Below are 64,900 nucleotides of genomic sequence, written 5' to 3'. Positions count from 1 at the left end.
AGAACATAAAGTGGGCCATTTTAACCATTTTTAAGTGTACAATTCAGTGGCATGAATTACATTCACAATGTTGTGCAACCATCACCACGATCCAATTCCAAATGCTTTTCATCACCACAAAGAGAAGCTCTGCAGCCCTCTCCTATGTATTGGAAGTGACAAGAGTCGAGCCCTGCTCTGTGTTCAGGAACCAGAAGCCAGGCTAAGGGACAAGCGCTGTGCCGAAGGCTGTCAGGACAGGGGCGGACACCGAGCTCTGGGATCAGGGGCCTGGCTGCGAGGGGCAGGGTGGGCTGAGTTAGCCTCCCTTGCGGGCTCAGTGCATACAGCAGCTGCCGGGGTGAAGGGGCAGTCTGGGTCTTGGGACAGAGTGTCCTGGGTAAATAAAGCTCCCAGGGTCCCTCAGCACAAACATCCTGCCCTGCTCTCGGGATCACTGCCTGCCGAGCCGAGCCCAACCGCAGGCCTGGAACAAAGCCTTCGACCACATTCCCAGCCATGGACCGGGCTCAAGATCCCCAGGGAATATACCACAGCCCCCTTGAAAATTTAAATAATTATGTTTATTAGTTATAGAATTTAGAAAACTATTGGGGTGGGCCCAGTGGCGTAGTGGTTAAGTTCACCCGCTCTACTTCGGAGGCCCAGAGTTTGCTGGTTCGGATCCTGGGCGTGGACCTACACACTGCCCATCAAGCCATGCTGTGGCAGGACCCAACATAGAAGAACTAGAAGGACTTGCAACTAGGATATACAATTAGGTACTGGGGCTTGGGGAGAAAAAAAGAGGAAGATTGGCAACAGACGTTAGTCAGGGCCAATCTTCCTCACCAAAAAAACATACTTTTATTTATTTATTTATTTATTTGAAGAAGATTAGCCCTGAGCTCACATCTGCTGCCACTCCTCCTCTTTTTGCTGAGGAAGGCTGGCCCTGAGCTAACATCTGTGCCCATCTTCCTCTACTTTATATGTGGGACGCCTACCACAGCATGGCTTGCCAATCGGTGCCATGTCCACACCTGGGATCTGAACCGGCGAACCCCGGGCTGCCAAAGCGGAACGTGCACACTTAACCTCTGTGCCACTGGGCTGGCCCCCCAAAAAAGCATACTTTTAGGAAAAAAAAAAAGAAAACTATAATCACAGGAAATTTGGAAAATACAATAAAGAAGAAAGAAAACGCCCACGATTAAGGCCACTGTTAATCCAGGGATTGATGTATGTCAGGCCCCTTACATGTGTTATTCCATTTAATCTTCAATACAACCCTGGGGTACAGACTATTTTTAGGCCCATTTTACAGATGAGACAACTGAGGCCCTGAGAGGGAATTTAAGCAAATTCGTCCAAGGTCATACAACTGAGACGATGCATACTCAGTAATAAATAGTACGGGAGCTGGGATTCGAACCCAAGTTTACCTTGGGCCCTTTTCATCAATACATTAAGTTGAATCATATAAAATAATAAACAATAAAGTGAGATCACAAAAGTGTTTTCTTTTCTGAAGGATAACAGGCAGGCATGCGAAACAGCAGAAAATCAAGCACAAGAACTCAATCAAGTTTACCTGTTTGTATATTGTGTCACTTTGTCTTCAACAGGAACCAGCTCAGAGCCCAGAGGGATTCCCCACTGCGATACTGCAGTGTTTGCTCACTCACCCGATAAATATTTATTGACGGGGCTGGCTCATGGCCAAGTGGTTAAACATATGCTCTGCCTCGGCAACCAGGGTTTCACCAGTTCGGACCCTGGGCACAGACACGGCACCGCTCATCAAGCCCTGCTGAGGCAGCATCCCACATGCCACAACCAGAGGGACCTACCACTAGAATATACAACTATGTACTGTGGGGCTTTGGGGAGCAGAAGAAAAAAAAAAACCCGGAAGATTGGCAACAGATGTTAGCTCAGGTGCCAATCTTTTAAAAAAAATTTCTTGAGCACTTACTAAGTGCCAGGCACTGTTCTGGGTATCAGGGAAATAGCTATAACCAAAGCAAAAGGTCCTGCCTTCGTGGAGCTCACCTTCAAGTGGGGGAGACAGAAAACGAACAGAGAAACAAATATACCTACATACAATATGGTACCAGAGTGGTAAGTGCTATTGAGAAAAATAAACAGACTAAGGGGTAGAGAAGGATGGAAGATGCTATTTTGATAGGGAGGTCAAGGAAGCCCTCTCTGAGGGGTCGGCATTTAAGCAAAGATCTGAAGGAAGGGGTTGAGCCAACCAGGCCCCTATCTGAAAGAAGAGTCCCAGGAAAAGGGAACAGCAAGTGCAAAGTCCCAGGGGTGGTAACATGCTTGGGGTGTGCTTTGTCCACCTCCTTGAGCACAGAGATGTCCAACTCCATGCTGCTGTGCCTTGCTCACGCTGCCCCCTCTCCCACTCCAGCTCCCTCCTCCTCCGCACCACCCTCCTGCCGAGCCCCCATTGGTCTAGCAAACTCCTGCCTCCTGCCCAAATTCAATCTTACTTCCCACAGCTTGCCCTCATCACCCTCATCTAAGTTGCCACAATGTTCGTATTTCTATTACAATCACCATCAGGTTGTACCATGGGTTTTTTCATCTGTTTTGTCCGAGTTGGCAATGATTTCTTTAAGAGTAGATTGTCATACTCATCTTTGGACCTTTGGTGCCTAGCAAGTGCTGGGGCCAAAAAATGTTGGTTGACCCATTTATGTGAAATGTCCAGCCCAGGCCAATCCAGAGAGACAGGAAGCAGGTTAGTGGTTTCGGGGGGGGGGGGGGGGGGGGGGGGGGGGGGGGAGAGTGATTGTTAAATGGGTACAAAGTTTCCTTTTGGGGTGTTGAAAATGTTCTGGAACTAAACAGTGGTGATGGTTACACAACACTGTGAATGTATCAAATGCCTGAATTGTACACTTTAAAGTGGTTAAAATGGTGAACTTTACGTTATGTGAATTTTGCCATGATTAAAAAATGTTGGTTGAATTGAGTGGAGCTGAGAGCCCATTATGTTTGTGTGAGGCTGGCCCAGGGGGTGCAGAGGTTGAGTTTGCATGTTCTGCTTTAGTGGCCCGGTGGCTGGTTCGGATCCTGGGTGCGGACCTACACACCACTTGTCAAGCCATGCTGTGGCAGGCATCCCACATATAAAGTAGAGGAAGATGGGCAGGGATGTTAGCTCAGGGCCAGTCTTCCTCAGCAAAAGGAGGAGAATTAGTGGCAGGTGTTAGCTCGGGGCTAATCTTCCTCAAACAAGGCACAAACACTATGTTTGTGAGATTCATCCATGTTGCTGGGTGTACTTGAAGTTTATTCAATATATGCATAATCTTTTGACATTTGAGATATTCTAGGTGTTGGCTAATACAAATAGTGCTGCTATGAACATTCTAGTATTAGGTTTAACCAAGTGAAATTGCAGTTTTTGTAAATCAACAACTGTCAAATACTGGCAATTTTATACATACAGTTCAACCTATTGCATATCTTTCAGTGCACATAGGTTTGCATTCTGTTGAATATATATATACCCGGGTGGGAGTGCTGGGCCATCGGGTATACATCTGTTCAGCTTTGGAAGATACTGGAAACGGTTTTCCAAAGCCATTCTACCAATCACTCTGCCATCAGCACGTGTGCAAGCTGCACACCCTCACCAATGCTCCGGTCTATTGATCTGTTGGGGTTATGCGTGTTTCTCACTTCTGCTATTCTCGTGGGTGTGTAGTGGCATCACGGTGTGTTCCCTGATGATGAATAAAGGGAACACCTTTCCATCAGCTAATTGGTCACTTGAATGTCCTCTTTAGGTGAAGTACCTATTCAAGTCATTTGCCCCTTTCTTCAGTTGCTTTGCCTGCCTTTTTCTTATTTATTTTTTAAGATTTTATTTTTTTCCTTTTTCTCCCCAAAGCCCCCCGGTGCATATTTGTATAATCTTTGTTGTGGGTCCTTCTAGTTGTGGCATGTGGGGCACTGCCTCAGCGTGGTTTGACGAGCAGTGCCATGTCTGCGCCCAGGATTCGAACCAACGAAACACTGGGCCGCCTGCAGCAGAGCGTGCGAACTTAACCACTCGGCCACGGGGCCAGCCCCTGCCTTTTTCTTATTAATTTGTAGGATTTTTTTTAATATATTCTGGATAGGAGTTCCTGTTCGTTATATGTATGGCAGATATCTTCTTTCACGCTGTGGCTTGCCTTTTCACTGGTGTCTTTTAACGAACAGATATTCTTAACCTTAATGAGGTCTAATTTATCTGTTTTTTTCCTTTATGGTTAATGCTTTTTATGTTCTGTTTTAGAAATGTTTGCCTATGTCAAGGTCATGACGTTATAGAGCACTAAGTTTTTATGTTTTTCCCAAACAAAATTAACCTTTTGGATGCTGCATTCGTGATCATTCATTTATTTTTTTCAACACACACTTAGTGAATGCCCATGTGCACCAGGCAATGTGCTGGCTATTACAGGGGATATAGTTACGGCCTGTATCTGTCGTGTACTCTGGAGAGATCTGAAGAGGCTTGCCAGGTACCTCACTTGCCCCAGTTCACACTGTTAGCATGCTGGGATTGGCACACAGGTTAAAACACAGGCTGGATGGATTCCAGAGTCTGAGCATCATCACTGAGCTCCTGTCTCCAGGAGCAATGTAGAGACACCAGGAATGGATTTTTGATATATTCCAGTTGGTAGCTTCCAGATCACCTGGGGAAAATGTATAGAGTCAAATAAGAGGACAAAGACATGTAGTCAAAGCAAAACAAGACCAAAAAACCCTTGTGTCTCAAAACAGTGCGTATTATGAGAGAGACAGGAGTCAAGTGCTTGGGAGAAGGGAGCGGATGCTTCTGAAGCCTGGTACCTGAGGGTGACTGTAAATAACCAGTAAGAACATGATTACCCTGGGGCTGGCCCCACGGTGTAGTGGTTAAATTCGGTGGCCAGGGTTCATGGGTCAGACCCTGGGCAAGGACCTACACCACTTGTCAGCCATGCAGTGGCAGTGACCCAGTATAAAGTAGAGGAAGATTGGCACAGACGTTAGTTAGTTCAGGACTAATCTTCCTTAGCAAAAAACCCCAACATGATTACCCTTTGACCTTGTTTCAAACACAATCACAGATGAAAAGAAGTTAATCTTGTTAATTTATGCTTTTCTTATTTAGCCTGAAGGGTGACTGAAGGGTCACAAGGATTTATGAGCTTGTTTTGTAGAAGAAAAACAATGTCTTCAAGGAAGTTATGATCACCAGATAACCAGCCTCCAGCTGCCAATGCCCCAAGTCTGATTGCCCAAGGGCTTATCTGGAGTGAAAGAAATAGGATGTCCCCTTTTGTTTCTATGAAACTCACCCTCCCAAGCCCCTTACCTCTATAAAAGCTCCTGCTCTCTTCTTTTGTTAAGGTGGATTTGAGAGAACCTATCCTCCCGCCTTCTCATTTTGGCCAATTTGAATAAACCTTTCTCCATCTCCAAGCAGATGTCTTAGTAATTGGCTTACTGCACATTGGCACAGGAATTTGAGATAAAGAGGTTTGGTATCACTTCTGGCTTGGGAGACAAGGAGGCTTCTTGGGGTGGGAGGCACCCTTGTTGGCCCTTAAAGGTGAGCAGGGGCCGGCCCGGTGGCACACTGGTTAAGTTTGCAAGTTCCATTTCTCAGTGGCCTGGGGTTTGCTGGTTTGGATCCTGGGTGCGGACATGGCACCGCTTGGCAAAAAGCCATGCTGTGGTAGGTGTCCCATGTATAAAGTAGAGGAAGATGGGCACGGATGTTAGCTCAGGGCTAGTCTTCCTCAGCAAAAAGAGGAGGATTGGCAGTAGTTAGCTCAGGGCTAATTTTCCTCAAAAAAAAAAAAAAAAGGTGAGCAGAATTCAGACTGTTTGAGGGAGAGAGCATTCTAGGGCAGGGGACTGTCAGGCATGAAGGTGCAGAGGTAAGACAACACGGAACATGGGCGGGACTTCAAGGCGCCCAGTTTGTCTCCTGAGTGGGTGTATTAATCAGGAAGTTATGAGCTCCAGGTAACAGAATACTGATCTAAAAGCGGCTTAAACAATAAGATCAATTATTCCCTCACTGAATCAAAAGTCTGCAGATGGGTGGTTTCAGGGTTGGTCTAGCAGGTAAGCAGTGTCATTGTCATCAAGGCCTAGGCGCTATCCCTCTTTCTGTTCTTCACGCCCTTGTCAGCATTGCCTGTCCATGGAGAGGTGGCTGCTCCTCCCAGCTCATCCTCCCCGGATCACAGCCACAAGAAAGGGAAGGTGGCTGCTTCTCCTCCCACTGTTTATCAGCATATACAGTCTTTCCCTGATATGCCCCAAATGATGAGGATCAAGGCTGCCCCAGGGAGAGAAGCCCAAGGTGTCCTGCCCTATACACCAATCTATACCATCCTCCGGGAAGCATAGGACGTCCTGACCTGACCCGACCTGACTCGTATGCAAAGTTACAGGCCCACCCAATAACCAGACTCCACCTGCACTGATACTATTTTAAGGACTTTTTTACATGATCTTTCCTTTGTCTAGTAAAGAAATAACACACATACCTATGCCTTATAAATGTAGCCCTACCCTCAACCCACTGCAGCCCTTCACTGCCCATGGGTCCTGTCCCCATCCTATTCTCTGAATAAAGGAGCACTACTACCAGACCTTGAGAGTCCAAGAAACATTTCTTTCGATTCCTCAGCTCGCCAAGCCCACATCACAAACAGAATCACACCCACTCTCATCTTAATCATTAGAAAGGGAAATGGGAGCCAGCCCTGATGGCCTAGTGGTTAAAGTTTGGGGTGCTCTGCTTAGGTGGCCCAGGTTTGGTTCCCGGGCATAGAACCACACCACTCCTCTGATGGTAGCCACACTGTGGCAGCAGCTCACACAGAACTAGAGGACTTAAAACTAGAATATATAAGGATATACTAGGGCTTTGGGGAGGGAAGAAAAACAAGAGGAAGACTGGCAACAGATGTTAGGTCAGAGCAAATCTTTCCCAGCAAAAAAAAAAAAAAAAAAAGGGAATGGGACCACTATAACTAGTTCATCTTCCTTGAAGACACTGCCACTTGCCTACAACCAGGCATCTATCAGCAAGGAGGAGAGGCACCACCGTGGGTGTTGGGTGCCAGAATGGGTGCCCGGTGCTGAGCAGAGAAAGAGCTGGAGGGTGAAGGTGAGGCCCCACCACAGGCAGGAGCTGATTTAGTCAGCACTGGGGCTTCTGGTCAGGACATGTGTGTGAGGGACAGAGCGGGGGCTAGCAAAGCTGGGAAATCAGGTGTGTGTGTGGGGGGCTGTTATTGCAAGAGCTCAGGTGAGAGACAATGAGGCTCTGACTAGGGCTCACGGCAAGGAAGAGGTGAAAAAGACATTTTGCAGGCAAAGCAGATAGAATTTCATGTATTTTACACTGCAAGTTGCCACGTAGTCATAAGTCATGAAATTAATATCAATTCAGTGGTTCCAACTAACCCAACTTTCTTGTTTTTAATCTCTTGCCTCCTCAAAATCCTCTATGTCCTTAGTCTCCTTAACTTGGCTTTATCCCATTTCCTTTTAAATTTCTCTGAATATTGCTTCTCAATCTTTTGGGGAATCCGAATCCTCTACTCACGCCCAGTGCTGGCGCCCCCAGCATTCTCCTTGCCTCACTGTGCTTTTTGCACAGCACCCCTCTCCTGGCTTATCCCGGGCATTCTCATGGGATAAAGAGTCATCTCTCTAAGCTGCCAGTCTCCAGAACTACACCCCAGCACAGTCTTCTCCCTTAGCTTCAGACCCACATATCTCACTAGCTACTAGACGTCTCTACCTCATGTCCAGAAAATTTAAAAACGGTCAGCAGGGGCCCGCCCCGTGGCTGAGTGGTTAAGTTCACGTGCTCCGCTTCAGCGGCCCAGCATTTCACCAGTTCAGATCCTAGGAACCGACATGGCACTGCTCATTAGGCCACGTTGAGGTGGCGTCCCACATACCACAACCAGGAGGACCCACAACTAAAATATACAACTATGTACTTGGGGGATTTGGGGACAAAAAACAGGAAAAAAAAGAAAGAAAAAGACTGGCAACAGTTGTAAGCTCAGGTGCGAATCTTTAAAAAAAAAAACGGTCAGCATTTTTTTTAAAAAATGAAGCAATAGAAAATCTGAAGGTGCATCATATGTAAAAACACAAGTTTTTTTTTTAAGCTTTTGTTTCATTTGTACATCTATGTGTCCTGAGTCATGGTCAAAAAAGCTTTAAAAACATACGAACTAGATAACAGGCTAGATATAATGATGAAAGGAACAGGAGGAGCCAATGACATCTGCATCTGGGAGCAGAAACAGGGAAGTGAGGAGGAGCTGGTTTCTGGGGAAGACGACGGACGACTTTCATTTTGAACGCACTGATTCTGGTTTACAGTAAATCACGCACAGTGGTTGCCTCTCTCCCTACCGCTTCCAGCCTCCAGTGACAGTGTAATTCTGAACAAACGCTCTGAGGAATGAGGGAGTTTCCCCCAGGGTCATCAATAATTAGTTCCCAGGAAGAGGAGATGCTTTCATGGGGGAACTAACATTCATCGCACCCTTATTATATGCTGGTATCTCTGCATCCGATTATTAACAAGAAAGCCCCTTTCCAGCCGTGTGAGGCAGGTACCATTACCTCCATTTCATGAATGAGGAAGCTGAGATTCAGAAAAGATGAGAAACTGTCTAAGGTTGCACAGTCAGAAAGTGATTGGTGGCATCTTGCCCACGAAACACACCATCTCTGGAGGCATCACCAGGGCTCCTGACGGCCTCAGGTATTAGTGTCCTGGGGCTGCTGTAACAGATTGCCACAACCTGGATGCCTTAAAACAGCAGAAATCTATTCTCTCACAGTTCTGGAGGCTAGAAGGCTGAAATCAAGGTGTCAGCAGGACTGGTTCCTTCCCAGAGTGAATGTGTTCCACGCCTCTCTCCTAGCTTCTGATGCCCCGCGGGCAATCCGTGGCCTTCCTTGGCTTGTAGATGCATCACTCCAGTCTTGGCCTCCGTCCTCACGAGATCTTCATATGTTGTCTTCCTATAAGGACACAAGTCATATTGGATCAGTCATCCCCCCACCTCAGAGTGACCTCATTTTAACTAATTATGACCCTATTCCAATGACCCTATTTACAAATAAGGTCACACTCTGAGATACTGAGGGTTAGGACTCAACTTACCTTCTTTGAGGGATACAGTTCAACCTCTAACACGTCCATAAATGGAATAAGCCCTGGAGTTATGAGGAAATTATTTCCTATTGAGTTGAAGGATTTTGCATCAAAAGTTGACTTTATTTCTTGTTAGATTCCTAAATTCCCCAGAAACTGGCAAGATTCCCAGAATTCCTATGAGTAACATGTGTAATTCCCCACATCCCCATTGCCTCCTGGACAATGTCTACACAGACGTCACCACCTCATAAAAACACAAATCCATGACCCTTCCCTCCAAAAGCCAACTCCCTCCTGACTTCCCTGTTTTTCACAAAACTAGCCAGAGGCCCCTCATCTTCCAGAAAGAATTCTCTTCTCTCCACTCCTTACATTTTCCAGGTTCAACTCCTTATGGTTGCCTGTCTCTTGGGAAGATACACTCGCTTCCCAACATCTCTCCTCGTTCCCAAGCCCTTCACCTCCAGTCTGGCCTCACACTTCTACATACGGCCAGTTTCCTAAGACACATCTCTAGTCTGACTCCACAAAAGCCTCAGCGGCTTCCTGCTCCCTGGTGGAGCTGTTCGCCTGCTCCACGCCGCATTCAAGGTCCGAGGCTGGCGCTAGCCTCTTCTCCCTGCGTCCCCTCCAAATGGAATACGGCGACTATCAAGGCCTCGTGCCAAAGTCACCTCCTCCTGCCTCGCCCTTCCCTGCCCGCTGAGTCCCGGCTGAGCTCCCGAAACACCTGGCATCTCCCCCAGTTATTCCACTCCACCTGCTGCTGAGGGTTTTTGTGTATCTGTCTACGCTGCCCCCCGGACTCCGCTCCTGGCGCCCCAGGCACGGCCCCAACAGGAGCGCATCAATCTCCGCGCCAAAACCCAGGGAGTCTCCCCGACGGAGGGAGCCGGCCGACTACAGGCTAAAACTTGCCGGGGCACTTCCTTCCCCGCGGGGCGGTCGGCCCAGCCGCTCTCCGCGGCCGGACGGGGCGAGAACGCCTCCTTAATGCAGCGCCCTGAGTCTGCGGAGCACCCGGGGGCTCGGGATCCGGGCACACGGTTTCGCCCGGCATGCGCCCGGAACCCCGCTGCCCAGCCGCTGCCCGGCCGCTGCCCCGCCAGGCAATCCGGAATGCCGCGTTGACCGGAACCCTTCCGCCGAAAGGCCGGGCACTTTTGGGCGATGCACACAGGAACCGGAAGTCAGTGGAGGACGTGAACTGTGGGAGCCCGCTGATTTAAGCTGGAAGATGAGCGTGCCTAGTCTCCTCTTGGCAGGAGGTAGGACGCCTATATACGCGGTTAACTTCCCGCCCGCCCTTAGCCGCTGGTCCTGGAGTGTTTCCTCCCTCGGCGTCCCGGCTGAGCTGACCGGCCGGTTCCGGTCCCCGAGCTTCGGAGCGATCGTGCTTCGCCGCCCCAGGGGTCCGCGAGCGGCTGCTTCCCGGACCCGGCGGCGGGCGGCGGGGTCAGATCCGGACAGCCGCTTGCTTGCCTCTGCCTGCGTTATTTTCCTGCGGCTGCGGTGTCAGAGTGACTGTCTGTTGTTTTTTTTACAACCATACGAGTTGTTCCTGGTGTGGTTTTTCTTCTCCTTGCAGAAACGTAGTCATGGTAGAAATCTTGAAAAGGGTCTAGAAGAAAATAAGAACCGCTCTTAAATCTCCTACTCAGCTAAAACACTTATTATGAACGTATACAATTTAATTTTATTTGGTCTCACCAGATGAGAAATTAGTGAAAATAAATAGTTAACAAGAGATATTAATCACAAAAGATCCCTCAGGTTAAAAATAGTAAAAACGTTAAGCAGTTGAAATCATTTTAAATACATGCTTCTTGATGGGCATAAAAAAAGATATCTAGGTAGTAAAACTTAGGGCTTATCCACAAAAATCAGTAGCCATCTCTTGTGAATAAAACCGAAAAGCCCTATTAGAATAAATAAAGAGATATAATTTGAAAACTTAATTTATTTTAAAGGTGATTCTCCAGGAGAGTTTACGATGGTACACTAGTTCTTAAATTATGGAAAAGTGTCACTTTGCAAACCACAAGTAACTCTAGAAGGAAGTAGGACATCCCAACTTATGTTTTGCTAAATTCTCTTTTAGGGAGGTGGAGATGTTTTCCAGTTCCGTTAGGGTCATCCTTGTTCCAGGCCCTACGGAATTCCTGCTGTCGGAAAAAATCCACTGCTCCTAAGCAAACTGCTCCCAATGTTGCTTTTTGTGATGAAAATACAAAGGAGTCTGGAGATGCACTCGACAAGCTCTTCTCTGCGGAGCAGCAGGCTTCCATCCTGCGTGTGCTGAATACAGCATCTAATAAGGAACTGGAAGCTTTCAAATTGCTTCGTGGAAGAAAGTCCACCAATATTGTAGAGCACAGAGAAAAGTTTGGGCCATTTCAGAATTTGGAGAGTTTAATGAATGTGCCCTTGTTCCGGTATAAAACTACCGTCCAAGTTTGTAACAACATTCTTTGCCCAGAGACTGGAGGGAAAAAAGGAAAGTTACAGGAAAACCGGCTCTTGAGAAAGCTCATCAAACCAGAAATAGGAAGAGAGAGACTTAAGGTATATATACCCTTTTTCTTCCTGTGTGTTATAGTGCCAAAATGTTTGAGAACCTGCTTTGCAGAGCACCATTCTGGGCACCAAGACAGCGTTCTTCAGGCAGCTTATAGTTTAGTTGGTGGGCCCAGACATACACATATAAATAAACAGCCTATTAAATAAAGTAGTATGTGATCAGTACCAAAGCATGAGATGTACAGATAGAAAATTGGCAATTTAGAGGAGAGAGAACTGTGGGCCGTGATTGTTGGGGGGAAAGTTTACTGGAAGAACTCAACCTGGATCTTGGAGGGAGAGAATTAGGCTAGCTGGAAGAGGAGGGCATTCTGGGAAGAAAGAATAGTTGATGTAGAGAAGTAGGGCTGTGCAAGGCTTCTTTAAGAGGAATGAGCTGGAGATAATCTGGTGGTGTCTCAGGGTTATGTGGGGAGTAATAAGAAATTAGGATGCAAAGATAGGTTATGGCCAAGGGGTAACTTTAGAACATTATACCAGTCTTTCCAGCAAGATTTAAAGTTATTTTCTATCCCCTCTCCCTGCTTTTAAAAAGCATTCTAAAAGCAAATCTTTTTCAATATTGTCTTAAAAAATAAATATTAGAATTAGTTGGCACAGCAAACATTAAACCTTTGAGGAACTTAGATCCTCTGTAGCATTATTTGATTAAATAGTCTCTTATTCCATAACAATAATAAGCACAATTTTTTCTGGACCAGTAGTTCTGAGTTTTTTGGCGATTATGTATACTTTTTGAAAACTTGATGAAACTATGGACCCTCTTTTCAGAAAAAAAGAAAATAGAGCATATCTACACAGAACATTGCATATGTTTGCAGAAGACTTGCAGATTTCCTTAAGTCCATCCATGGACTCCGGATAGAACTGCTGCAATTGATCTGGAACTTATTTGAAACAAATTTTCATGGTTTGGATTTTCATTCAAATTTATGGCTAAAACTACTGTTTATACTCAGATTTTAGTGGAGTTGCATCCTATTTAGAGGGCTAGGTTCTAAAGTCAGTTTTTATGGAAAAAATCATGCAGTAAAAGTCCTTGGAAAAAATCTCTTCCCTATGAAGTGCCGTGTGCAACCTGGTTCAGGATTCTTATGCACACTAAAGCTTGGGAATCATTGAGCTAAAGAACTAAACGAAGGCCTGTATTTTGTAGATGTCTGGGCATCCAGACTGTTCTGCCTTTAATGGGTATTTATCCATTCCTTAGCAGGGAAAGGGAGATGAGTATAGAATTATAAAATGTTCCTGCGTATGTACCTGTGTATCCATGGAGCATATTAGTTTATTTGTCCACCTAAGTAAATGAGCCATGTGGGAGCGAGGTAATGCCATTGTACTGTATCTCCAGCGCAGACTTGGCACAGAGTGAAATCCACCTGTCTAATTCTCTATTACACACCTCTCCTTGAGGCCCTATAGGCAGCCTGAACTCAATACGTTAAAAAACTAGTCTCCCCCCACCTTCCCAAGTTTATCTGCTTCCTATCATCATCCTGATTAAAGATGCCATATAGTCACTCATAAAACTGGAGTTATTCTAGGCTCCTCCTTCATCTTGCGTATCATTTTTACTTCTATTATCTCTGATCTGTTTCTTCTCCTTCTATCACTGTCTTAGACTTTTTTTTTTTTTTTTTTTTGGTGAGGAGATTGGCCCTGAGCTAAAAATCTGTTGCCAATCTTCCTCTTTTTCTTTTTTTCCCCAAAGCCCCAGTACATAGTCATATATCCTAATTGTAGGTCAGTCTAGTTCCTCTGTGTGGGATGCTGCCACAGCGTGGCTTGATGAGCTGTGCATAGGTCCATGCTCAGGATCTGAACCAGTGAATCCTGGTCTGCCAAAGCGGAGCACCCAAGCTTAACCACTCGGCCACGGGGCTGGCCCCTTAGATTCTTAATACTTTGTCCTATAATAGGGACCTAACACAAATCCCCACCTCTAGTCCAGCCTCCTCTGGTCCATCTCCCACACAGCCATCGGTGATCTTTCTGAAATGTAACTCTCATGTTATGCTTGAATGTTACATGCTTGGGTGGCTCCCTGTAACTCAGGGTAAAGCAAGTTGCTTTCTGCAGAAATCTGCCTGCCCCCCTGCCCCTTTCGCGATGGCTCTTTTTTCCAGTGCCCGAGTATGAGGTCAAAGAGCTGCTTTGCAGACAGCTAGGTGAAATAACTTCACGTTTACCATTTTAACTCATTCTCCAATCCCTCAGTGCGTCTTCCCTGACCGTTTCTCCTCTCTACGGTGTCACTGTTGCATTTCTCATGATGTCTGGTTATGTTCCTTGTTTCCCAGTATCCAGCAGTCCCCAGCAACATTTGAATATTTGAATGCCTACTCTGAGCTGGGTGCTGAGAACAAGGCTCACTGTCTATGAACTGACTGCTCCTGGTTATCTTTTAATCATACTTACTCCTGCATTTCTTTAACAATTATCACTTCATAAACCGTAAATATATTTCTATTACAGAAACTAATTTGGCATTCTGAGTTTGTAGCTTAAATTTTCTATCTATTAAAATGTTTACACTTATAATTAAACTAGCCTTTTTGTTTTAGGCAGTTAATAGTATCGTATCCATTGTTTTTGGTACTCGAAGAATTGCCTGGGCTCACCTTGATCGTAAATTGGCGGTGTTGGACTGGCAGCAAAATGAATGCTGCCGATTGACGAAAGGAACATACACATCATCTGTCTACTTAAAAGAGGTAAGGCAGTTGCACCTCCAAATTCCTACCTGCCAGAGTTCCTGGTGTTGTTTAATCTTCTCATTCTAAAAGGAATGTAATAAAATAGTAAGGATAGATTTTCTTTTGGTACTTATTATTCACCCATTCCTATTAGGTTTTCTGTTACCTATGATTTTTAAAAATTGAATCTTTCTTCATTTAGTTCAAGAAATGCCTTATGTATCAAAGACACGTACTGGGAGAATCAGTGGTCGAGTATATTACAAGAGTCCTTCCTTATCCACAGTTTGTTACCTGTGGTCAATCGCAGTCTGAAAATATTAAATGGAAAAATGCCAAAAATAAACAATTCGTAAGTTTTAAATTGTGTGCTGTTCTGAGTAGCGTGATGAAATCTTGCTTCGTCCCACCTGGGACTTGAATCGTCCCTCTGTCAGCGTATCCACGCTGTATACACTACCCGCCCATTAATCACCTGGCAGCCATCTGTTCTCAGACTGACTGTCCTGGTATCGCAGTGCTTGTGTTCAAATAACCCTTGTTTTACTTAGTAATGGCCTAAAGCCAACTTTATTATTAGTTATTGTTGTCAGTCTCTTACTGTGCCTAATTTATAAATTAAACTTCCTCATAGGTAAGTATATACAGGAAGAAACAGTATATATAGAGTTCCTTACTATCTGTGGGTTCAGGTGTCCACCAGAGGACTCGGAGTGTATCCCCCACGAATAACGGGGGGACTGTTGTATTCAAATGTTACAGAACTTCCTCATGGTATTTATAAAGCTTATTTTTCAAAATATGATCACTTACGTCTCATTTGAGTCTCTGACACCTTGGGAGACGGGCAGAAATTATCTGATCATGCCTAAGAAGACTGGTTCAATCAAGCATCGGGTGTGCTTAATCAGTTGCAGAGGTAACTGATTCTAGGCTGGGTATTCTAACCCTATGCTCTACCCTGGAAACTTCTAAAAGGTTAATGAAACTGTTTTAAGTTGTCTAATCTTAAAGCCTATAGAGATTTTAGGAATTATGAAGCCCATTTTACAGATGAAGAAACTAGTACTTAGGAGGACTAAATGGCTTGTCTTAGCTCAGCTTGCTTCAGATAGAACCATGACCGGAACTTGGCTGTCCTGGCTCCCCTCTAAACGGCTTTTTCAATGACTTCACAATTGTCAGTAGCAATATAACGTAAGTTATAGAATTTCAAAGTAGAAGTGGGACAGAGAGAGGACCCAAACAATAAAACTTGATGAATTATTTCTGCTCACTTATTCTGTCTTTTTTTTTCTTTTTCACAGATTTCTTCAGTCATTTCAAAGATACCTAAAGCTGACTTCTATGTTCTGGAAAAAACAGGACTTTCACTTCAGAACTCATCTCTGTTTCCTATACTGTTACATTTCCACATCATGGAAGCCATGCTGTACGCCTTATTAAATAAGACTTTTGCCCAGGACGGCCAGCATCAGGTGCTGAGCATGACCCGGAATGCCGTGGGCAAGCACTTTGAACTGATGATCGGGGACACACGGACTAGTGGAAAAGAACTCGTGAAGCAGTTCCTCTCTGAGTCTGTGCTGAAGGAGCCTCGCGTGTTCTTCCCATCAGATAAGATATTCCACTACAGGCAGATGTTTTCATCTACTGAACAACACAGGGTGGAAGAGCTGTATGATTCATTACTACAAGCTGTTGCTTTCTACGAATTAGCGGTTTTTGACACTGAACCTTAAGATTCTGAGGTTAATATATTATCTACTGTAATATTATATTAATTTATATTTATTAGCTGTAAAGTAAAATCAACTGTTTTGAACAACCATGTTAATGGAGAAGAAAACATGTCTGAGTGTAAATACATCTAAATAGATGTTTAAAGTCAGACTTTTGGCTGTAGAATGGTTTACACAATAAGCCAAGGCCAAATCAATAAATATGTTATGAAATTCTGTGACTTTTAGGTTTAAGTGTTAAATAGTAAGATGCCCCCTAAACAGCCAAAACAAGAAGCAAAGTTATCTCCTCTTAAAAGCAAATACCATCTTTGCTAAAGGTTTTATCATTGTTAAAATAGGGAATGATTTTTCTGGGTGGTGCTCATCATGGGAATAAAGCTAAATATGATTGATAACACAACGTGTAGAATCCTCTTATTTGTAGGTAGAATGTGGTTTAATGCACTGCCTCCAAAAGGTGATTTTCGTAAGCTCAGTCTATCAAGCCCAGAACAAACAAGCTTTAACTAATAGGGTCTTTTTTGTTTTTACTTTGAAATATCTTACTTGACAGACTGTCTTTTGAGAAAGTAGCATTTAATTTTTTCCCCACATCCCTCCGTTTTCCATCACATTTGCCTTGGTTCAGGCTGCCATATGTCATCTATACTGAATCCAAGTCTCTTTGATGTCAAAGCATCAAGTCTGGGGCCAGCCCTGTGGCCTAGTGGTTAGGTTTGGCTTGTTCTGCTGCAGCAGCCTGGGTTCAGTTTCCAAGCGTGGACCTATACCACTCGTGAGCAGCCATGCTGTGGTGGTGACCCACATAAGAAATAGACGACGATTAAGGGCCGGCCCTGTGGCCGAGTGGTTAAGTCCATGCACTCCACTTCAGTGGCTCAGGGTTTCGCCGGTTCGGATCCTGGGTGTGGACATGGCACCGCTCACCAAGCCATGCTGAGGTGGTGTCCCACATGCCACAACTAGAATATACAACTATGTACTGGGGGGCTTTGGGGAGAAGAAAAAAACGAAAAAGAAGATTGGCAACAGATGTTAGCTCAGGTGCCAGTTGTTAAAAAAAACATAGAGGAAGACTGGCACAGATGTTAGCTCAGATGAATCTTCCTCAGGAAAAAAAAAAAAGCATTAAGTCTTTTCTTTCCTTTAATCTAAAAGTGAAATATACTTGTTGACAAAAATTCAAATCAGAAATAAATGAAATAAGTGGAAGTCCTTCCTTCCAGCACCTCCAATGCCCCAGGGAGTTTGGTATTCATTCTGCACTTGTTGCCATGCACATGTAAATCTCTACATTTACACGTATGGTTGTATACATAAATATCTCCACCTAGGAAACACAGATATATCAAACTACACGTCTGAAATCATACTCTTTCCTCCAAACCACCTCCTTTACCATTGCTTTATACTTTGGTAAATAACTTCACCAACCATCCAGTCGTTCAAGCCAGATACATGGCATTCTACCTCCCATGTATTTCTGGAAATAGCTGTAAGTAAAAATGTGTCCAGAGGCTGGCCCGGCGGCATAGTGCTTAGGTTTGCGTGCTCCACTTTGGTGGCCCGGGGTTCACAGGTTTGGATCCTGGGTATGGACCTAGCACTGCTTGTCCAGCCATGCTATGACGGCATCCCACATAAAATAGAGGGAGATGGGCACAGATGTTAGCTCAATGACAATCTTCCCCAAGCAAAAAGAGGAAGATTGGCAACAGATGTTAGCTCAGGGCCAATCTTCTTCACACACACACACACACACACAAAAAAAAAGGAAAATGTGTCCGTTTTAGACAGTTATAGGTATTGAAAAGCCATCAAAATTTGGTTACTTTTACCACAAAAGTGAATCTAAATCTTACAGGAACTTATCATCTTTAAGAATTGAGAAAAAAATGTCTTCCCCAAATTATGCTAAACCAAAAAAAAAAGATATGAAACATGTCTCTTAGGAAAATATCAACATTATTTCTTGATTTTTCATCATTTAAATACAATTCTATGGAGCTTTTTTTTGGTTTCTCAATTATTGAGAATTATAATTTTCTAATGAAAAAAGACCAAATTAACAAGCAAGTGCTTAGGTACCGAACTCTTGTATTCAGTAGAAAAGAATAAATCTGTACATTAAAAATAAAAAAAGCTTCAGATCTTATTCTCTCTGTTGTAGAGGGATGAAACATATAAGATACAGCCTATAGCCAAAGCTGCACAATATCCATACTCACCCAGATGATTACTTCTAGAACTCCTATTTAAATATTGCATAAAGCCTCTTAGCTTTAGCCTTTAATTAAATCAACATACTATCAGCACAAGAAAAGGTAAGTTGAACAAATAAGAGGTAAAAACTTATCTTCATACACATTTATAGACAGGTATACATCTCTATCTTTTAACTGTACAAAACTAGGATCCCTACCTTTTGAGTTGAAAATGTAATTCACCAGATAACATAACTGATTAATATGTAATATAAACACTTGAAATAGGAAACTATTTTCAGATTCACTTGATTATCTGATTGCAAAAATTATTTTAAGTGAAATGTGGTATTTTAAAATCTTGTAATTAAAAATACATACTTTCTCCAAAAACAACCTCAAGTGGAAATGGCTACGTAGAAATCCTATAGTTGAAACCTTCTTTGTTACAGTTTTAATGAAGAGCAGTTTGTCCAAAATAGATATATTAACATCATTAATATCTTTATGAAATAAAACATCAATGATATAAAAATACAAGAAAAATGTACAAGGCAAATGATGAGTTGGCAAAATATACAAGATATCACATATGTATGGTTGCTGAAAAACATTTATGAAAACTACAATTTATAATCTTGATTTCACTTTATCAACATTCAATGATTCAATGGTAAAATATGCTGGAGAAGCACACTGAAAAACTGATCAGGAAGATTTTACTTAGAAAAATGAAGCATAATGTCTTTTCTAGAAGTTTTCTTATGTATTACATACGTAATTTTGTATTTTGGATTGTGTAAACTTATTTAAAAAAAGATTATCACCTAGGTGATTCATATTTACCACTTGACAGAGTACCGACACTTTGTTGGAGAGAGGTGGATTAAGGGTAACAGGAAAGGGAAAAATTACAGATTAGTTTAGCATTGAAACATCTTTACAAATATCTTAACGAACTCTAGCTCCTAGAAACAGCTCAGTCACATACAAAAATAGTCCAACAAAGCTAAATCAGATAATACAAGAAATCCATTAAAAAAATACTACCACAATCATAAATACAATTTGTAACTCAAATTTTTCACTTTAAATATTTGCACACTAATAAAAATATACAAAGTCTGTTTCAAATGTACACTTAGAGAACTAAACTCTTCCATGAAAATCAATATAAAAATGTATCTTAAAGACCACATGATAATCTGTACACGGCATTGTTAATAGGGAACATTAAGGGAAGCCAGCTGCCAAAGTGTTCACAGTCTCTTTTGAAATGTTAAGATGAATTCCTTCAAGATAGTGCAAGAACCTGTCAAAATTACAAGGAAAAATACAATTTAATATCAATATTTCCATTAGATGCAAATATTTAATAATATTGAAATAGCTATCTAAAATGTTATTTTTATAGAGCCTTTACCTTCTTTTACTTTTTCCTTGTTCTTTTAGCTTCTCAGTCCTACAAATGTTTCGAAGAGTTGGCAAGTATTCAATTACACTAGCTTGTCTATTACCCAGGTTCAGAAGAGATCGGCTCGAAAACACACCTTTGATGACTGCTATCCTCTTCCAAGCACTGCTGTCAATGAAAAGGATTGCATTACTCTTTATTTTTAATGCTCAATAAAAATGCAACAATCCCAAACACAACAGCTTCTGGGCTCCGCTTCTCCCTGCTTCTGGTCTCGAGTAGACTAACTGGATTCCAGAGGAACTTCTTACAACACTTTCAACAGAGCGATCACTCCACTCCCGTGCTGAAGAGTCTTTAACACTACCTGTCGTCTGCCACAGCAAATCCAACCCCTTTCCCTGTCATTCACGAGTCTCCCAAACCTAGCCCCTGAATCTCCTACTTCCTTTCCCAGCAATCAGGCTGCTCTCCTTAACGGTCTCATTAGAAGCTAGATTATTAATATTAAGGGCTTACCATGATCAACAAAGCCCAGCATTTCAAAATTAGTAAGAAGAAAGAAACTAATAATTTCCCCTTTACCATTTATTATTGAAAAATTAAAAGTAAAAGGAAGTAAGACTTACTCTAAATCAGCGGCTGACTGACTGAAGTGTACGTTGTTGCGCTTTTGTGAAACACGAAAAGTAAGCTCTTTCGTGGGATCTCTTCCTAATTTCTTGCAAGAATTCAAGGAGGTTTCCAATGCTTTTGAAATAGCAGAAGAACACTTAGTGAAGCTGAGCGCTTCTACAGCTGCCTTTAACTCTCCAGAGCTCGGAGACGTCCATCCATCACCACCCTCAAGACTAAACTCATCACAAAGTCCGCTTTTAACCTTCCCATTTGTCCAAGTGAAGTCATTTTTACCAAATTCCTTTTGTTCCCTTACGTCAGTTAAAAGGGCATCTAAGAAGGACATATTATCCATGAACTCAGTGAGAGAATTTAAACAGTGAGAAACCAGGGCAGAACATTTTTTTTCTGCTGGTGTTTTAGAAGGACAAGGAACAGATTCAGTGTTAGACTCTAAACATTTGTTTAGTTTCTTTGTCTGTGGATTGCTTCCTTTGTCTCTGGCTTTGCTTTCTTCTGAATTTGAGGAAGAAGATGCAGAGGAAAGGCTAATGAATTCATCAGGAAAGTCCAATCCTGTGTCAAATAAGTCACTATCATCCAGGATTACCATCTTTTTCTTACGTTTCTTTTTTTGTGACTTTTTCAATGGCTTCTCTCCTTCAGAATGTCTCCTAGCAAGACACTTCATATTTTTTGTTGCTGCACTGGTGTCCACACCTACTGATGAACCACCTAAGTTTTCTGTTTCTAGAATGATATCAACAGGCAATGGTAGAATGAACTCAAGGTTACTATATAAGAAATCGACATTCCGCATTTGGAATTCTGTAAGAAGCTGGATGAGCTTATGCCATTCTTCCTTTGTTCTGATTTTCTGCTGAAAAATAATTTTGAGTAAAGAAATGTTATAACAGTACATACTCTCAACATTTTTCTACACATATGAATATAGTGTCATCCCTATTCTATCCTCAAAGTAATGAGTCACTACTCATAATTTTATTAACCTATAATCCCTTAATACATCAAAATAGCACTGTGAGTCTAAAAAATAAATTTAGACTGTTAATTTGAAGAATTATAATTCTCTGATATTCAGTATACACTCCAGTTCAATAATTAGAAGCTCATCTGTTTAAAAACTACTTTTATGAAATTGTCTCCTTTTTTTGCTGGGGAAGATTTGCACTGAGCTAACATCTGTTGCCAATTTTCCTCTTTTTTATTGAAGATTAGCCCTGAGCTAACATCTATGCCAGTCTTCCTCTATTTTGTATGTGGGTTACTGCCACAGCAATGCTGATGAGTGGTGTAGGTCCACGCCTGGGATCCAAACCTGTGAACCTGGAGCATGCCAAACTTAACCACAATGCCACAGGGCCAGCCCCTGAAATTGTCTTTTTCATCTGAGCTATTTCTAAGTTCTATTCTAAATCCTGTGATGTGCATTTAGAGCAATGCCTGTGCACCATTTGTCAAAATGGTACAATGTATTAAAATAAGAAATCTGAAGCCTATAAAAATTATAGGCATTAAATTTAAGTTAACCCTAAGATTCAAAACATAGAGTGAGGGTTGAGAAGATGAAAAGGAATATAAATTTAACATTCCAAACCATACACTGAAAATACCTTTAAAAATGAAAATAAGTCTTCAGAAGGGGAAAAAATGTTCTTAAGGCCAAACAAGGTCTCAACACAGCCTGTGTCACATTTAGGAAGGTCTGTAGGATTCCTTTTAGTATTTTTAGTGTTATTTTTGGAATCAGGGCCATCTTCAGAGCAAACAGGTTGTACATTTCTGCTATTTCCTCCTACAAAATTAATAAAAGAAAATTTAGCTATCTATATTTTTAACAAATTGTAGCAAACAATTATTTAAAATCTAAGATTCTTTGGCATCTTTTGTGGACCTATACTCCCATTTTGTTCTTCTCCACATATGTATGTAATTCATAAAGAGTACAACACAAACCTGATTTCTAGTGTGCACAGGTTAAATGGGGGGGGGGAGGGGCTTATAAAGCAATCCAACAGGAAAAAGTGCAAGGACTGTGAACGGGCAAGTCACAGAAGACGTATAAATGTCCAATAAACTCACAAAAAGATGTGCAATTTCACTAGTGATCACGAAACGCAAATTAAAACAAGATATTCTTTATTTTTCACCTTTTAAATTGGCAAAATTAAAACAACTAAAACCTAGTTTTGTCAGAGGTACACATAAAAGAGCCATAAGAAACTATTCATAGGAGCATAAATCCATACAATTTTCTTGGAGGGCAATCTGGCAACGCCTATCAAAATGTAAAATGTATATAGCATTGGCCCAGCAACCACACTTCTAGAATTCTGACAGAAATACTCACAGACGTGCTCAAGGATATATGTATAAAGATATTCACTGCATACTTTAATGACAAACTCAAGATAACTTAAAAGTCCCCTAATAGGCAATGGTTAATTAAATTATGTCACATCCATTCTAGCACACAGCTGTGAAAAAGAGATAAAACAGTATGCTCTGACAATAAATTGTTCAGTAAAAAACCAAATTGTTTAACAATATATATAGTATTGGTCAATTTTGCTAAGTCAGTAGGTAGCAATATTTGTATATGCATAGATAAAAAGTCTAACAGTGGCTACCTTTAAGAAGTGGGGAAGATCTTTGACTTTTTTACTTTATTATCCATCTGCACTGTTTGAATTTCCAATGAGTGTGTATCTGTGTTTTTTAAAAACAACAGGAATAAAATGCATATAAGATCTTCAAGAAAAGAAACAACGTTATGCTTGGTTTTTGTCTTCTGAAGTTCTTGGTATAGCATTTTATATCCAGTCGTATGGCAATAGTTATTAACTAATTTTTTATAACAGGATATATTCCATGTCTTACTTATCATATTTACTTCTAAGAAATAAAGCTACTAGCTTACATTGAATTAAATATATGTTTGTCTACTTTGAAAAAGAATGTATTAAAAATTTGAACTAATCAAAGAAAAAAACTGATAGGGGATTAATATTACAGAACTTCACCTTGGTTTTATTTAAATATTTGTGTATTTCCCAGAGCAGGATCTGTAACTACAGAACTGTGACTATGGAGCATGGAAACCACAAACTATGAACTTCTTCAGAGAAGGAACCATGTCTTATTCATGTAAACACAGGACCTGGCATGGAGAAAGTCCTCAATAAATGTCTGTGACTTGAATTAGGTTACGATGACTGAAGATCAATGAGAAATAAAATAAAGCATTTCTGAAATAATAAAGTTCTTAGGAAAAATAGAACTATAGACTATTGAAGAAGCTGAAAGGGAACTTATAATACAGTCATATAAAAAGAATTTACATATATGGAAAAATCACCAATGTTTTTTAATAAGTGAAAAAAGGAAGTTTCTAAATAATATAATTACATTTTTTTATAAGAAACTATATGTTTATAAATGTATAAGTTTGTATAAATTTGTTCCAGGTGCAGTTTAATTCTATTTACTCACATTTCATGTTTACAAAACTTTTCATCAACAAAGTTGACATACGCATGTTTACTTTTAAGATTGACATGATACCTGGATGCTCAAAATGTTTATACTCTTTGAAATATTTTGATATAGCATATATTTTAACATAGGGTCTCATTATAGAAATTTCTTTTATAACAGATCAACTTACGACGAAGGGATAAAGGCCTTTCTTCTAAAAATCCACCTCCACTTCTAATCCAGAATTGTAAATAAAGGATACTTTTTCTGATATCACAAGCATTGGCAGTTAACAATGTTACAAAGTCTTTTACATCGGTTCTAAAATTTTCAGTCAAGCAGATCATCTGTAGGTAGCTGGCAACATTTAGCTGAGAGACAGAGAGAGACAGAGGAGAGGAAAGAAACATGTTCAGTTGCATAGTTAACAGAAATACATCAATAATACATATCTAAAAGAAAGACAGACTTTGCTAAAATTCACAGTATCTTAAGCTCTGAGAATGAAACTGATCTAGAAAGATATAAAGGAATATACTACCAAATTAAAAGCATTTACATATACTTCTTTTATTAATTGTATATAGTCTAAGACAGCAAGGAAACTTATGGGACATTCTCCAACCTGAACCCTGGAGGCAATTTTATTAAAACTTGAGAAAACCCCTTAGGATGACATAATGGTACAACTTGATGGAATATTTTACAGCCATTAAAATTATAAAGATGAATACTATAATAAGCCTGAAAAATACTTTATATGATTTTTTTAAACCAGAGTTAGAAAATTGAACCAATGCATACAGAAAAGCATAAATGTATGCAAACAATAAATAGAAGGGAAAAAATGAAAAAACTATGATTTGTTGGAGGATAAATGGACCAAGTAAATTTTTTCATTTTATTTAACGTTCCACTAATATTGCTCTAATATTTTTTGTAAAACAGAAAAACATATACAATTCTCTTCCCATTGTTGTTTATAGAGAGCTTTTTACCTTGAAAAGCTAAAACAAAATTATATTTATGTTTCACAGGTTTTACAAGACCACTAGCATTTTTACTTTACTAAACAAGACAATTAAAAAAATGTTTTCCCCTATGAAATCATTGACTTTATTCTATATATGTACATTACTCCTGCACACTTCTGGAACTTCTGCTCCCACAAACTGGGAATTCTGCTTTCAACAACAAAGGAGTACCTACTATCAGACAGACCCTGCCATTGATAACAATAAACTCTATAATCAACCGCAAATAAATACAAAAAACCAACTACCTGAAAGCACAAGAGAGCAACCAGAGGCAGAAGAAAAATGAAGGAAATCACACTTGGACAAAGGAAATGGCCCCGAGTGAATTGCCCCCTCTCCCTTTTTAAAAATAATTAATTAATTAATTATTTTAGTTCATAAACAAGAGAAATTTATTTCTTACAGTTCTGGAAGATGGAGGACCTAGATCAAGGTGCCAGCATTGGTCACGTTCTCATGAGGGCCCTGTTTCTGGTTCATAGCTGGTTCCTTCTCACCGCATCCTCGCATGGCGGAAGGTGCTGGCAGCTCTCTAGAGACTCCTTTGTAAGGCACTAATCCCGTTCCTGAGGGCTCCACCCTCACCACATAAGCACCTCCCAAAGGCCCCAGTACTAGTACCATTACATCAGGCATTAGGATTTCAACATATGAATTTGGGGTGGGGACACAAACATTCAGACCACAGCAAACACAGTTTAATTCCACATTTTACAGTTGCAGAAACTAAGCAACAGTCAGGTTAAGCAACTTTTGCAAGGTTACACGTAGAGCCAGGATCAAACCCAGGCAGACTGCTCTAGAGTATGTGCTTTCAATTACTATCATACATATTAAAAGGAGGAGAGTAGAGAGCCACATTACCAAGTCACTCAAATCTTTAGCAGCTTTGCCCAAAGTACATACGAAGTCTCTGCTTCCCGCTTTTCAATAGCAAGTCTAACTCCAGGCTTAGAGCACATTTAGAGTAGTGGTTCCCAACCTCGGCTACACATTATAATCACCTGATGAGCCTTTATAACTCTGGAGGCCCAAGCTGCCCCTCAGACTAATTAAGTCAGAACCTCAACCCCCTCTCCCTTTTCTCAAGGTGATTTCTGGCTGAAGGCAGGCTGCAGCAGTGGTGGTTAAAACTCAAACAGAAACTCACAGTGATACTGGTTTGAACCAGAGGACAGAGTTTGGGATGACTGCAGCAGCTGGAAAGCTAGAGGGGAGGTCCATGAAAGTAGAGAAATGGAAATTCTAGCCATAAAAGAGAACACAATCATTGGTTGATGCTTGAACTTTATGTATGTGGGCCTGTCTCAAAGCAGCCCAACCAAAACTAAAAGAACTAAACAGAAATTTTAGCTGCTACATACTACAAGAGAATACTTGTTCAAAGGAACACAACAGAATTCAGAGTATCTACAACATATCATTCATAAGGTACGGGATAAAAATCTAAAATTGCTAAACACACAAAAGAAATAGGAAAAGTAACCAAGACCTCAGAGACAGGACAATCAATAGAGACTGACCACAAGATGACGAAGATGTTGGAATTAGCAAAGAGTTTTAAAACAGCTAGTAAAACTATGCTTACGGAAAACATGCTCATAATAAACAAACAGGAAATCTCAGCAGAAAAACAGAAATTATAAAAAAGTAAAAAGAAATTGTAAAACTAAAAATGATAATATCAGAACAAAAATTTCACTGGAAGGGCCACATGTAAGAATGGAGGTGGCAGAAAAAAAAGCGTCAGCAAACTTGAAGATAAAGCAACATAAATGATCAAATAAGAAGTATAAAGAAAAAAAAATTAGGGGCAGGGAGGATGAACAGCATGCTTCAGTGACATGTGGTACAATGTAAAATGTCTAACATACCTGAAATTAAATTCTCAGGAAGGAAAAAGAGAGAAAATGGGCATAAAATAAATTTGAAAAATGTTAAAAACTTCCCTAATTGGAGGAATGACATATATTTAAGAATTGTAGATATCCAAGAACCACAGGCAGGATAAATATGAAGAAAAATAACACCTAAGCACATCACAGGCAAATTGCTGAAAACAAAGTTAAAGAGAATATCTTGAAGGCATCCAGAAAAAAATGACATATTATGTATGAAACCAAAAAAAGACTGCTGACTTATAATCAGAAAAAAGAGTGACCAAAAGACAGTGGGATGACCTCGTCAAAGTACTGATGGAAAAATTGAGAACCCAGATTTCTACATCGAGGGAAAACATCCTTTGAGAATGAAATAAAATAAAGACATTTTCAGGTAAAAGCAACTTAATATAATCCTTTGTCAGCAGACCTGCTCTATAAGAATTGCCAGTGAAGTTCTTCAGGCTGAAGAGAAACAAAAGCAAAGAAAGTGAGATCTTCGGAAAGGAAGGAAGAACATCAGAAATCATAATTATATGAGTAAACATAAAAGTCAACTTTTTACCCTCTTAATTTCTTTAAAACATATTTGACTGGCTAAAGCAAAAAAAATAGAATAGTTAGAGTTTATAATGTATGTAAATGTAAAACATTTGAAAACTAAACCATAAAGGATAGAAGGATGGTAAAAGGACTTATACTTTTGCAAGGTTCTCAAATTCTCCATAAATTCATTCAACATTAATGCTAAATACACTATGAAAAGCTAAGAACATATATTTTAATCTCTACAGAAACTAATAAAAAATACGTCCTAATCCATTTCATGTAGCCTAGAAACTACACACCAATATCTTTCATGAATGTAAAGAAAAAAATCCATAACAAAATATGAGCAAATCAAATCCAGAAAGACGTAAAGGACATAACACATCAGGACCATATCATCCCAAGAATTGTAAGACTGATCCGACATTCAAAAATCAATCAATTCACCATATTAATAGAATTAAAAAGATAAACCACATGATTGACTTAAAAAACAGAGAAAGTAGTTGGCAAAAGTCAACACCATTCACGATAAAAACTTTCAGCTAACTGATAAAGAGCATCTATGAAAATACACAGCTAATATCCACTCAGTGGTCAAAGAATGAATGCTTCCCCCTCAACATCAGGAGCTAGGCAGAGATGTCTGTTCTACCTTGCATTCGACAGCATACTGAAGGTACACCGGCATTAGCCACTGGGATGTGGCAAAAAGAAATTAAGGTACAGATTGAAAAGGAAAAATAAAAGACTTTTCTTTTTTTTAAAGACTGGCACCTGAGCTAACAACTGTTGCCAATCTTTTTTTTTTTTTCTGCTTTTTCTCCCCAAATCCCCCCAGCACACAGTTGTATATTTTTAGTGTGGGTCCCTCCAGTTGTGGCATGTGGGACGCCTCAACGTGGCCTGATGAGCGGTGCCATGTCTGGGCCCAGGATCTGAACCGGCGAAACCCTGGGCCGCCGAAGCAGAGAGCGAGATCTTAACCACTTGGCCACGGGGCCGGCCCCAAAAGTCGTTTTAACTTACATGACCATCAATACAGAAAATTCTAAAGACAATCTACTACTAGAACTAATAAACCAGGTTAACAAGCTCACAGGATACAAAAATCAATTGTATTTCTACATACCAGCAATAAACAACTGGAAATTGAAATCTTAAAAATACCATTCACAATAACATCAAAAAACATTAAATCTTTAGGACTAAATTTAACAAAATATGCGCAAGGTCTCTACAATGAAAACTACAAAACACTGCTGAATGTTAAACCCCTCTCCTAAAAAAACTGTTCATGAATCAGAAAACTCAATATTGTTAAAATGTCAGTTCTCCTGAAATTGACTCATAGATTCAATGCAATTTCCACCAAAACACCAAAATAAACTGTAAAAACTGACAAATTGTTTCTAAAATTAAGAGAGAAATTAATGACATGATAGACAAAACAATTTTGCAAAAGAATAAAATTGGAGGACTTACACTACTTGACTTCCAGACTTGCTAAAGAGCTAGAGTAATCAAGACAATGCCGTATTTCACACAGATAAAGAGAACACAGTAAGACATACACAGTCTATCGATTTATGACAAAACTGGAAAGTAATTCAATAGAAAAAAGATAGTCTTTTCAACAAGCAGTGCTGGAACAACTGGATATCTGTGGAAAACAAATGAATCTTATGTCTTACCTCACATTACCTATAAAACTTTACTATACAGAGATAAAAGATCTATATGCAAGAGCTAAAACTACAAAACTTCTAAGAAAAAATCTTCGTAAGCTGGAGTTTGGTAAAGATTTCCTTTTTTTTTTTTAAGATTTTATTTTTTTTCTTTTTCTCCCAAAGCCCCCCAGTACATAGTAGTGTATTTTCAGTTGTGGGTCCCTGCAGCTGTGGCATGTGGGATGCCGCCTCAGCATGGCTTGATGAGTGGTGCCATGTCCTCACCCAGGATTTGAACCGGTGAAACCCTGGGCCACCAAAGTGGAGCACGCAAACTTAACCACTTGGCCATGGGGCCGGCCCCTAAAGACTTCCTAAAAACTATGAACCATAAAAGAAAAACTTGGTTAACTGGGCTTCATCAAAATTAAAAACAAAACTCTTTACAATTAAAAAAATGTAAAGGTAAGCCACAAACTGGGAGAAAATATTTACAAAACACATATCCAGTACAAACTTGTATCCAGAATATATACAAAGAACTGCTAAAACTCAATAAGAAGACAACCAATTTAAAAAATGGGCAAAAGATTTGAAGATACTTCACCAAAGAAGAAAGACAGGTGGCAAATGGACACATGAAAAGTTGCTCAACCTAATAGTCATTAAGGAAATGCAAATTAAAACCACAATGAGATATCAATACATAATTATTAATATGGACAAAATGAAATAAATGGACAATTCCAAATCCTGGTGAGTATATGAAAAACAACTGGACTCTCATACTTTGCTGATGGGAATGCAAATCGTTGGAAAACTTCAGAAACAGTTTGTCAGGTTCTTATAATGTTAATCAGAACAACAATTCCATCTGTAAGTATTTAAGTAAAAGAAATGGAACTATATGTCCAGATAAAACCTTTAATGCGAATATTCATAGCAGCTTTATTTATAATAGTTTAACCATAGACAACTCAAATGTCTATCAACGGGTGAAGACGACAGACACAAATTCATGTATGTGAGGTATAGCCATACAATGGAAAACTGCTCATTAATAAAAAGGAAAGAACTACTGACACAGGTAACATGAATCAATCTGAAAAAGCACTATGGTGTATAAAAGAAACTAAATAAAAAACGCTAACATAAGATTTCATTTACATGAAATTCTACAACAGGCAAAATTATAGTGACAGAAAACAGACTGGTAGTTGCCAGGGCCGAGGGTTTAGGAGAAAGGACAAGACAATGGAGCCCAAGGGAACTTTCTGAGGAAATCGAAATGTTCTCTATCTTGATGGACACATTCTATATCAACATTTGTGAAAATTCATTGAACTATACACTTAAAGTGGGTGAATTTTACTATATACAAATTATACTCAGATAAAGCTAATTAACAAAATGCAAACACACACACAAGTACAATTACAAACACACAGATGGATATCACTACCGTGGCTAAAGTTAGAAAGACTGACAATAGCTGCCAGAATTCTCATGCACTAGAGACCTATTTGACAGATTCTTAAAAAATTAAACACATAACATAACGCATATGACTCAACAATTTCAGTGATAGAATAGCATGGATAAATCAACAAAACATTAAGTGGAAGAAACCAGATACAAAAAGACACATAATGTTTCCTATTATTTGAAATTTCAGAATAGACAATAATATTAAAGTTGATATGCATTAAAGTAGTGGTTACCTCTGGTGGGTAGGGGAGTGCTGACTAAAAAGGGCCCAAGGGAACTTTTGGAGGTGATGGAAATGTTCTAAATTTTGATCTGGGTGATGGTTACATGGATGTTTATACATGGTAATATTTATCAAATTGTATACTTAAGTGCATTTTAACTGTATGCAAATTTCACCTCAATACAGCTCTATTATTATTAAAAAAAAACCTAATGAACACTGGAATATAGTAAAAATTTGAGTATTTGAATTTTGAAAAAAATATTTTTAAAGCAAAAAATAAATATAATAATCAGAAGTTTCCTAAAACTCAAAAACTTTAACATATCCCTTAGTAGCTAGATTTTTAAATTGTAACTATCATAATAACCTATCTTTTATATAATTGTGATATGTAATTTATGATTGTCAAAATTCAAAACTTACCAGCGAAGGAGTATTGAAATTAATTTCTTCAAAGCTGCCATCAAACATTAAACTAAATGTTGGATCTACAGGGGAAAAAAATACTTTTTTAATAACACTAAGACTACTAAATTACTTTTTCCAGTTATACTTTTTCTATTAAAACATTCTGTATTTCATCAGTAATAAAAATAAAATATCATGCAAATTATAAATCATCAAGGAATGGAATTTCTGTCTTGACCTAAAGTTACTAAGATCTTTTACGTAAACTACCATTTAACTTGGTATGGTAACTTGATGAACATGATTTTTATTGATATTTTTATAGTACAATCACTAACTGTCAAATGGGCCATTAATTTCTAAGAGGAATTTAACATAAAAGACATTTTCCTATAGAAATCCATAGCAGAGATATTCCACTGAATATTTGCAATGAAAACTACCAGAAAATGATATTACAATACAAAATTGATAACAAAAAAAGAAATTGTATGAGTTTTAAAATTAAACATTTAATGCTAATTATTGGGAAGCTGAACCAATTGTTAGGTTGATGACAGCTTACTTTACCTGAAATATGCAATAATCCATAAGTGTTATCAGGGGTTGAGGAATGGCTAAGTTCAATATTAAGGAACTGCAAAAAAGTTGAGTTCCATAAAAAATTTTGACCAGTGAATGAGGTTTGGTGATCTAATTATAGGTATGCGGAAGAGGCAAAAAGAAGGATCTTTTATTTCCCTACCAAAACCCCTTCCCCAGTTAGTTCATGAATCTCTATCGGCATTCGAGGCTGTTGTCAGCTTCCTAAATATCGAAAATCCAACACAGTGATTCAAAGTAGTATCCATTTTTAAAGTCACTGCTATTTGCAAGGTAATATATTAATTTTATAATGTTTCAAGGCTGCAAATCAATTGCAAATTTGAATAGTTCTTAATTTAAAAAATGACCTAGGAGCCTCCTCAATTTAGAAAAAAAGACAATTTACTAGCTCCTTTTAAAGGAACATTTCTAACTAAAATTAGAAGCTTTCCCAAAATATTTTAACCAAAAGTTATTAATTGTAAAATCATTGTTACCTACCACTTGTAGTAAGGATTACAGGTCTTTTAGTTGTTGCCATGAATGTTTTGATTGCATTCAAAAACCCAGCATCTTCTTCAAAAATAACATCAACCTAAGAACATTTATTAGAAAATTAATTGTATTAAGTAACAATATACTTGCTGGAAATCAGTTCTGTATACATAGTAGATACACACTACGTTTGTTAGAGACAAAATTTATGAATTTATGAACAGTATGAATTCAGCCCAGGCTGAAAGCTTACAATGCCTTACACTCTTAAAAGAGTAAAAAAATTATCAAACATTAAAACCAAAGAAACGCAGGCACCTATAACTGGATAAGTCAGAATAATTTCTACAATCATTGAACAATAATTAATAAGTGTGAGTTGCATTAATCCTCTTCCTGAAAAATTCTATGATTGACAGTTTCATTCACTTTAATTTCAAATAGATTCAAGTATTCCTGACTTTCTTGGCCATTTTACAATACTTCATAGTAACACATACAGTAATCTTTAGAATAAGTTTTTATCACGAGATATCAAAAATGTCTACTTCTGTAAGCCTACCTCTTCAAAAAGAATGAGAGATGTTGCATTTTTCCTGTTGGGTTCCTCAGCTCCAAATTCTTTGACATTTGAATTAGTTGTGTTTGTAGGTTTAGCCTGAATAATTTGTTTCTGTTCAAACGAATTTTTGATTCCTGCACAAATAAAATATTAATATTTTAGATAAAAATCACCTTTTAATAGAACACTAGATATTTCCACAGAATAAGCTCAAACTGAAATCCCCTATTAAAACTGAAACAAAATATCAAAACTCCTATATGGTGGACCTTTGGGGTAGCTGAGGTTTAATAAAGAACAATAGGAACTCATGAAATATGATCAGATTTCTATTTATCAGGGTCATTAGTATTAAAAAGACGTCAAGTTCATCTTGTCAATTTAATGTCTTACCTTTATTGTTTTCCAGAAGCACTCCTATTTCTTCACTATTTTTTGGCTTAGAAGACGCTTTAAAATAATTTGCCAAAGTTTTAGGTGGAAGTGCTCTCTTTGGTCCACTACTTTGTGGTGATGGTGGAGGCAGTTTCCTTGGTGATGTCACAACTTTCCTAGGGGAGCTTAATTTTTCTGCCAAAAAAAATTGCACTTAAATATTCTAAAAATTGAACAGATGGCAAGATTGAGTTATCCACAGTCTATATTTCTACTCTTACCAGCTAAAAATCAAAGACATAGAAATTTTCCTTCATTCTTACATTTAATACTCTGTATTGTTACAGTTATTCTACCAGTAGAGAGGGTAAAATCAGTCATTTGGAAAAGACACTCTTTCCCAAAGAAACATACATTCTTGAAGCAACAATGTTCATAACCCCTCCATTCACTTTCTCTACACCTGCTAGAGGTCAGAAGAGGCTGAGGAAAAGTGATAACAGTACAGTGAGCACATTATGTAACTTTGTTGTCCAATTTCAGCTTAACCCTATCAGAAAGTGATATTGCAAGCAAATAATATGGTTTTCTAGAAATGCTATGAGGGATAAATACAAAGTTAAAAAATAAATGGTTGATCTCTACCCTCCAGGAGCTGACCGTGCCCAGCTTTCATTCCAGAGCACATCCTTTTCTCCCCTCTGAGAGCCCTGACTCAGTCCTTGCATGTCCTACTTACTATCATATGGCCTTGGAGCAGCTTCTTCATGTACCATCAAGTATACACAATTCCAAGACTCTGTCCTACTCTTTTTTTGCACCCCTATCTCCACAGATCTTATCATATTCTTTGCATATTATAGGTGTTCAAAAAACTACTGAAAATTTTGAGTTTGAAAAAATTATCATCGATCTCACTATCGTTTCATAAAAATAGGGCATTTTAACACCAGAAGGTAAGAGGTGCATAATCATAAAAAATCTTTCTTTATATTGAGTAGATTTGTTTATTTAAAAACTCGCTATTTTGTCCCTAGTTTTTAAATTTTGTCATAGACCAAGGATTGCTTGATCATGGACTGGCATCAGTCCAAAGATTGGTGTTAGAAAATAGATGCTAATTTTTACTTTAAAATACTCAATAAGTACTTGGCTAAATCTTATCAATATATATATTTTTAAAGATTTCCCACCAAAAGAATGAGCTCCTTGGAGAAATAGCTAATTCTAGATCTGGGACGTCTTACCCAGGCTGAAAGCAAGGAAAATATCTAAGATTACTGGGGCTATGTCAAAAGGACACAAACCAATTAAAACGTTTCCTGCTAGTCGTTGAGACAGACAAGATGGGACAATACGAGCAAGAAATGATAAAAGACAAGGTTCTGCTCCTAGCCAAGATAGACTGGATTTACCCACCCATCTGAAATAACAACAAAAAATGGAATATGATATATGAAACAGTGCTTTTCAAGACTTTGGACATCATGCAACACAGGACAGTCAAACCTGAGAGATAAGCAATAAGGTGAACCCTAAGGATTGCCTCGCTTATTGCCTTGAGAGAATGTCCAGGCCACAGTGAAGAGGAGGAAGCAGTTCAGAGGCCTCCCTGAGTTGAGACTGAACTAGTAGTCTGGGGAGGCCAAGGCAGACAGAGTTCACAGGGCAGAATACCAAAGAGGAGAGAACCACACAGAGAGCTCTGGAAATCTGCAGAGGGTCCTCCGCAACTCTTCAACTGAGCAATGATCAGCGAAGGATGAAAGGAAATAATCTCTGAGGCTCACAGATAGCTGGGACTAGTTCCTCTTCCCACTAGACAGAATGGCAAACTTCATAATTAATGGGGCATTGGACAGAGTACTCAGAAGCATTTTTAAGTAATGGGGCAAAATTAGCCCTAGACTTATGCTGCCATGGTGTCACCTAATACAGCATAAAAGACCTGAAAAGATCAGTGCTTTTAAGTAACTTAACTGCATCCCAGAATAAAGTTCAAGTATAGTTACAGGAATACAGAAATATCTAGCACCCAACAAGGTAAACTGCACCAAGTCTGACAGCCAATCAAAATTAACAGGCATCCAAAAAAGCAGGAAAACAAATTCATAATGAGGAAAAAAATATCATCAATTGACACCAACACAGAAATGACACAGATGATAGAATTAGTAGACAAAAACACTAAAACAGTCATTATAACTGTATTTCATACGTTCAAAAGCCTACAGGAAAGATTGGACGTGGTTCCACAGAAGATATAAAAAGGACCCAAATCAAGCTTCTAGAAATGAAAACTATATGTGATATGAAAAATACACCAGATGGCATGGACAGCATACTAAATATTTCAGAAGATGAGATTTGTGAATTTGACTAAATAGTAATAGAAACTACCCAAAATGAAACACAGAGAAAAATGAAAGACTGAAAACTGAACATACAATCAGTGAGCTGTAAGACAACTTCAAGTGGTCTAAAATATACATAATTGGAGTTTCCAAAGGAAGGGAGGAGGACAGAAAAAATATTTGAAGAGATAACAAGTGTTGGCATGGACGTGGAGAAAAGGGACCCTTTGTACACTGTTGGTGGGAATGTAAATTGGTTCAGCCACTATGGAAAACAATATGGAGATTCCTCAAAAAATTAAAAATAGATCTACCATATGATCCAGGAATTCCACTTCTGGGTATATATCCAAAGGAAACGAAAACAGGATATCAAAGAGATACATGCACTCCCATGTTTATTGCAGCATATTCACAAAAACCAAGATATAGAAACAACCTAAGTGCCCATCAATGGGTGAATGAAGAATGAAGAAGAAGACACACACACACACACACACACAATGGAATATTATTCTGCCATGAGAAAGAAGGACATCCTGCCATTTGTGACAACATGGATGGAACTTGAGCACATTGTGCTAAATGAGATAATTCAGACAGAGAAAGACAAGTACTGTACAATATCACTTATAGGTGGAATCTAAAAAAGTCAAACTCATAAAAATGGGGAGTAAAATGGTGCTTACCAGGGCATGGGGGTGGGTGGGGAATAGGACAGATGTTGTTCAAGGGTTCAAACTTGCAATGAGTAGCAGATAAATCGTAGAGATTTAATGGACAGTATAGTGAAAATAGACAATGATATTGTATGATAACCAAGAAACTTCCTAAGAGATTATAACTTAATTATTCCAAAATTAAGAAACTATCACTAAAAAGAAATGATAATTATTGTAACATGTTAGAGATGCTAATTGTTGATATAATGGCAAACATAGTATAATACAGAAATGTATCAAATTACCACGTTGTACATCTTAAATTTACACACTACATGTCAAATACATTTCAGTTAAAAAAAGGTTGACATTTCCCCAAATTTCACGAAAAGTATAAACCAATACCTCCAAGAAACTCAACAAACCCCAAGCACATAAAACATGAAGAAAACTACACCAACGAACATCATAATCATAACTGCTTAAAACTAGTGATAAAGAGAAAATCTTAAAAGTAGCAAATAATGAACACAAAGAATTGAAACACATCAAATATATACAAATCCATGAGTTCATAATAATACTAAAAAAATTAAAACTACACAAAAATTCATTGGTCAACTTTGGAGATTACTAGAGCACCATAACTCTAAGACCTGATAAAAGGAAGGAAAAAATGAAGCATTTCTCATGCTTTTCCTATACAGACTGTATTTCAAAGTATCCTAACAATTGATGAAGAATATTGCTTCTTAAAATTCAAACTATTAAATTCAGAAAGGCTGAGTGAATTACAAAATCACCATTTTTTAAGCCCTAATGAAATAACGAGTCTACTAAACAAAGATCAATAATGGCTGCAAAATACCCTTAGATAAGAGATTGATGGGGCACCTCTATAATGGATGGATTAGACTGAAAACAACTGAACTCATCAATCAATTTTAATATCACTAAAAGTGGGAAAACCAGTCGTTACGTATCTCCTGCTACGATGTTATAGGAAGTACACAGCCCCACCTCTGCATGCGTGCCAGCCCCAAATGGAATCTGAATCTAATCAAGCCCACAGATCTAACTGCCAGTTTATAAGAAATACATGCAAGAGGAACACGTTAACACATTCCGCCAAGACACAATCAGCCAAATCCAGAATGCGAGAAATTTTATGACAAACGACTCATGTTCTTCAACAAACAAATGACATGAAAAGGGTGAGGAATTGTTAGAGAGATTAAAAGAAACTTAAGAGACATTAATCAAATGTAAGACACTGACCCTGTTTGGATCCTGATTTGAACAAACCATTTGAAGCAACAGAAAACTGAAAATAGACGGGGTATTAAATCAAATTAAGGTACATAGTTAATTTTGTTAGGTCTGACTACGATGCTGCGGTTATGCTTATTAAAAAGTCCTTATCAGTGAGAGAAAGCTATTGAAGTATATGTGGATAAAATTATATGATGGTCTTGAGATTTGTTTTAAAACAGTTCAGGAAAAAATTAAAAAGGCATGTACATATGTAGGAAAAGATAAAAAATCAATGACAAAAAGCTGATTATTAAAATTCTTTTAGATTTCTTTCAAAAGGTTATGACTTAAGGAAAATAATTTACTTACTTGGTGACTTGCCTATGCTGTAGCTATTAAAAAAGCACGGTTTTTGTGAGTTTACACCTTGCTTATCTACTTGATGGGACTGAGTAGCTTCCTTAAGTTGAGACAGAATTTGTCTACCACTGCGCTGAGAAGAGGCGTTCACTTCAAATATCTAAAAGAAGAATATATAGAAAAAGGCAGAAGGGTTTATGTTTTCTTTTAACTCAAGGATAATTATTCGATTAACACTCTTCAGTCATAGCTCTCACTAACCTTAAATCCGAGCTCTTGAGCACAAGCATAGACGGCAGCAGTCTTTCCCACTCCTGTTGGCCCAGTTATAAGAACAGTATTGCAAAGACGACTCTCTTCCTCATCGTCGGAACTGCCTTTGAAATCTATGCTATCCGACAGATCTGGAAAATGATTCAAACACATGTAAGATGATAACTGCTCAGGCAGCAACTCTACCTCACAAAACCCAATGATCAAATCTCTCAAACACCTTGCCAATAAATGCTGGAAATTTAATTTCCCCAAATTAAAAAATCAAATATAAAATACCATTAAGAAATTTCATAAAAATTTTTAGCTAATCTAACTCTAAAAATGTTCAGTGAAATGGAAAAAATGACTCAAAATACCTTCTTGTTTCTCATCTTTTTTTCCCTTCAAATTTTGTCTTTCTTCCAATTCAGCTCTTCTTTTCCAGTCTTTCAACCAACTGCCGTAAGAAAATGTATGTTAATAAAAATAATTCACAGAATATAGATACCTCTTAGACTATATGTTAAAATGATTGCTGGTGGGAATTTATGGCATACCATTAGTTTTTAAGTACTCCACAGTGTTTCTGAACCAACCAAACAGTAAAATATTTTTACATGGGTCTGAATATTTTTAAATGAAGCAATTTTTGCCAAAATACACATGCCTATACGTGCAAGGATATTCACTGCAACACTGTTCATACTAGCCTCCAAAAGGAAAAACCCAGAAGTACCTCAGGAAGAGAAATGTGCCACACATTATGGTACACTCACGTCAGAAACCAGCATAGAGCAACCACGAAGAACTGAGGTAGATTGTGTGACGACATGAAAGATGTCTAATGGACAATGCTAAGCAAAAGTAGAAAGATCAAGTTCTAGTCTGGAGCTAGACTGCCTGAGTTTGAATTCCAGTTCCACCACTTTCTAGCTGTGTGGCCTTGACAAATAACCCAACCTCTCTAGGCCTCACTGCTCACCTATGAGATGATAACAGTATTTACCCTCACGGTATTGTTCTAAGGATTAAATGAGCTAAGAACAATGCAAATACTTAGAACAGTGCTAAGCTCAAAGTGATAACTATTCTTATGGGTCCCAATTCCTTATATAAAATCCTTTGGGACAGGAGTTTTAGAATTCAAAAGATTTCAGATATTAGAAAGGAAATTTGGTACATACAACACATATAACAATACCCCTAATGGGATCTGTGGTGGTACTTCCATAATCAATCGATATTTCTATTTAAAAAAGTGTATGAACTCCTACTAAATGGGATCAATAAAGACCATAATAAACTTTACATAATAAAGTTAATAACTTTCAGTTTTCAGAACTTTTTGGATGCGGGAATTATAGACAAAAGATTATGAACCTGAATTAGTTATAATATGATTCTGTTTGTTAGGAAGAAAGGAACTAGTATATGCGTATAATTTGTTCTGGAAGGTTTTATAAGAAATATTTAACAGTGGTTACCTCTGGGGAATAGAAATGGAAGAAAAGAGGGATATTTAACTTTCACTTAAAAAAAATTTTTTTAAAGATTTTACAGGTAATCTACAATACTTCATAATTTCTAGGTTTTAGTAATAAATAAACTAAATAGTAAAAATAGATTCATAAACGATTTCTCAGTTCCTTTACAAATTTTACCCACCTATGCAACTTCTTTATAGCTAGCTCATTGCCTATGAGTTCACCGGAGTTCTGGGGTTGGTACTTTTCTGTCCAAAGCATGTCTTCAGTTCCAAGATCTAAACCAAAAAATATATACTAAAGTATTTGTTCCTTGACATAAGCATACATTCTTAGACATTTACATTACTGTTTCACATAACAGTAAGTATTTGTACAAATATTTATATTTATAAAATGCCAAAAAGGCAATTTCAAAACTTAACGTTACATTTAAAATTCTTCACATCAAAACCTTTCCCCCTTAGAAGCTAACCACCATAAAGTCTGTGACAGTAAGGTTTAAAAGGACACATTTAAATTTGTAATAACCATTCAAGAAACAGGACATACGAAAAATAATTTTTACCACAAAAAATAATCTGAAGAACAAAATCAGCATAATTTTAGTTGAGCCTCTTTTGACCACTGAAAAGAAACATTAAGATGTCCCACTAAGCCAGCCTGGGGAAAGGGAGAGAGACGCTACACTCCTCACTGAGAAGACTGAGCACTGCAGAGACGCCAGTTCACTCCGAATTAATCCAGACACTACCACAAAGTCAAACCCCCATGGGATTTGTGGGGGTAAAAGAATCTAACTGTTCATTTGGGGGCTGGCCCCATGGGTGAGCTCCGACACTCCGCTTTGGCAGCCCAGGGTTTCACCAGTTCAGATCCTGGGCGTGGACATGGCAGCGTTCATCAAGCCATGCTGAGGTGGCATCCCACATGCCACAACTAGAAGGATCCATAACGAAAAATACACAACTATGTACTGAGGGGCTTTGGAGAGAAGAAGGAAAAATGAAATTTAAAAAAAAGAATCTTATAGTTCATTTAGTAGAGTAGATGCATGAAAATAGTTTAAAAAAGTGATAGGAGACTTGCTGTAAAAAAATCAAAATAGGGCCAGCCCTGGTGGTCTAGTGGTTAACGTTGGCACATTCTGCTTCAGTGGCTCAGGTTCAGTTCCCAGGCGTGGACCGACACCACTCATCTGTCAGTGGCCATGCTGTGGTGGCAGCTCACATACAAAAAGAGGAAGATTTGGCACAGATGTTAGCTCAGGGCAAATCTTCCTCAGGAAAAAAAAAAAATCAAAATATACTCTAAAGCTATACAAAAGGATGAATTAATCAATGCAATAGAATACTTTGGAAAAGCTAGATAAACCAAATGGGACCATGTCAGAGATACATGAAAAAGGTATAAAATAATATGTACAGTATGACCCCAGGTTTTTAAAAAAGTGTATGTATTTATAGAAGCAGAGAAAAAGCAAAGACCAAACACCAATCTGTTAAATGTGGTTATCTGTAAGACTCTAATCAGTGAGGCTTCCACTTCTTATTTATACATATATATATTGTTTGAATGTTGCAATGAGCATATATTAAGAGAGGGGAAAAATGAGAGGTTAAAAAACCAAGAGTTCTAGGACCAGAGGGAGATCTAATTTACCAGCAATAGAAGATACTTCTGATGTAGACTCTTTGTCATCATCTATTATCAGAATATCAGAATCTTCTACTGCTTCTGTTTCCACTTTACATGTTTGTTTCTTCCTGGGTGTTTTAGATGATGGACCTTTGGAAGAGTCTAGCTTTATCCCAGTGGAGATGTTTCTCTTGTCAAGTTCTTCTGGTTTCCCACGTATCTTTTTTGGACTTTCTGAATACTCATTTGGTTTCTTTCTTTTTGACTTATGATTCTCCGTTTCCACTCTTTTCCTTTTGGTCTCTTTTTGATTGACACAGGGCTCTAGTTGTGGACTTTCTATGTAGGGGATTAAGGAAAACATGAGCTTACTAATCAACAAAAAACAAATTTTCATACCCAATCATCTTAATATCACTTCAAAATATCCAATAGCCTTATTACTATGAAATGACAAGGCAGGGGCTGGCCCCGTGGCCGAGTGGTTAAGTTTGCGCGCTCTGCTGCAGGAGGCCCAGTGTTTCGTTGGTTCGAATCCTGGGCGCGGACATGGCACTGCTCATCAAGCCACGCTGAGGGGGGTTCCACATGCCACAACTAGAAGGACCCACAACGAAGAATATGTAACTATGTACTGGGGGGACTTTGGGGAGAAAAAGGAAAAAAATAAAATCTTTAAAAAAAAAGAAAAGGCAAGAATCAAATATGGCATACCTAAAGCAAGCTGGATACGTTGTTATTTAAACTACCTTCTGGGGCCGGCCCAGTGGCAAAGTGGCTAAGTTTGCATGTTCCACTTTGGCGGCCTGGGGTTCGTGGGTTTGGATCCCAGGTGTGGACCTACATACCGCTTGTCAAGCCATGCTGTAGTGGTGCCCCACACACAAAGTAGAGGAAGATTGGCACAGATGTTAGCTCAGGGCCAATCTTCCTCACCAAAATAAATAAATAAATAAATAATAAATAACTTTTGTACAAGCTACATAAGTTCTAAGGCTTTCCTTCAACGAATTATTAATATTTTAACATAATTAAAGCTGTCTTTGGGTCAGAGTCTCTGGAAGCTGGCAGGGACCAACACTGTATCGCACAAGATGCTTTACTTCAGTTGAACAATTTTCTCTGCCAGCCATAAGCAGTGTCCTCTCTGTGGTGACCACTCTCAAGAGTCAATGGCTAAGTCTTAGTGTTTTCAAAACTGAAATGTTAACATAATGATATTAATTATCACTAACCTTGTTTACAACGACACTCAGAAAGTACCTGGTGCTCAGTTCGCTTTTTTAGAAGCAAAGGAAAATATTTCTTCAAAGAAAATTCAGGATTTGACCACCTAATTTCCTCCAGCAAAAGATTTCTTACTTCTTCAGTCAAATCTTTCCTTCTCCCTGTAAACTGCAATAAAGAATAAAATGGTCAATAACAGACCGACATTGTCTATTAATATTGATCACAATAATGCCAACTACTTTCTGTCTATAGTAAGTTAAGATCAATGTAGGATTAGCTTTCGTCCCCAAACACAACCTTGATGGCAAAGCGGCCTTGCACAGCTTTCGAAGGACTTAGTTCATATTCTTATTCTTCTCCCTTTCAACTAAATTTACTTTATAATGCTGACTTACAAAGTATCTAAATGTGCTATATAATCTAAAATTCTTTTGAAACTGGCTGTCATTAATTTTTAAAATGTTTTTAAAGCTCCAGGGGTATTTAAAAGAGATGTGTACCTCAACTGGGATTTATTTTTTAAAATTGGACTCTAAGAAAAAATGAACTTCAGGCTACAACAGTAGACATCCAAAATGTTTTTTCCTCTGAAAGATGTGAAGGAAACACCCTGCAATGGATGGGTACTCTAATACTTACCACAACAGCAGGATTACTACTTTTCGGATTTGAATTCAATGTTGAAAATTCACCAAGAGCAATAACACATTTTGAGAGATCCATTACTTTAGTATTCAGTTCTTTAAGTTTAGTTAAGAGAGGACAAGTGGGTGGTTTCAAATGCCACAAATGGCATCCTAAAGAAAAACAGAAAATTCTCTTAATTACCTTCATTCATACTACCCATTTATCAAATGCCAAGTATGTAAACATGAAAAGACTGGACAACAACTACACCGTTAACACAAAAGTACTGAAACTTAAGTGAGTACAAAGGGAACAAGATCCTTACCTCCGACAAATGCAAGTAATAAAAATTACCTAGTCTTCCTCCCAATTCTTAAAAACAAGCAAACATTAGCAAAGTTTTTTTCTTTTTAAATCAACCTTGCTATTCAGGGTAAAAATTTCAGGGGCAATCAGCATCCTGGTTTAAAGTTTAAACTTTGAAGTCAGACCTGGATTCAAATCCAGACTCTGCCACTTCCTAGCCAGGTGAGCATGGGCAAGAGCCTCAACCTTAGTTTCCTCACCTGTAAAATGGGGGTGACAATTATGGTACTCAATCTCTTAGAGTTATTATGGGGATTAAACTAGATATGCATATGAAGTGCTCAGCAGAATGCCAGACAACAGCAAATGTTCGAGAACTCTTAAGGTTCTAAGAGAGAGGTTCTCTCTGTGCTTGCCTCATCTGCTCATCTACAAATAGATACTCTAAGCTTTACAGTAGCACTCTTGTGAAATTGTGTTTATCAAACTCAGGGAAGAAAAGCATAACTAATCTCTATAGTTAAACATACTGTTAGAAAATGCTATCTAAAACTGAACTAGTGAAATAACAAGAAAGCCTTCATCAACCAAATGGCCAGCGGCAGAGATGGGGAAAAAAGGAAAAATAGAATATTATTAGAAAGACTGGCTGGGAAGTTGCCCATACAAAAGAGAGGCCGAACAAAACTCAACAAGCACCAAGGTCAGAAACACAAAAAGAAGAGAAAGGAGAACAGAACACAGTGTCCATTTCATGAGTAGAGGGAGTGCACTAAACCAAACCACAAAGTCAGCTGAGAAGAATATAACTGTTTTTGTGCTAACAAAAAAAAACCTCTAGGCAGGAACAACAAAATAAAGATATAAGGCTTTGTACCTTATCAATAACTAAAAACTACGCAAGTACAGGAAGATTGTGGTTGCTATAGCATTTGAATCCAAAGAGAAATAGATTCTGATCAAGCTACTAGCACGGTAAAAGAGGCTTGTGCGAACAGCTCACTCTTGCGCACGGTGCCTGTGAGAAAGGGGGAACTAGAGCACTGAAGCACTGTTACCCATTCCAGAGACACTCACGGCACTAAACAGTAAAAGCTGTTCTGGAAAGGAAGCAAACATATTTCCTCAAACCTTCAACAGTAATTGGACGAGGACAAAGCTGGAGCTGCCGAGAAATTCTTAAGGATGATCTGTTCACACACAGGCTTTGAGTGTGAAGGGAACTGCCTTCCTTTTAGAACACGATGCCTCTCCGGAGAACATTCACTTAAGGCCCCACACACATGCCTGCTCTCCCTGGTGGAAGGCATAAGGGCTGAGGATGCCTTTGGCTTTCTCGCCCCCACCACTCATCCTCAGTAAAATGAGTTCAAGGCTGAGGAAAAGAGGATGAAACACACACTTTAAATTCCCACTAAAATCCCCATAAGAATTATATTTGCACCTTAGCCTCATCTTAAACCAACTTCCATAGTTTCATATTACTTCTAACATTTACAAATATTTCATAATGCTAAGCTCACCGTTATCTTTTTGTTGGACATGGACGACTCGCTGGAAACTGGCACTCGCTGCATTGTACACATCTAACGCAGCAGCTTTCTTCGCAATTTTTCGTTTCAACAAATCTGGCAAACCACTCATTAGAAAGTCACGCTTCGCTTTAAACTGCACACCACAATCCTGAGACTTTTCAGATGTACCTTGACTTTTAAGAAAACGATGTGAAAAAGGAGAGCTAAGGTTATAAACACTTCAAAAAACTAAACTATCTATAAAGTAAACACACTAATTTAATTTGAAAAAATCTAATCAGCTACCCGAAATGCCAGCTGGTCAAATTAAATAAAATAAGTAAACTTTCAAAATCAAATGTTTATGTCCACACTCACGTTTAAAATCCTTTGATTGCTCCCTATTGCTGTTAGCATAATAAAATTCTTTCACATGGCCTAAAGGTCCTACACGGGCTGGCATCCACCTCTCCAGCTTAATCTCACATTCCTCTCACCTCTGCTCTCTGTGCTCAAGTCACACTGGCATCCTTTCAACCTGCTCTATGTACCATGCTCCTTCTAGCTACAAGGACGCTGCACAGACAGGTCCCTCCGGCTGGAACGTTGTTCCTCCGCCTGATGACCTCCTGCTGATCCTTCAGTGCAGGTGTCATTTCCTCAGCAAAGCCTTTCCTGACCAGACCAAATCTACTTAATATAAACTTTAATAGAACTTTGTACTTCTCCTTCTTAGCACAACTGTGATTTTTCTTTTGTTGGTCCAACTAATGTTTCATCATAGATGGTCTTCCCTCTAGAGTGTAAGCCTCATGATTACAGGGAATGCATCTTGTTTTGTTCCCCATAATATTCCCAGTAACAAAAACAGTGCCTGGTACATAGTAGATATTTAAAGATTTACTGAACAAGTTCATGATCAGTTTTTTGGTATTTTTGGTTTGCTTATTTTTCCACTATTTTGTCTAGAGATGGTCATGAAATGTTTGCAAAAGACCGAGATCTTCAAATTGCAGTTGCAGTAGTGTCAATATTGCCATCTTTTAAAATGAACTTATTAAGCTTTAAATGATAACTTACATGCTTTCTAAGTAAATGAATAAATACAAAATACATTCCAAAAGATATTTTGAAATTTTCAAATGTGTATTGAACTGACCTGCTTTCATCAAAACCAAGGATAGGATCAGCTGTTTTTTGAGCCTTTCTGGTAAGAAATAAAGGAGCAATTTTCATTTTTCCTTAGGAAAATAAATACTTAAGTTAGTATCAATGTTTATCATCTCCACTTATCTCCAGCTACTTTCAAAATTATATCTCTCTTTTAAAACTTTTAAAAAAATGAACTATTTTTAAATTTTTTTAACTAAAAAAATTTCTATATAATGATCTGGTCTCTCAACCTGACAATATCAATATCAGAATCTCCTGAGGAGCTTTTTTTTTTAACTACAGATTCCCACAAGACACCACTAGAGATTTTTAGTCCATATGTCTAGGGAAGACCTGAAGATTTAAAATTTTTTAAATTTACCCAGATGATTTTGATAATCAGTCATGTCTGGGAACCATTAACTCAGCTGAGGCTAAATAGATATACAAAAATGCAATAACTTAAAATATGCTCAGTTACCCCTGTAAAACTCTTCACTACATTACACTGTAACTTCACTTATTAACATAGAAATAATATTTAGTATAAGTTTATATTTTATAAGACAAGAGATTAAATTAAAATGAGAACATTCAGAACAATAGAATCATACCCCATACATTCTAATATTCATCATAAATGCTATCAAATTTAATTACCTGGTACATTTTTAGGAGTCTTAAGTTTTTTTCCTAGTACATCATTCAGACACTGAAGTTTCTTCTGATTTTTCTCTGTATGCTTTAAAGAAGTAGGACTTGAATCTATTATTATTACAGAGTCCTAAGAACAAGAAAAAAAATTTTAAATGTCATGCAATTAATGATATTCAGATCTCAAAAAGATTATAGCACTAGAAGCCATAGATAAGATAATTCCATTAGCAATTCCATGTATCTCCCCATCAGACACTATCTGACTGACACTGAGAACACATGATACGAATGGCAGCAGTCTGTGCTTATAGCATACAAGGTCAAGTGATCAGAGTGGATTTATTATGACCACGGGTTTTCTTTTTTAAAGAAGCAACTAAGAGACTATCTTCCAGATGAAAGAATCAATATGACCAAGTTATAAAAATTCTGGCTACACCCTATTAGACTTATAATGCTAGAAATGTATTAGATGAAGTCTGATATGTTTTTACATGATCAGCATACATTTACTGAGCATCCACCATGTGTCAGGCAATATAGCAGGCCCTGGGAATACACTGACAAATGAAACCCCAGAGCTGGCTTCACGGTTACACCTGGGTTTAGGGGACAGAGGGAGGGCGAGTCCATGAGTAGAGAGTTTAACTAGTTACAGTACAGTATATTAACTAAAATACCAAAAACATATGAAAGTAAAGTACATACAAGGAAGGAAATAATTTGTCTTGAAGGCATCAGCAAAGCTTTCAAGAGGAGGTAGTGGAATGTTCATAACATTATTCATAATAGCCAAAAAATAGAAACAACCCAAATGTTCATCGACTGATAAATGGGTGAAGAAAATGTAGTATATCCATACAATGGGGTATTATTTGGCAATAAAAAAGAAATGAAACACTGATGCTACAACATGGATGAACATTATGCTAAGTGAAAGAAGCCAGACATAAAGGACCACATATTGTATGATACTATTTATATTAAATGTCCAGAAAAGGCAAGTCCGTACAGACAGAAAGTAGACTAGTGGTAGGCTAAGGCTGGGGGAGGGGAGATTGGGAGGTGACAGCTAAGGGGAATAGGGGTTCTTCTGGGGTGATAAAATGTTCCAAAACTGATTGTGGTGATGGATGCACAACCTTGTGAATATACTAAAAACCAATGAATTGCACACTTTAAATGCAGAATTGTATGGTAATAAAACTGAGTAGGAATTTCTTAGATAGAAACAGGTACCTGGAAAGTACATTTCAAGTGGAGACTACAAAGTGAAAAAAGTAAAAATTGCACCATTTGGGGAGAAATGAATAATTTGGCATGCCTAGAACAGAAAGTGTGTAAATGAGGAAGGCAGTTGTTTTGAGGAAAAGAGCTAGTTCAGCCTATGAAGGATCTTGAATGACTCGATAAGGATTCAGACTGTATTCTGTAGGCAAAAGAGAGCCAAAGGCTTTTAAACCAGAACTGAAAATGATATTCTTTCTACCACCTCAAGGCAATCTTACAATTCTACCTTAAAACTTTACACTGGTTTCCTTCTCCCACTCCAAACAGCAGAAGAAGACGGAATTCATACCAATAAACATTGTAATACTTACTTCTGATTCTGACAATTTCTTCCTTTCGGGAAGTGTCTGATGTCTAGATGAACGCCTTAAGGGTGTCACTATTTCTTCAGTAGCTTTTGACCTACTAATGTGTAAAGCTTTTGCTTTTTCAACCAATTGTTTTGCTTTTGATACATTTTTTGAAGCTCTGCTTGCCTAAACAAAAATTTGAAATATTAATTTAGGTTACTTGCAAACATTTTATATTTAATAATAGAAGAAAACAGAAAAGGCAAAAGTTTGGACACAATAAAAAGATCAGTAGTTACAAAGAACTAAAGGAGATGGAGGGATGAATAGGCAGAACATAAAGCATTTTTAAGGCAGTGAAACAACTCTGCATGACGCTACAATGGTGGAAACATGTCATTACATATTTGTCTAAACCCACAGAATACACAACACCAAGAACTATGGATTCTGGGTGACAACGATGTGTTAATGTAGGACAATTGTAACAAATGTACTCTTCTGCTATTGATAATGAGAGGCTATGCATGTGTGGGTGCAGGGCGCATATGGAAATCTCTGTACCTTCCACTCAGTTTTGCTGTGATCCTAAAACTGCTCTAAAAAATTAAGTCCATTAAAAAAATATATATAAAAGAAAAATGTAATCACAAATCACATTAAATAAAAGACAAAGAAATGGTTATTCAAATCTTACCAAGGAACTTAAATTAAAATGTGTCCAGTTATACTTAGTTTGCCTTTATTTCTAACCGAAATTTATTCAGATAAATATAACTACATTTGTGAAAAACACCAAGAAAGATGTCTGTATTAGATGTCTGCAGAGATTAGAATTCTTGGTTATTTCCCCACCATCTTCATGGCATCTGTTCTTTGATTTTAGTCCTTTAGGCTGAATCCTTTGGAGAGAGGTTGAAAAGGTATTAGGCATGGAAAAGAGCACTAGATAAGAATAAAGGCTGGCTTTCAGGCCTGGCTCTGCCATTGATGTACTAAGTGATCTTGTGCATTTAAATATTATCTTCCAGATAATGTGCTTTTCCTACTCTGAGTTCTACAAGTTTTTATGTGTAGATTAAAAATACACAGCAAGGAAGCTGCAGAACAGTGTAAATTGTAGGATCCCCTTTAAAAAGGGCATATATCTATTTAAGCATATATGAAAGTATCTTTCATATATTTAAGCATAGGAAAGTCTGGAAGGATAAACAAGTAACTATTAAAAGTGGGTCACCCATAGACAGTAGGAGTGAGAAGACAAAAAAAAAGTTTTCTTTTTTTTTGAGGAAGATTAGCCCTGAGCTAACATCTGCTGCCAATCTTCCTCTTTTTTGCCAAGGAAGACTGGCCCTGAGCCAATATCCATGCCCATCATCCTCTACTTTATATGTGGGATGCCTTTCAGAGTATGGCTTGACAAGCAGTGCATAGGTTCATACCTGGGATGTGAACCAGTGAACCCCGGGCTGCTGAAGCAGAACACGCGAACTTAACCACTGCGCCATTGGGCCAGCCCCTTCACTTTTAATTTTACATACTTCTCTGTTTGTTTTTTAAACAAACGTTTGCTGGTTTTTAAGACCTTTAAAATCTTTTAAAAAATCATTAAAAAGAATAGGCATAGACATTCAACACATACAGAAGAAGGTTCGGAATGTTAAGGATTTGCTCCTATAGGAGCAGAGTGATAGATTTTTGTTCTTGTTCTGCTAGCAAAATTTTTGGCAGGCTGATGAACCTTATAGAAAGTCAGTATTCAAAATAATCCACCTAAATTTAAATTAACAACGCAATCATTGAAACAAATTATTAGTACAAAGAGATATGTTTTACTGAATGTGTGAAAAAAACCATACACATATACATTTTGGCAAGCGGTTCTGATATCACAGTCATGCGTCACTTTATGATGGGGATAGTTCTGAGAAATGCATTGTTATGTGATTCCGTCATTGTGCAAACATCATAGAGCATACTTGCACACACCTAGATAGTATAGCCTACTACTAATGTTAGGGGACCACCATTGTACACGCAGTCTGTCAATGACTGAAACGTCGTTATGCGGTGCATGACTATACTTGAAATCTGTTTTTTCCTAATAGTTTCCTGATAAGTTTTTAAAAGTTCTTATTTATAGAAAAACAGCAAAATAAAGAAAATTAAAATTAACCATAATCCTATCACCTCAAAAATAGTCATTTCCAACACCCTACTTTCTGACCTGGCTGCCTATCCTCCCAGCTCTGACTTGGTCACTCCTGACTACATGAGAAACTTCAGTCCTCACAGCTCTCTACTCGCTCCCTATTTATCAGCCCCTGCTTCCCTCCACCCAGCTTAGATTCCACTGTACACCACTTCAGCCACTCCTAAAAACGTTCTCCTCCTTTGCCCCACTGTCCTTCAAAACAGAGTTAAATATTTACTTCATGAGCTCAATATGAGTACTAAGCATAAGATAGTATGTGATAAGCAGTAGAAAAAATGATAGCTGTTAAATAAAAAACAGAAGAGATGCCAACTTTCTGTAGCAGTGATTGTCAGCCAAGGATTATTATCACCTTGGTGGCTTTTTCAAAACACACATACCTTTACCTACTACCCTGGAGAGAATCTAATTCTCTTGTGATGGGGATAAGCAGTTTATTTTGCAAAAGCAGCTAAACCATCCTTATATATCCCATCGCTCCCTTCATGGTAGCGGTTTTCAACTGGGGGTGATGTTTTCCCTTGAGGAGATACTTGGCAATGTCTGGAGACATTTTTGGTTATCATAACTAGGGGAGCTGGAGTACTACTGGCATCCCATGGGCAGAGGCCCCAGCTACTGCTAAACATTCTATAACACACAAGACAGTCTCCCACAACGAAGAATTATCCAGCCCAAAATGTCAACAGTACTGGGTTGAAAGACCCCACTTTCCAGCCTCTATTCTAGAGAAATAAACCAGAAATTCAATCATGACCTATAAGCAGCCTTAAGGAAAATGAGTGGAAGGTAACTCTCACTAACAAAACTTTTTCTAAGTAAATTACACTGTTCTTATCAATTGCTTTCATCTCACAATAAGATAGGTTGATTTCTTTCTTTTTTTTTTTTTTTTAAAGATTTTTTTATTTTTTTCCTTTTTCTCCCCAAAGCCCCTCTGGTACATAGTTGTATATTCTTCGTTGTGGGTCCTTCTAGTTGTGGTATGTGGGATGCTGCCTCAGCGTGGCTTGATGAGCAGTGCCATGTCCGCGCCCAGGATTCGAACCAACGAAACACTGGGCCGCCTGCAGCTGAGCGCGCAAACTTAACCACTCGGCCACGGGGCCAGCCCCAGATAGGCTGATTTCTTAATAAACTAAAGGTATGAAATAGTGACAAGTAATCTAGGGCTGAAGTTAATATAACCAAGCTATGAAATATGCGAATCTTCCTTTAGTGTATTACTTCCCTTAGCAATTGTTGCTGTTTTAGGAAAGAGAATACCACTTACAAGACTCCCTAATATTTCAATTACCTTTCTAGTCTGAGAAGTAAAATCTCCATCAGTTGCTTCAGATTTCTCCGATCTTTTCTTTGATTTTTTCTTAGATTTTCTGGGAGTACTAATTCTGGTGAATTTCATTCTGGAGGAAAAACAGATATTCAGAAGCATTTTCATGATTATAGAGTGTAAAAATTTCAATTAAATACAGAATAAAACCAACCAGGGCTCCAATTTCTGGACAGTTTTAAAAAACAAAAACACTCCCCATTAGTTTCAAACTACTGACTCAAAAGTAAGCCAAACTCAATGTTAAACTCTTAGAAAATACAAAATGTTTCCTTTTAGAAATCATAAGCTTTACAGAAAATTAGCTCCTAAGATCACTCTTATATTAGTCAGAATCATTATCAAATATATACCTCACAGTATACGGCTCAGTTTAGCCAAGAAATAAAGTTCTATAATTTATTTTTAATCTCCTGTTTTGTTAAATGTACAGAATTCAAATTTGAGGGATATTTCTCCAGGGACTAGCAACTGTGATGAATAAAAGTTTAGAATTCATCTAATATACATCCAGAATTCTTCTGGAATCATGCCTGACTTTAAACTAAATGTGGAAAATAAGCAGCATTTTTGAAGCCGTTTTCTTTTTCTTATAAATCAGCTGTGTTCTAGAAAAAACAATATTCTCCAATGCTTGAAGTATTTTTCTTCCCAGCGAATAATACATGCAGAATACTTAGAACTTCAGAACAAAAACAAAACTTTACCTAATAGGGCTCTCCGAATCGGAGGGTACTGTTATTAATTCTGCTGTATATAAGCTGTGCTTTTCTGATAAGTTGGCTGCTTTTGGAGTGGAAGCCTTTATGGGACTACCATCTTGTGCATCTTCAGAATCAGTACTTCTAATGACTGTTGCAGTAGGTGTGCTGCTATTTCTTACAGATCTTCTAGTTGATTTGGGTGTGGAAATATTTACCAAGCTGTCCTCAGTTTCAGCTTTAGAATGTGTAACCTTATCCTTAACTGGCACGCTGGTTTTTCTCGAAGTCTTCTTGTTATACAAAGAAGGTATAGTTAGAGGGTTATCATTTGCTGTACCTTCACAAACAAGACTTTCACTGTTAAATAATGTGTTCCTTTTGAAACCTTCTGTTTTCTTTTGTCTTAAACTCATTCTAAGCCTATTTTGATTTTGTTTATCTTTAAAGGAAAAAGTTGTTTCTTGCTTTTGAGTATTTCCCTCTCTATTTTCACCTAGAGTAGCACCAGTATCTAGCATTTTCTTACCCTTTTTCCTCAACTTTTTACTTTTCTCCCTAGGAAAACTTCCTTTATCAGTGTGTGACTGTGAACTGGCATTATTTGAAACGATTTCGACACTAGGATTTCTCATGATTTTTTTGGAATTACTGTCTCTTCCATCCTCATTTAAAGGTTTTTCATTGAGCTCTTTCTGCTTATCAGAAGACTTTTTGACTCCATTCTTAAGTGCATCTGATACTGGCTGCCTAAATGCTTTCATAAACTGCTGCCTTTCTTCTAGAGTGCATTTTGGTTTCACAGCTTCAGAACTTCCAGCTTCTAACACTGCCAATTCTAATTCTTCCTCCTGTATGACAACATTAGATTTTCTTTTCTGACCTGTCTGTTCATTTTCAGGATCAGACAGACTATTTTCCATTTCTAACTGCTTGTGTTTCAAGAAAATTGAGGGTATTTTCCTTGTCTTTTTTGGGGGGATAGGATGAACTTGTGCAAGAACGGTAACTGTCTTAAAGCGTACAGGTTGGGTAATTTCACAGGTTTCTGTGTCACTTATACAATCACTTTTGACTGCGTCTTCAACAGTTTCAGAAGGAGTACAAATTGACATTGCAGAGTCTGGTGTGTGTTCTACTTTATTCTCCTTGTGACTTTTTAAAAATTCCTCATATGAGACAGTGACCATACCATCAGTTAACTGGGCTGTTTTAGTTACAGGAGCTCCAGAGTCTGCATCATTTGCAATCCTCTCCACTTCATTAGTTAGGGAAGGCATACTGCATTTACTGTCTTTAACATCTTTTTGAAGGAGATTTAGTTCCTCTGCCAAGGGCGAACTTTCTGATAGGTCTATTACATCCCTGTACTTCCTTTTTCTCAATTTTTTGCAATGATTTTTTGTGGTCCTTTGTTTAGAATTTACTTTCTTAGAACTCTTTTTGGGGGCCATAGTGCTTGACTGCTTTTTGATATCTTGAATCCTTTCTGTAAGTACCTCTACATGTTTTTTGTCAAGTAAAACAGAAGTACTACTCTCCACAAAATCATTATTTAAACTAGAGTGTTCTTTACTGTCATCACTGCTAATTTCAATTGGAGATTCATTTTCAGTTGTAATATTATTTAGTTGATGAGCTAAGTTAACTCTCTTTCCTCTCTTCTGAAACTGTGTATTTGAGAACACTTGCAAAGGTGATTTACAGTCTTTGCCACTGTTAGCAGGCAATGGTGGAGATGACTTGATCTCGCAGTCTTTTGCTGATTGAGTCTTCTCCTTTGTGGGTGAAGTCTTTCTAAAATAATGCAGAATGTTACTGGATTTTGGTGGAGAGAAAACCCTGTCTCCGGTTTTCCCTATTGGTGATAAATATTTTGTAATTGTTTCGCAGGAAGATCTGTCGTCATCTTTCCTTCGCTTTTTGCATGCCTATCAATTTAAAAGAAGAAAAAAAGCACTTATTTCAAGCAAAATAATACAAAACATAAATTTTAAACATGGATCTACTTTTTTTTTTTTTTTGAGGAAGATTAGCCCTGAGCTAATATCTGCTGCCAATCATCCTCTTTTTGCTGAGGAAGACTGGCCCTGAGCTAACATCCATGCCCATCTTCCTCTACTTTATATGTGGGACGCCTGCCACAGCATGGCACGCCAAGCGGTGCCATGTCCGGATCCGGGATCCGAACCAGCAAATCCTGGGCTGCTGAAGCGGAACGTGAGAACTTAACCGCTGTGCCACCAGGCCAGCCCCAGATCTAATATTTTATGTCATTGGATAAAAAAAGGGAAGGCTCCCTTAGGTGATAAACATGATATATATTAGAAAGAAAAAGAGCTTTAAAGTTAAACCTATATTCAAGTCTCAATGTCACATCAAATTATACACTAATAATTTGTGTGCTTTACTAGATATATACTATACTTCAATAAAGTCTCAAGTCTACTATACTTATGCATAAATGTGTTCACTTCAGTTGGCCTCTGTTTACTCTATAACCTTTGAATAGTACCACCCACCCCACAGAATTTGTAATGAACACATTACATAAAAATATGTGAAGTCTGATGCATCATAGGGACTCTACAAATATTAATTCTATTCCATTTTTACTTTACTGTTAAAAATAAACAAAGTATTCTAACTGTTTCTTAGAAATAAGTACATAGTGAATAAGCCTAGGATCTCAAAACTTACTTATCAAGTAAAAATTGTGGTGAAGGACATTTAGCACAAATAAAACTGTCCAGTGTTTTAATTTGCTATTAAAACAGTTACTGCCTGCCTCCTCCATTATTTACTATCCTCAGAATACCAAGGTGACTATAATGCTAAAAAGTTACATTTTTGTTGGGCCATAAATTAGTAACTTACATAGGTCAACTTAAAAAGCAAATCTGCCTGTTATTTTATCCTCAAAATGAGCTTATTCAGGAATAGCCAAAAGAATTGCAACTCAGGATGTGCAGGCTATGGCAAACCATAGGCAAATCCAGAAAACAAAGGAGGGGAGCTGCCTTTATAGAGAAAAAGGGGGAATAGGGAGGGGCTGTTCGAAACTAAAGTCAATTGGGCCAACGTAAGAGTTCAGGGTACAACTGGCTCCCCATTGGCTGAGCTGCAGTGTTTCTCATTGGCCAGGCTTGACCCGCGGTGGGGAGAGAAATTTTCCCTCTGTAGTAAAGCAGTTTTACTTCCTGTCAAAGATGCAAGCCGGGGTCTTTTGCTGTTTGGGGTAATTGACAATATATAATAGGGTATGAGAATTTCCCCTCCAGGCCTTCCAACTCCAACTTGGTCGAGGTTTCTCTTAGTCATCTCCACACATAATAGAAAAAGCTTATTAGTTACAAAAAGCTCTATCAGTTTTTCTTTAACTTCCCTCAGTTCATTTGTCAGAATAAACTTGCCAGAATAACAAGGTAATTTTTCAAAAGATAAGTAATGGATGGGGCAATTATACTTCTAGAAAATGAAAACATATAAAGCTATCATGACTAAAAGCACAGTACTGATGCATGAATAGGCAGGCAACTTAATGGAAGGGCTCAGAAAACCAGAAAAAGACATTAAGTATATATTTAAGAACTAGGTGTATGATAACAGGAGCATTCAAGTAGTGGACAAAGAAGTAATTAATAAATGGTATTGGGGCACATTTCTAACCATCTGGATAAATATGAGGCAAAATAAATTACAGACATTAAAATTTTATATGTTTAAACGAAATAGTAAATGTATTACAAGAAAATGCTAACGAGTTGTCAGTGTTACTATTACCCTGAGATGGTATCAGAGGCACTATACCATAGGCTCTGGAGTCAGGCAGATCTAAGTTCAAGTGCTAGCTCTGACATCTACTAGTGTGCGACCTTAAGCAAATTACTTTTAACTCTCTAATTTACTTTTTCTAACTTAACTTACTTTTAATTACTTTTTAAACTTCCTGTCTCATCTGGAGAATATAGATAATAACTCATCGCAGAGTTGATATTAAGTAAAATAACATGTATAAGGCCTTTACCCTTAAAATACTATACAGTATTATTACTATGAAATAGGCTCTGTTAGCAGGGCACCAAAAGTAGAAATTGTAACGAAACGATTGATAAAACTGACCACACAAAAATCAAGAACTGTGTAATTCAAGCACCAAAAGTCCTTCTTCACACCTGAGACAAGCTGAGCAACTGCCTTGATATAGGAAGCAAGCATCAGCATAACAACTATTAGCAAGTAGACAAAAGTTACTCAATTCTAAAAAGTAAGAAAGAGTCCCAGTTAACTAAGTGGACATACATCTTGGCTCACTGTAAGGACACCAGTATGCATACTTCAGTTAGAACGTTACCTTGAGATGAAAAAGTGTAAAAATATAGCAATCGTCCACTTTAAAATGCCACTGCACTACTTCATGGCATTAGAATCTCTTTATAATGACTGCTTAGTGCATTTCACTGAAACTTGACGAACACATGACAATAACAGCAGGCTCCTAATTGCGGTATCTTCAGCTCTAAAGCAGTGAGAAGCCGATTTTTCAATTAAGTACCCTGTTTAATTCCTGAAATGACAATCTAAACGGTAGTCCTAGAACAGGTAGATGGATGGACTAATTCAACTTAAAGATTCTTTTCAACGCTAAAATTCTATGATTCCTTATCATGAACCCAGACTTGACCCTGGGATCTCTATGACACTTCACAAGTCCAAAACATCAAGTTCCAGCAACATTTCAGGATCTGGGCGCTGGTCGCGATATCGTAAGCCCTGACTTAGCTAGCTCCGCAAACATCTCACAATCCTGTTTGTCAGGACCTACCAAGACTTTCAGAAAAGGCATACTCCAGCAATTGGTCCACACAATGTCACAACTGCGGGGCCTCACCATATCCCTCCTTTCCCCTCACAGATTCAAAGTCGGGATCACCTTTCTCCCACCCGCAACAGACGGAGACACTCAAGCTCACCTCAATCTCGTAGTCCTTCACCGGAGGGGGAGCAGCTGCCGCCGCCATGGCCAAGACCCCCACCATAATCCCTGCTTCCTGGAATCCCGGTTCCTAGGACCTTGCGCGGCCCGGCCCGGCCTGCCTGGAGGCCATGGAGGCGGCCGGCTCCTGCAGGAGCGAGGAGCTGGGCCGTGGGGTCGGTCTCGGACTCCCCCACGCCCACCCGCCCGGAGCGGTGGCGGAGGCTGGGCCCAGCTCTGCCCAGTAGAACGCGGGAAGAGGCGCTGAGAAAGCGCGGGCAGCGAGGACCCCGGGGGGCGGCGGGTGGGCGCGGGGTGTCCCAGAGGCGGACGCTCCAGGCTGAGCGCTTGGGACCCGGGCTCCCGTGGGGAAAGCAAGCCGAACGTAGATCGGACCCACCGGCTTCGGAGGGAGTTCTTGTCAATTGGGTTTTCGCGCCGTCCTGAACGCAGGGGGCGGGGCTAAGGATTGCTTCCGGAGGCTGTGCGGACGGTACGCCGAGAGGGCCAGAATACTTCTTTGGCGAACCTACGGGAGGCGGGATTGCTTTACCGTGGAATTTAAAATTAGCGGGGATTTTGGAGATTCGAACTCCTCACCCCCAGTTTCACGGATGAGGACATGATTTGACTAATGTATTAAATTCTTGGTAGCAGAATTAAAACGCTAGACTTTTGAGACACCAGGCTAGCCCCGATTTAAAAGTGGAAATTTGAAGGATACAGAAAAGGAAATAATTGGTTACATTCATCCCACATAGAATAAATATTATTTTGGCAAGGGTCCTGCCTCGAAATACGCCCATTCGGGGTCGCAGATTTCGATTCTTTACCCTTAATTTAGCTAAGGGGGGCATTTCTTCCCACGGATTTCGTCCGCTCAAGCAGCCTGAGGTCCTTGGCTCAGCTGGTTGGCGTGTGTTAAGCCGTCGCAGGATGCCAGTAGTTCGCTGGTTTGTAGCAATGATAATCTCATACATCATTTGCATTGTTTTCATGAAGTTGTTTAACCTTTACTTTTTTTACGTTAAAGTTGTAATTGCACAAATATAAAGTATGTTTATTTTGTTTGAGTGCATAGTTTTAACTGCACGGTATGCAGGAGCTGAAACAACATATTAAATAATAACGGCAGGCCACCTTGTTAGGTCGGGTTACGCAAACTAATTTTAACTATTGACGTAACTGTGTCCATGTTTATGGTATTTGCTATTGTCCTGACAACATAAAGAGTACAAATTTCTCCAATGAAATTAGCGGTAATTACTTTTTCTTTGAAAATTCTTAGCCCTCGGTTAGGGTTTTCAGGAAGGGAGACTGCACTACCTTCAGTCTTCTAAGTTTTGTTATTTTGGTTTGGGTTTTTTAAATAACTAAATATGGGAGAAATTCTTGATCGCTGATTAATTGTATTTCATTTATTTATAGATAATGTGGGATGCTTTGCATTGACTCTCTGGAAGTTCCTAGAAGACAAGGTTGATGTTGCTGAGGTACCAAGTTTGGCTCTGGATGTATGAGTACTTCCTCAGAAATACACTTTAGAAGTCTTTTCCCAGATATGTTACCTTACTCCAAGCATAATTCACATAACTGTCTCCTCCTAGAATATCCTTGAGCCAGGTGACTGGGTTTTGATAAATCTGGCCATTTTCTACCTTAATTTTACTACTCAATGAAACACTAGCTTTGTGGGTGGTCACAGTTGTCCCTGCTCACTGTCTTGAGAGAGTTTCCAGGTCCTGGTGCAGGGTGTGGGAATCCAGGCAAAGCCTGTGGACTCCCTGAGTTAAGGAGATGGAGCAGAGTGTAGGGAGGCAAGGGGGCTAGAGTTTGCAGGACAGAGAACTGAAGAAGAGAGAAGTACACAGAGAGAATGCTCAGAGACTCATTTCTCTCAGACTCATTAGTGGGCTCTTCTGTAGAATGATCAGGAGATGAGCTGGGATTTTCACTGGGGAACTTCCCAGGGTTAATAGGTGAGGTCTTTTCTCTGGGACCATTCAGCTTCTGCTCCAATCTCTTTGGGGGCAGGGGTGGTTATATCTTGTGCAGTTGCATAGAAGCAATGGGAAGGGGTCACCTAAATGTATGGAACAGGGCAATGGACCTGGAATATCAACTCTAATTTTAACTGATGTCTCCTTCTCTCAGTCCATACTTCATGAACTATGCTATTCTATTCTATGCTATGCTATTCATCCATCCATCCATCCATCCATCCCTCCATCCATCCATTTGTTCCGTAAATACTATTGAGTGCCTGATATGTCCCAGCTATGAACAAAGCAGCTATTAAAAAGAAAAACAGACAAAATCCCTATCCTCTTAGAGTTTATATTCTAGTTGGAAGAGACATGTAATAAAAATGATAAATAAGTAACATATATGGTGAGAGGTATAAATGCTGAGGAGAAAATAATGCAGGAAGTAGGATAAGGAAAGAAATGTCTAGATGGGGTTGCAATTTTTTTAAGTGACTAAAAATTTTAAAAGGATGGATCTGAGGCCTTCTAGCCTGACTTTCTCAGAAATCTCCGGGCAAAAGTGGTCCAATTCTGATTGGTTCACCTTTGCAGTTTAGGATATAACTTCCATCAGTTGGCTAGAGGAATTACTATTCCTCCATTCACTTTCCATCTTCCAAAAATTTGTGGAACTCTCTAGTGCTCTTTTATGTTCTCTACTGTTCTGCTTGACCTTAATCCAGTTTTAAAGTGTTATTTTGAAGGGGTTTTAAGCATATGTGGCCAATCCAAGAAGAGCGTTAAGACAGCTCAGGGTTCACCTTCTCCAAGAAACTTTCCCTGATATCTTCTTCCTTCCAGTTTGCCTTGGGCTGGATTAGGTGGCAGGTCTCTGCTTGTACTCATTGCACTCACTGCATTATATTATAGATTTCTGCTTATATGTGTGTGTTCCCCCCACTGGACTAAGCAGGCAGGTCCTTGGTCTCATTCCTATTTTGATTCCCAGCACCTAGCACAGAGCCAGACACATACCTTGTACTCTTTAAACTTTTTAACATTTTTTTTAAGGAAGATTGGCCCTGAGCTAACATCTGTTGCCAATATTCGTCTTTTTTTTTCTCCTCGAATCCCCAGCACATAGTTGTATACTCTAGTTGTAGGTCACTCTAGTTCCTCCAAGTGGGATGCCGCCACAGCATGGCTTGATGAGCAGTGCTGGGTCTGCACCCAGAATCTGAATGGTGAACCCCTGGTGCAGAAGCAGAGTGCGCAAAGTTAACCACTTGGCCACAGGCTGGCCCCTCTTTAAACTTTTTATAAATGAATGTGTGCTTTTACATGGCCATATTATTCAGTCTTTACACCAGCCCTGTGGAAGATATTTACATTATTGTCAATTTACAGAAGTAGAAACTATAGCTCAGAGGGATTTCCAAAGTTAGTGTTTAACCAAGTCTCCAACTTCAACCTCTGTGCTTTTTTGCAATGACACACTGTAGTCAGTACACGGAGAAAAAGTGGAAAATGTCATTTTCTCTCCAATATTATATCCCCTTCTCTTGATAACCATGACTGTTGTTCTGGTATCTACACTTCCCCTACTTGAACCGCATACTTGGGGAAAGCTAGCTCTACCCCTGGCTCTGGATCCACCCAAACTAATCTGCATAATCCAGCCTCCTGACCACAGTCAGTTATTGGTCCAAAGGTGGGCATGTGACCTAGTTTGGGCCCAGAAGACAAGCGAAGAGATATTCTGGGTGCCCCTGGGAGATAAGCATGTTTCTACTACTGATATAGGTCCAGGAAGGAGTTCTACTCGTTCCAGAAGGTGTATAAAATTAAACAGCCTTAAAATAAGGTAATGGTATAAATGGGAGAGAAGAGAGTTGCGGAAGTCTGACCTTTGAATCAAACTAACCCTAAAGTTGGTATTAGATAATGAATCCCCTTTATTGTTTAAGGTAGTTTGAGTTGGGTTTTCTGTAACTTGAACTGAAGGTATCCTAAAGGCTACAAGATGAAAGGAAGGCAAAGGAAAAGAAGGAAAACGAGAGAGGCTCAAGATATTAATGACCTATGTAAAAGATGTAAATATATACTAAAGATATTTAGGAACATTCTGAATAAATCAAGAGGCCATTGAGATAAACTCAGGAAAGACTGACAAAACAAAATGTATGGACATATGTATAATATCAGCCTTGCCCCTTGGTCCCCTAACCTACCAACGAAGGAGAATTTTGCCTTCACCTCCTCCTCTGCAAGTTATCGACCTGGCTCCCCAGCTTCTGTGGTACAGAGCTGAGAGAAGGCACTGAAGAGACAGGTGGGAAGGGGAAAGCTGGGTATTAGGAGGTTCGCATTGAGAAGGGAAGAAGGGATTGAAGGAGAAACTCCAGAGCACCAATGGGGAATAAGAGAATGGGTGTGGAGAAGAGGATATGGAGCAGAGTTTCTATGACTTATGGAGACTGTCAGGAGATACAACAATTTAATGCAACACATGATTCTGGACTAGATCTGTTGGCTGTAACGGGCATCCTTGTGACAATTGGTTAAACTTGAATGGGAGTCTGAGTGTTAGATGGTAATAAAGTATCAATGTTAAATTCCTGGTTTTGATGGTTGCTTTGTTAGTTTGCAGGAGAATGTACCTGTAGGATATTAGCAATTTACTCTCAAATGGTTTATTCAGGAAAAAAAAGAATTTGCACTGTATCTGCAACTTCTCTGTAAGTTTGAGATTTCTGCAAATTTGAGTTTTCAAAATTTAAACATATATAGCATATGTAGCATATAAAATCTTTTAAGAGGCACAAGTCAAGGGGCTGGCCTGGTGGCATAGTGGTTAAGTTTGCACGCTCTGCTTGGGCGGCCTGGGGTTCGCAGGTTCAGATTCCAGGCACAGACCTACACACTGCTCATCAGGCCATGCTGTGGCAGCATCCCACATACAAAATAGAGAAAGATGGACACTGATATTAGCTCAGTGACAATCTTTCGCAAACAAAAAGAGGACAATTGACAACAGAGAGTAGCTCAGGGCCAATCTGCCTCACCAAAAAAAAAAAAAAAAAAAAAAAGAGGCATAAGATTAGAATTATCTCAATTATTTTGGTTGCTGGACAGTATTTCTTTGTATGAGTTGCTATTCAAAAACTAAGTCCTAAGATTTACTTAGTTCTAGCTAGGTGATTCTAAATAATGTGTTAATAGTATTGTGTGCATAAAGGGGAGTCAGAGAGCAAAAAGTTGTCAGTTTGTGCTCAGTACAGTTAGGAGCTTTCTGAGAAGAGGCTGAAGAGAGGAGAGAGGAAGCTTTTACTAAGCGGATGACCAAAGTATTCTGGACTTAATCCATGTTTACTAAACAACTCTCTGGTTACAACTTGACTTTCCAGCTGTTACAGTTTTCTTGGCAATTATGTTCTTGTAAATAAATAAATTAGCAAGTTGCTTTGTTTGTTTCTTGTAAGTCTTACTAGCATGAGGAGTCTGTCCCCCTGAATCTGCTCACCTGTGAGTACACTGAAAAGTCAATTCTAGACCAGTGTAATGCCATGGACATAACAGCTCTGTAAAACGCTGTCTGATGGCCTGCTGGCTTCTGTCATTGCCACCTCAGATCAGTCTTCCTCTCTGTTATCAACCAGAGTTTTTACTCTTTAGGAATTTGTGCTCTAAAGTTAAAAACAATGCATCCCAAAATTTCAAGCCGGGGAAAGCAGTTTCACAAGATTTTCTTCATTTTTCTTTGTATTTTTATATAGTGTGGATAGATTAGATACATATATCCTGCCTCTCATCAGTTAGTAGTTCAAGAAAATAAAGGTGAATAAGACTAAGATTAGTGTCTTGGCTTTATGGACATTTTCCTTTTAGTTTTTTAAAACTTCACGTAGTAAAGCCACCCAGGGTGGGATCCAATTATGTTCAATTAGCTTTAGAGAGGACACAGAACACACTATGTCCAAGAACATTTAATAAATCCTGGGTTTTTTTTACTGATTCAGTCTGTGCTTAAATCCTCCTATTCCTTGAACCACTTAACCAACTTTTCTCCTGATTTTACTGTCAAACCTCTGTAAAAGCCCACATCCTAATTCAAGCCTCTGTCATATCATACCTGGACTAATGCCATGTGGTTTTTTCTTATTTATCCTCCTCCATCCATCCTGTGTATATTCATTTCACTGAACAAATATTTATTGACTATGTATTTATTACTCTACGCCATCCTCTACCTTTTCTTAAGACAGACCCAAGTCCCACCTCTCTATCATTTATCTTCCTAAAACATTGTTTAACAAATATCACTGCACATGCAAAAATCTTCAATGTCTATTCATTAAAGTCAGAGCTTCTTCTGTTTTTTTTTTTTGAGGAAGATTAGCCCTGAGCTAACATCTGCTGCCAATCCTCCTCTTTTTACTGAGGAAATCTAGCCCTAAGCTAACATCCATGCCCATCTTCCTCTACTTTTTTTTATATGTGGGACACCTGCCGCAGCATGGCTTGCTAAGTGGTGCCATGTCAGCTCCTGAGATCTGGGCCCTGGAAACAGAACGTGCGAACTTAACCGCTGTGCCACTGGGCCGGCACCACGTCAGAGCTTCTTAACCTGAACTGCATGGCCCTTACTCGTCTTTTAACTTCATCTCCCAATGTACAATTCAGTCCTACCTCTCCAGTCAAAGTTGTAGGTTCCCCCTTTCCTAAACAAGCCACTTATGGTTCTATCTCCAAGTCCTTATACCCTTCCCCACGTAGTTTTGTCCACCTGGGGTGCCTTTCCTCACTCCTTTTTGTTTAGTTAATAATACCTTGATTCATTCAGCTGTTATTTACTGAGTGTTTACTAAGTGCCTGCCTACCTTATCTTCAGGATAAAGCCAATTTCCCATTTTCTCCAAGGGCTTCCCTTTTCTAAATGTTTTTAGTTCCAAGTGTCATTTACTTAGCACAAAACAATGTAGCAGAAAGAGCTTTACTTTAGTCTGGTCCAGGAAAGTAGGATCTAGCCTCTAGTCCAGATTCGCTGTGTAACCTTGAGCAAATCAGCTTGGCTCTCTTTCCTGACTGGGGCAACTTTCAGCTCCAACATCCCTGGCCAGAGGTCAGCAAACTATGGCCCAGGGCCAAATCTGACTCACCACCTGTTATGTATGGCCTCTGAAAGAAGAATGGTTTCTACCTTTTTAAACAGTTGAAAAAAGATGCAAAGAATATTTGGTGACACGCGAAAACTATGTGAAATTCCAGTGTGTGTCTATAAAGTTTTATTTGTACACAGTCACGCCCATTTGCTATGTTGCAACAGAGACCTTATGGGAAGCCTGCCAAGCTCTAAATTTTTACTGCCTGGCCCTTACAGAAAAAGTTTGCTAACACCCGTCTTGGACTTCTGCCA

The 64,900-nt window shown here is 38.9% G+C and overlaps 2 protein-coding genes across 4 annotated transcripts; one reads left to right on the top strand and one right to left on the bottom strand.

The window, feature by feature from the left end:
- Window positions 1–10,368: 10,368 nt before the first annotated feature.
- TEFM (transcription elongation factor, mitochondrial) lies at window positions 10,369–16,606 on the top strand. The gene is made up of 4 exons (XM_046677056.1): window positions 10,369–10,458; window positions 11,292–11,755; window positions 14,335–14,484; window positions 15,774–16,606. The coding sequence occupies exons 1-4, from the start codon at window positions 10,428–10,430 to the stop codon at window positions 16,206–16,208; spliced, it is 1,080 nt and encodes a 359-aa protein (XP_046533012.1). The 5' UTR covers window positions 10,369–10,427; the 3' UTR covers window positions 16,209–16,606.
- Window positions 16,607–18,162: 1,556 nt separating this feature from the next.
- ATAD5 (ATPase family AAA domain containing 5) lies at window positions 18,163–57,946 on the bottom strand. 3 transcript variants are annotated; one of them, XM_046677895.1, is made up of 23 exons: window positions 57,516–57,946; window positions 52,549–54,473; window positions 51,806–51,914; window positions 48,315–48,479; window positions 46,717–46,840; window positions 46,064–46,145; window positions 44,914–45,098; window positions 43,097–43,254; window positions 42,463–42,622; window positions 41,252–41,566; window positions 39,771–39,867; window positions 38,483–38,562; window positions 38,112–38,254; window positions 37,860–38,010; window positions 33,239–33,415; window positions 32,846–32,979; window positions 32,290–32,383; window positions 31,219–31,283; window positions 24,136–24,316; window positions 22,082–22,263; window positions 20,459–21,327; window positions 19,839–19,997; window positions 18,163–19,727 (listed from the first exon to the last, which is right to left on the bottom strand). In XM_046677895.1, exons 1-23 carry the CDS (start codon window positions 57,579–57,581, stop codon window positions 19,649–19,651), a joined length of 5,700 nt encoding a protein of 1,899 aa, XP_046533851.1. In that variant the 5' UTR covers window positions 57,582–57,946; the 3' UTR covers window positions 18,163–19,648. The 3 variants fall into 3 exon arrangements, with proteins under 3 accessions (XP_046533851.1, XP_046533853.1, XP_046533852.1); XM_046677897.1 differs by having other exon boundaries at window positions 19,839–19,994; XM_046677896.1 differs by having other exon boundaries at window positions 20,459–21,324.
- Window positions 57,947–64,900: the final 6,954 nt, after the last annotated feature.

The sequence above is a fragment of the Equus quagga genome, chromosome 11, assembly GCF_021613505.1.
Source record: "Equus quagga isolate Etosha38 chromosome 11, UCLA_HA_Equagga_1.0, whole genome shotgun sequence".
Taxonomy (NCBI): Eukaryota; Metazoa; Chordata; class Mammalia; order Perissodactyla; family Equidae; genus Equus; species Equus quagga.
This window is presented reverse-complemented; position numbering and strand designations above follow the sequence as displayed.

Coding starts and splice junctions, on each gene's coding strand:
- TEFM (XM_046677056.1), top strand. CDS start 10,428: ATGAGCGTGCCTAGTCTCCTCTTGGCAGGAG. Junction 10,459..11,291: donor TAGTCTCCTCTTGGCAGGAG/GTAGGACGCCTA, acceptor ATTCTCTTTTAG/GGAGGTGGAGATGTTTTCCA. Junction 11,756..14,334: donor TAGGAAGAGAGAGACTTAAG/GTATATATACCC, acceptor TTTTTGTTTTAG/GCAGTTAATAGTATCGTATC.
- ATAD5 (XM_046677895.1), bottom strand. CDS start 57,581: ATGGTGGGGGTCTTGGCCATGGCGGCGGCAGCTGCTCCCCCTCCGGTG. Junction 46,841..48,314: donor AGAAATTGTCAGAATCAGAA/GTAAGTATTACA, acceptor TCTTGTTCTTAG/GACTCTGTAATAATAATAGA. Junction 41,567..42,462: donor TGAGTGTCGTTGTAAACAAG/GTTAGTGATAAT, acceptor TCCCCTACATAG/AAAGTCCACAACTAGAGCCC.